Below are 72,089 nucleotides of genomic sequence, written 5' to 3'. Positions count from 1 at the left end.
GTAGAGCCTGTGTGACTGCTCAGGTCGCGTTTCCATGGAGTTGGTCCTGATCTTGGCCGTGGAAGGGCTTCCAGCCATTTCTGGAAGAGAAAGCAAATGCCAGGGAAAGAGACAGGGTGAGGCAGAGGAATTGTATGATGCATGTGGAAATGGTGGAGCAGGAGGCTGGAGTTAGAGCTGACTTTCTAGGCCCTTCTTTCCCTCCACTTTGTTACTGTGCTGCTTTTCCCTGCTCAGAATACAGAGCACTGAAGGGATGGCGTGTCCCTCAGGAGATACGGCCCATGATGGGTTAAGAAAGAATGCTAAAGACACCACCAACCCGCCACCCCTTGCAGAGTGCAGTGAGGAGCCTGAGAAAAGCCAGGTTGGCTGGGAGCAGTAGGTCAGTCACCCCAGGAGCCTACCTGAACTTAGAGTGGATGCAGTTCTCCCCTTTTAGTGTATCTTTTTCTTCCGGTGCTTCCTTTAAAAAAATTAGTTTTAATTTTTATTTATTTATTTTGAGAGCCAGAGAGCATGGGAAGGGGAGGGGCAGAAAGAGAGGGGGAGGGAGAATCCCAAGCAGGCTCCGCACTATCAGTGCAGAACCTAATGTGCAGCCCCATCCCACAACCCTGGGATCATGACCTGAGCAAAAATCAAGAGTCAGATGCTTAACCAACTGAGCCACCCAGGTGACCTTTAAATTTTCTTCTAAAATGACATATATTATTTTTCTGTGGAAAATTTTTTTCTTGGAAAAAAACTTGTATTTATTAAAAAAAAAAAATAAAGGAATCCATAGGTTTTCCATTAAGCGTCTACTAGATGGCAAGCTCCTTGGAAGCCAGGATCTGCCCCACACGTCTTGGTGTCCTTGTTCCCAGCACAGCACTAGGCCCACAGACAAAGCGAGGTACAATTATGTTGAAAAATTGAACAGAATTGTTTCTGACATTTGCTCTAAAACTTCAAATGTTCTCCGTAGTGTCTAGCACAGTGTCATTGTTTAAATATTTTAAAAGAAGATAGCTAGTTTGAGGCACACGTTTGGGTTATGAGCTAAAGTTTTGCCAGCTTTATTATGGAATTTTTGTTGTTATAATAAATTCCTTTGCTAGAATATGTGTGCAAAACATTTAAGACTATTGAGAAGATTTAATTTGACACAAAGTAGCTGTGTCATCTGTATAGCCAATTTATAAGTCTGGGCCTTCTTTTTCACATTCATTATTTGTCATTTAACTGAGCAATCAATTAATTAACATCCATTTATCGAGTCAGGCTTTGCTAATAAGCACAGGGGATCTTAACACACACAAAGAGACATAAGTACTCATTCTTACCTTATCATCTGGTGATCATGGACATGTAAAGAAGTAACAGTGTGGTTATGACGTGTGCCAAAATGGTAGTGGTAGTAAAAGGGCTCTGTGAACGTAGGAGAGGAGCCCCTGCCCTCTGCCTGCAGAGTTGAGATGAATTTCACAGAAAAGGTGCACCTGAGGAGTGTCTCCAGAAGTGGTGGATGGGCTCCCTGGAAATATCCTCAGACTTCTTCTAAGTATGTCAGCCAAAATGGAAGAATCCCTAATGTTCCTTGCAGAGGATTGAAGAGATGGCCTGAAAACGTTTGGGAGCAAGCGCATATTTCCACTGACCCTATTTGTTTCTTTCAGGCACTCAGCTGTTTGCAATTCTGACACATAACTCTTTTGACCACATGGTTCTGTTTGTTGTGGTGAGAAGACTGTCCTTTAATATTTTTATTAAGGAGCATAATTTCTGTCCTCACCACCCTCGTATACTGGTTTCTTCTTTGCTCCTTTTCTTTTTTCAAAGATCCTTGAAAAAGCCCTGTTTTACAGAACGCTCCTGAGGAAGAGCTAATTAGTTTTCTCAGCAATATTAAAGGTCAATCATCTTTGAAACTCATACACCTTTATACATTTCTTAATTCTTCAATTTCCAGTAAGAGTCCCCTATCTTCTGATGAAATTTCTTTTGCTGATGGTCATTTGTGATGCAAACAGATTCCTTAACTCTCTCTACAGAGGGTGAAAGAGAATCTGTTTCTAAAGAAACCATATAATACTTAAGACTTTTATGGTTATATTAATTTGGGGAAACATTTTAATGGGACCCTTTTTAAAAGAAAAAGGGTATAATAAAGTTTCATCCCTCCAATTCTTCATAGTCTGAGGACTTGTTAAAAAGGGAGGTTCCTTAAGGCAGTTTTGACCTTGAACAGCAATTCTGCATTCTCAAAATTGCTACAATGGAACTTTGGAAGTTTTGTGGGAATGAGGACAGTAACTTCTTAGAACCTGTCACTTCAGTTTTATTCCCTCAATGTTGTTTTGAATAATGGGAATGGGGGGCATGGATAGGTGGGGAACATACCACGTATGGGTTCTTTTTGTTTGATTTTATAGTGTAATACACACGAGTGTTTCATAAAGATATTTTGGTGATTGTGTTCATTATCGAAGGAAGCAGGGACTATTGAAGGAAGCATAGAGCTACTGAGTTTTGTGCTTCCCTATTTGGTGCAAAGATGCCTTGCTCTTCATCTCCCAAGTTCTGCTCCAACTTTGGGGGTGGAAGTGGGTTGAAAAAACTCACAGAAACAGGTTTCATGGGAGGCCAACACTCTCAGCCTTCCAGGGAGCTGCCATTCTCCCTTCTGCTCCCCATGGTCTTTACGCAACTTAGGCAAAGAATGGTTTTGTCTATTTTATGGCATTGCTCTGTCTCCTCCTTTCCTCATCACTTCCCCCTGAAAAATCTGAAATCCATGAGCAAAAGATACTGCTACCTATACTCAGCAGTTTCAGGAAAGCTGAAAATGTTGAAATATTTGGGTTTCATTCTCTTCCTCTGCATATTTATCCATGGATTTAAAAGCACAGTCCTAAGAGTTATTGAAACAGGGTTTACTTGGTAACTGTCACAACTGTTAGGGCACCAGTGTTCTCTCAGCTGACCTTCCCCCATGTAGCAACTTTCTTTTAAATATTGCTTCCACTGCTAAACTGAAGACAAAATAAAGATGAAGTATGATGACAAATCCCTAAGAAATGTTTCACAATTTGCTCATTCAGAGTAAGGTAGAGTCCGTCGTTCACTTAAAAAACAAAAACCATCCTCCTCAGCAGAATTTGCTTTTGTTTTTCTCTCTGTAATTTACTGCCTGGTTAGGGTTTAATAACACAATATACTCTAGTTCACTGCTACCATAAAACTTGCAGGCAGAGAAGCAGCTACAGTTGAATACGTTCCCACTCTGAGTAAAGAAATGAAATCCCGAAGTTTAATCTTGGTGGCAGTGGAGCTGTGAAATGATAAGACAAATCAAGTTTACCAGACATTTTTGCTGAGATCAGGTTGCTAGATACTCAAGCACTGCAAACCTCCTGGGGGCCTATCTCATTCAGCGCACTCCACTGCTCTCACTTGGTTTAAGTTCTGAACATTTATTTGTGTTGATTGTTAGTATGAAAGTGATGTAATATTGCAAGAATTATGACCAAACCAAATAGTGCTTCCCGAGCTTTTCCAAACAGAAGACACTTTGGAGTACCAGAGGGGTGAAAGCTACAGTGATTTCAACATGGTTCTACTTTCCGGTTTTATAAGAGAAGCATTTTTCACTGTTGGATTAAAGGGAATGCAGGATGTGATGAGGTGTAGGTCACTGAATTGTAGGAGATGCCTGTGTATGTGTCTGTTACAAAATGGGAGTTTTTATGATCCAGGGATAGGTTTATGAATAGGAATGTGAATGCTGGCTGAAGAAATAGCATCTTTTATTAGTTGTCTCCTAGTATTTAAGCTAAAAGATCATCTATGATCTGGCCCATTTAATTAATATCACACAACTAATTGGATGTATACTATCTCCTTTCATACTCCTTAGGCGTGAGGGTTATTTGCAAGGCAGATCTGCTGATGCTTAAAAACCCAAACAAATGGGAAGAATCACAAAAGGATATAAGATAAGGACACTTTGTACATAGATACTAGAAATTACTAAATGTTGGAGCTAGCAGCTGAGCCCAGACCCTGTTAACCAGAATGTCTAGTCTCAAGTCCCAGCTTTACCACTTAGAACCTCATGATGTGGTCAACTCAGTCTTGTGCCTCAATTTCCCATCTGTAAAGTAATAGTACCCACCTCTTAGGTTTGTTAAGAGGACTAATTCATTTACTGTGTGTAAATCATTAGAGCAATTTGTGGCACATGCTGTTCGTTGCTTTGTTATTATTTGCTATGATCATTTACTCCAAGTTCCTGATGTCTAGTTTAATGCTCTTTTATACGACTGCTGCCCAGAAAAGAACCTAATTTCTAGGTTCAAATGAGCTACATCATGCTGGTAAACACAGAAACTGGAAATATATGTGTATGTGTGTGCATGTGCATGTGTGTCTCAAATATAGCAGTCTATACTTCAAATCATGCTACAGCAGGGACCTTGAAAGAACTGTTTCTGTCTCCTTCCATTGAGGAAGGCCATCTAGAATATCATAGGTGTCTCCTAAGTGATGTGTCCTTTAAAGGCCATCACTCTCACTGCCCTCCCCCTGAGTGGCCTTTCATACAAATGTTGAGCCTCCTCTTTTAGGGGAAGTTTTAAGGTCACCAGTGATGTTGTTAGCAGTTGACAAACCTCAAAGAAACATCTTGGCCCAAGAGCTTTTTCCAGGCTCTGCACAAGTCATCTGAGTGGGACTTTGGAATTTGCAACTCATCAGTAGTAATAATAGTCCCAAATAACCAGCTCAAGACCAGGAACATGCCTCCAAAAATTGTACATTTTTAGAAGCGGAACTAGGTTTTCATCACTGACCATAGTCAGCATTGGATTTACTGTTTTAGTTTGCAAGACTCTTGCTCTTTTCTGAAAACAAAAAAGTGCCTTTACCTTACGGGCAAAATGTAAATGTGTGACATGTGCTTTTCCCCAGGCAAGTGACTCACTGCAGATGTAATGACAAGCAATCCTTCAGTTTGATAGTAGATCAGTGAACTCAATGTAGAAGTGCAGGAAATGTGCAATGTTAGGAAATTGGATAAGCAAGTTTATCTCTAAAATAAGCCTCAACTTGTTAAAAGTACTACTGCAGCCAAAGTTAATGGCTATCAAAATTTAGAAAGAGTATATTCATAGATCCAATTCATTCCCTCAACATTAGTTTAATGAGCATTTACTACAAGTCTCTCTACTAGGGTCGAGGACACAAAGACAAGGAGATACTGTCCTTGCCCTTGGGGCATTTTGAGTCTTTGGCTGAAACTGATCCTAAATAAATGCTTTCCAAAATGGATCCATAAGTCTAGTGTTAAGGGAGCACAGAAATTTGGAGAAATATTTTCAGAAGGTTAAACACTTAGAGTGGGTCTCAAAAGGGAAAAATAAATTTCTGGAGAGAACGGGGGAAGGACATTCCAGAAACAGCCAGAGAGCATGTATAGAGGCAGAGAGAAGGGGTTGCATAGGATGTGCTTGGGGACTTGGCTGGAGGGAACATTTCATTGAAAACTGTAGGGAGAAGTAAAGTTAGTAATTGGGTCCAAAGGTACAGAGCTTTGGATACCCTGGTGGGTTTAAAACCCAACCTAAGGCAACATACCATCACACTTTTTTAAGTATGAATGTGATGTGGATAAAGGTCTTTGAAAGCTGACTTGGGAGATAGGCTGGTGTATGGATTAAGATGGGGACTGGGGCGCCTGGGTGGCGCAGTCGGTTAAGCGTCCGACTTCAGCCAGGTCACGATCTCGCGGTCCGTGAGTTCGAGCCCCGCGTCGGGCTCTGGGCTGATGGCTCGGAGCCTGGAGCCTGTTTCCGATTCTGTGTCTCCCTCTCTCTCTGCCCCTCCCCCGTTCATGCTCTGTCTCTCTCTGTCCCAAAAATAAATAAACGTGGAAAAAAAAAATTAAAAAAAAAAAAAAGATGGGGAAAGTCTGGGCAGAGTGGGGGTATGTTGGTCAACTCAGGCTCTGTAACAAAAACCATAGACTGGGTGGTTTAAACAACTTATTTCTCACAGTTCTGGAGGCTGAGGAGTTCAAGATCAAGATACTGGGTGATTTGGTTCTTGGGGAGGGTTCTCTTCCTGGCTTACAAATATATGCTTTCTCACTGGCTTCATAAGGCTGAGGGGGCTGAAGGAGGAAGGAGGTATATGTGTTGGGGGAGAGAACATTCTAGTCTCTCTACTTCTTAGAAGGACACTAATCCCATCATGACCTCATGTAAACCTAATTACCTCCCAAAGGCCTCACTGCCTAACAGGAACCTAATTTGTAGGTTCAGATGAGCTACGGCATGCTCCCATACTGTCACATTGGGAGTTAAGGCTTCAATACATGAGTTCTGGAGGCACGCAAACATTGAGCACGTAACAGAATTAGAAGGCTCCTTAATGACCAAGGCATTAAATAGCAGGGTTAGAATTAAGGTACCTCAGTTTTCTGATCTGTAGAGTGGGGAAATTAATTATACCTGCCTCACAAAGAAATTTTGAAAGTTAAATGTCACAATGTGTATAAAGCAAGAGGAACAATGCTTGCTCTTTAGGAAGACTCCATACATGTCAGTATTTTATTATCTACAATGATGAATAATAGTATTCACTAACTTTTTGAATTGCTTTTTTCACATTGGTTAAATTTGAAACTCTAAGGATCAGGATTTGTATTTAGAGCCATTATATGATTTCCACCCCCCCCCTTCGTTTCAAGTGCTTTGTTATCACAGAATAGTCTTTCTTTTAATTTTTAAAATTAAAAAAAGTTAACATATAGTGTAATAATGATTTCAGGAATAGAATTTAGTGATTCATCACTTAGTATAAACCCAATGCTCATCCCAACACGTGCCCTCAATGCTCATCACCCCACAGAATAGTCTTTTTTTTTTATATAATTTTTTTAAACATTTATTTATTTTTGAGACAGAGAGAGACAGAGCATGAATGGGGGAGGGTCAGAGAGAGAGAGGGAGACACAGAATCTGAGACAGGCTCCAGGCTCTGAGCTGTCAGCACAGAGCCCGGCGCGGGGCTTGAACTCACGAACCTCGAGATCATGACCTGAGCCGAAGTCGGACGCTTAACTGGCTGAGCCACCCAGGCGCCCCAGAATAGTCTTAATTCATAAAATTTGTTGTTTCTTTTCTAGCTTTCAGTGAATAAGCCCTAAGAATAACAGCCAAAAATTTTTACTAAATGTTTTCCAATTTAATATTTTTATCAGTTTTACATTTATATCATTAAAAAAAATCAAACTGCATTTTCTTATGGTAAATAGCAGTCCCGTGCCTCTTCCCACCCCACCTTCACCCTCCATCACTTAATCACCTGATTAAGGTGGGGCCTTAAAGTTATTCTTTTCCACGTGTTAAGTCATAATTATTTAGGGGAGGTGTTTTGAGATTATGTAACTCCTCTATCTCTCACGACAGACTCAATTTATTCACTTTTTAAAATCAGTATGGATACCTATTTTCCCATTTTATTCAAATGATTCACTAATTATTTTGATACTTAAACTGTTTCTGATTTAGCCAATGGAGTCCTGTTAATGTGGCTTCTGTGTTCTTTTGACATGCCCACATCATGTTTTAAACACTTTTGTACTTTTGGGAACAAAAAGACTCATCTTGTTCTTTTCCTGCCCTAGTCCTAAAGTCAATCATTTCCCCAAGGGGCCTGATTTAGTAAAGAATGGTTTGTAGAAATTAAGGTTTGGGTTCTAGGTGATGCTTATTGCTTTTGTCCAGGGTCAGTCTCCCAGCCCCTTTCAGTGGACAAGCACATATAAATGTGTTTACACATATGCACCTGTATTCCTCTATCTACTTAGCTATCATTTATCTATCTTAAAAATTATGAGTCCACTCTATTATCTTCAGTTTCAGTCAAGCCCACAGAGTTCATTCTAGTATTCCCCCTTTCCAATTTGTAACTCTTTCAGGAATGAGAAACCAGGCTCCCATTATCCTTAATATATTCATTTGATCAACCTCTGTGTATGTAACCAACTCTTCATCGCCACTCTTTCCCCCTTCTTCCTGCAGATGCCTTCTTCAGCCCACTGAGGCTCTAACACCCCACAGCCAGGCCTTCATCTCTCCTGATGCCCCCATGGATGCCCTCCTTATCTCTGGCGGTCTGTCAGACTGCATCAGCTGCCTCCACCCCCCCAGCTCTAACACCTCGCACCAGCAGCACCCCCCACCCTCTGGACAGCTGGCTTATTTGTCTCACCTAGTAGTTCCTATGCTGAATTGGTCTAGAAGGAAAGGGGAAGAGGCAACACAAACTTCCTGAATTTTCTTAGGGCATTTTGCTGGTGCTATTTCTGGCATCTCCAGTAATGAGATTTCAGTGAAGTTGACTGCTCAGAACAATTTAGCACAGCCAGACATGTGGCCAAGCTGCAGGCTGCTTTCAGACATGAGTTCTTTCTTTATAGCAGTCTCTCATTCTCTTCCTGTCCATTAGCATGACAGGAAACCAAGCAGTGGGTAATGGGATAGGTCCTCCTTTTACTTCTAATGAGCATTCAGTTAGTGGTAATGACTAAGAAGAGGGTTACTTAACTAACAGTCTCAGATCTTGTTCTAAAGTTTCTTTGTATCTGGCTACACATCTGTATCAAATTCACTTAGGTATGGGATTGGAATTTGGCTTACTGAGTTTTGCTGGTCCACCTACCTTAGCTTTCTTCTCACTGGTTCTAGAGTGTGGTACAGAAATATGTCATTTCTGCAAAAGAATTAATATAATATAATATATAATATAATATAATATAATATAATATAATATAATATAATATAGAGTGGGACATTTGGGACTTTATACATGCTGTTGTCATCTTCTTCTGTTGTCAAGGAAATCCCACCCACATTGTGCATAGCCCTTTGAACATACAGCTACAATAATATAGGACTTTAGCACCTCTGTTTTGAAGAACCAGTTAGGAGCAATGGGCTTATGTTTTCCTTTTTTTCTAGGTAATTGCAGTGGACGTTTAGAAGCTTCCATATTTCCTAGGAATGAATTTTACTGAAACTGGCTTTTTGATGTAAGGAAGGCACTTGCTGTCTTCAGGTTCTGATAGGAACCGTTCTTATAGCCTATCCTGGTTGCCCTCCCAGTGAGGACATCTAAGATACTCTCTGGATTCACTAGCAGTTGTCCTGGTTCCAACAAAGCCTTGCTTTAACTTAGCAGGGGAAACTTACCCTGTTTTTTTCTTTTCCCTGTGTTTTTCTCTTCTGGCTGTTTCTGTGGTCCATCAGAGTGTGAAGAAATATCCTACAATTCCATTAGATAGAACATCTTATATGATAGAGATAAAAACTAGAAGCCTGGATAGAGGTGGTATATCACAGGAATGCTGGAAATGGAATGGGGAGATTTGGGATTTGGTCCTTGCCTCTGTGGCTACTAAGAGCTGTAGAATGTTTGGAAGTTTCTTAAGCGATTTAAGCCACTTAAGGGGATGAGACTAGTTAAGCAGTTTCTTATAGGGCTTCGTAGATACCCAGGGCTATAGATCACTCAGAGCTGACCTACAGCTTTGGTGTAGGCGACAGTTTGGGGGACCTGGGGGTGGGGGGCAGTCACTAAGAAGGATGTGAAGGCAGTTTGTTCCAAGAATCTCCACTGTCTTTCATGCAGAGCAGTAACTCTACTTTCATACGTTACAATTTATGTTCTTAGAGGACTTTTTGTTTTGAAAGGCTCTCCTAAAATAAAACAAAATCAAGTCAAATAAAGGCTAAAGGACTCTTGAAGTCCCCTTTAGCACTACATATTTAGTGGTTTCCTATGATATTTATGTATCTCACATGCTGGTTCACTTTGTTCTCTGAGATGAGACCAGTCTGTGTCAATCTGGGACAGAAATTCCCTCCACACTGATGAAAAGCAGGATAGCCCTGCAGGATGTGAACTTTCTGTTTGCTAGTGCTTTGTTCACACAGGTATGAAAATGAAAAGAAATGGAAGAAGCAAAGGAAATGTGGTTTTACATGTCACTAGCTCAACTCCGCCTACATTTTCTTTTCTGTTAAGGGAAACTCCCCGATCTTTCTTTCGGAAGGGCTTCAGCAGTGCACAAGGGCCCCACATTTTTTCTGGTGCTTTTCTGAGAGGCAGTGTGGCAGCAACTTAGCAGGGGGCCCAGATGCTGGATTTTCTAGTTTCAGAGCTATCTGATGAGGACAGAAAGGAACAAGTTCCCCACAGTGAGATAGCCAGAAACTTATTTACCCAGTTAATTGTGGGGAGCACCCAGGACTAAGCAAATTTGTTTCAAGGATGTTGGCTTTGGGGTGATGGTGGTTAAGATTTAGTGGTATCTCTCTGGAGAATTATTTGTGTGGTAGAGGTAGGAGAGAGCAAAGATAATAAGAGATGTACAAACAATGAATATTCTAAAACCTTCAATAATTTATCTAAAATTATTGGGTAGTGATTTTACTAGGGTTAATCATCTACATAAGCTTGTGGTTTTAATTTTTACCAAATAAGGACTCAAAATTTAAGAAATAAACACAAATAAAAACCTACCGTCTACTATTACTATCACTTTATGAAAGAAAGAACAATTTTCCACTCCCCTAATAGGAAAGATATAATCTCAGAATAAAGGTGAGATGTATTGATGGAATTATGTTCTACTACACAGATTACCATACTGCTTTACATTTTCATTTTCCATGCCCAGGTGGAAATGTCCAAGCCAGTTATTAGGGGCTGAGCTGTAGATGACCCAACTTCTGACTGTGTGACAGAATCATCCCATTGTTACTCCTAAGAGAAATACTTTTCCTTGATTAAAAAAAAAAATGTGGGACAGTAATAAGGTGCCAAGACTTAGTCTTTTTTTCTTTCTACAGACAATACATAGAGAACTGTATAGCTGTTTATGAGCCAGGTTGATTCTGCTATCTTTTCTCTTCTGTCACAGATGATCATACAACTATCTTGCTGTAAAAGCACCTCACAGTTTCTTCTTAAATGAAACCACACTTCCTTTATATTCTTTTCAGCTCAGTTCTGCTGTTCATGCCGGGGCTAGGGAGATTTTCCATTGCAGGCTTCTTAAAATTCATGATCCTTTTAGGATATGAGCTGGCAGTTCCCCTGAAGATCACCGAGTTCAATGCCACCCTTTACAGATGAGAACACAGAGCCTAAGAGAGTTAGAGTGGTGCCCAGCAGTGACAGAAGAGGGTCAGAACCTAAGTTCTCGAATGTCAGTTTAGCAATGCCTTCCTCATTACAACTTCCGCTTCTGCCTTTACCGCTTTCCATTCAGTTGCCTCTTTTTCCCTAGAAGAGCCCTTCTCCTTCACGTTGCCTTTTCTTGGCTTTGAAGTTGCAGATCTGAAACCGTGTTTAGCTAGGCCTTGGCTTTCCTCCACACTCTGTATCCCTACTAGCTTCTTCTAAACTGCTTTTTATCTAGGGTAGATACTTCCCACTTCTATGCTGAAGCTTGACACCAACGGACCTAGACAACAGAGTCTTAATCCACTCTTCAAACAAAAATAATTGCTTGAAAATGATTGCTTAAGTCAAAGCTACAGAGTTCATTTTTTCTGCTACACACTATTTGCAGTAACTTTTCAAATTTCTCATTTCCCCCCACATTTGGAATTTTATCTAGTCGGTAGGGTTTTTGTGAATTTTGTTTTTGAGTCACAATGTTATCTGAGTTTCAGATTCTATTTTCAGCAGTGCTTTCAGCTGAGTTTATAATTGCAAAGATATTCCTACTCTATATGTATTTACAGCAACAAAATCTGAATGCAAATTGAGAAATTCAATCAATGGCGAGTCATAGACCCCAGTTTCCACCTTTTCTAAACAGTCTGGCAACCTTGCCTCCAGTAGCCAGGATCTCTCTCACGCCTGAGAAAGCAGCTATTTAGCACTTCACCATTTCTCCTGAGCCTCTGACCCCATCATCTTTTTCTTTTCTCTCAGAGAAAATAGAATTGGCCACATAGGGGCTTTTTCAACTTACTCTTCAATGAATCTCCCTCGAACACGTGCATCTGCAGTTTTGTCTTCTCTCCGATGTGAAAGCCTGAGACGATCCTAAACTTCTTCAATGACAACCTGTTCTAGATATGCTAGCCTGTTCTGCCTCTTCAGTACTCTACTCCTTTGATTATGGCTACTTCTCCATCTGTAGCCTTTCCACTAATCTGTCCTCTTAGTATTTACTCATGATAAAGTACTTCTCAACTTAAAAAGCACAACCACATTCTGACTTCACCTTCATTTATCGTTAAAATTCTTAGAGATCACACCCCAGTTCCACTATGCTACCGCTTTACCCACACTTCAATTCATCGTGCTCTACTTTTTTCTCCCATAGGTCCATTAAAACACTTCTTATTGAATTTTTGGTTGCTAAATCCGATGGACACTTTTCAGTCCTTATTGACTTAAACTTGGTGTGTAATCCTTTTCAGTTGACCAATAAAACCTTATTGGCTTTTGTATCCTTTGGACCCAAAGCCTACGGGGTGTGTTAGAATTCCTGGCACATAAAAGTCTCAGTTTGATGACAAAATTTAAATGGAAAATAGGCAGGAGCCAAGTGGTGAAGGCATTTAATGCTGAGCTCTGAGGATTCGTTTTGATTACACGAGCAATGGTAATCTAGAAAAGACTGCGCAGGGAAGTAGTAGTATTACATCTTGTGGGAAGTAAACTCTGGGGCAGTTGATGGTTTAGAGCAGTGGTTTACAAAGTGCTCTGTAGACCAGCAGCATCAGCATCACCTGGGAGTTTGTTTGACAAAAATTCATAGGTCCCACCCCTGACCTATTGATTCAGAAGCACTGGAGGTGCAGCCGCATGATGTTATGTTCCATGAAACTCAGAACCAACATTTTGGAGAAGAAATAGAGACAGAACGAATGTGAGTTATCAAAGTCCTGAAATAGTCATGAAGGTGTGAAAAGTGGGGTACGAGGAGAGGTGTATTCAATCACTGGATGAATGCCTTAGGCATTGTTTTGGTAACTGATTTACCTCTAGAGGGCATGCAATCCTAGTGTTGCCTATGAAGTCTCATTCACTCATTCATTCTGTAGATGCTTACTGGGCTAAAGGTCATTTAGTATTTCCAGGGAGAACACAGGCAAAGCCCTGAGCTAAAATTAAGACCGACACTCTTTCTATTAGATCACCTCTTCCAAGATCCTGGTAGATACAAACCGTAAGCACTTTCAGTAATCAGTGGAGGGCAGTGAGAAGTTCTCCAAAGTCACCCCAAGTGCGAACAATGAAAATGTTTAATTGGAAAAGACACCCACATTACCAAAAGGTTTACTTTCTCTTCAAAATTTTCCCATCAGATTCAGCTAACCCAGCAGGCAGACCTTGTGGTCCTGAAGGCTTTCAGTTCACTTTTAGAAACGAATGTTGTTAAGATTTCAGAGCAGAAGAACATTGGACGTGGACCCAGTGCATGAAGTGAGTAACTGAGTTCTCAGCTGCAAACCAGAGAAAGCAACCACTTCACTTAGGCTGAAAAGGAACTTATTCAATGGGCAGAGATCATGCAAAAGGCTTGGAAACCAGAAGGAACAAAATGTACAAGATTCATGACCAGATTTACACAGAGCAATGGCTACTCAACACCAGATGCCAGGAGCTTACCTGTTGCCCCCACTGAATACTGGATGTAGGATGTTTGTCCTCTTGAGGGACATTGCTGCTCTCAACATGGACCTTTCCTACCCAGTTTCTTTGCTTTGCCAGTCAGAGTGGGGTGTCCCAGATGTAAGAGAGGTTGGGATTAAGTTTTTGCTTCTAGAAGTCAAGGTGGTTTGTGCCATTTGAACACTGGAATGGAATTCAAACGGAGCACGAATGAGAGAGAGAGAGAGAGAGATCCATTGATATAAACTTATGAGTCATGTGTAATTTAAGATAGTAATGATCTAAGACATGATCTAGATCAGATACCAGAAGTGAAACCTTTTACTAATACTCAGAACCCAATATATAAATGACATAGAAAGGATATTATTCTGATTGCTGCTCTCCCTCTGTTCTGTCCAACACATGCACACCTCCTTGCTAGGCTCTAAATTACCTGCAAAGAATTCCAGGCCCTATCATGACATTTAAAGTTGACGGAGAACAAATTTTATTAGTTTTAAAGTTCCCAAGAAGGCTTGGCAACTGGGCAGGAACAAAGGTTGGAAAGGGGCACTAAGCTTGCATTCTACCAACTATTTGCTCTAGCTTGGTGAATTCAGGCTTAGAAAAGTTAAGTGATGAATTTCCCTTAACATCACAAAGTAGTTAAAGCTAAAACAAGACAGCAATTTCACTTGTGGTCTCGTGCTCTTTCCAGTATTTTCTCCAAACCAGACTCCATTGATCTTCACTTGCCTCTTCTGGAAAACAAAGTGGTCTGACTTAGACTGTTAGACATTGAAAAGACCTTCAAGGATGATTACTATTCTCTTAGCAACCTGTTAAATGTTTCAGTTCTCAAACATCCCTTGTTTTGTATTCTGCCTCTGATCTTTTTTGTACAACTGTCCTTGTTTCCTAGTTTTAAATTACCACAAAAGCAGGGGCGCCTGGGTGACTCAGTCAGTTGGGTGTCTGACTTTGGCTCGGGTCATGATCTCACACTCTGTGAATTCAAGCCATGCATCGGGCTCTGTCCTGACGGCTCAGAGCCTGGAGCCTGTTTCAGATTCTGTGTCTCCCTCTCTCTCTGCCTCTCCCCTACTCATGCTCTGTCTCTCTCTCTCTCCTTCAAGAATAAACATTAAAATAAAAAAATTTAAAAATAAATAAATTATCGCAAAAGCATATACATTACTTTAAAAATCATTTGTGGGGAAAAATTGTAATTTGTGAATATTTGGATTAATAATGCTAACCACAATTAATGACCTTGAATACTTTAATTTCTATTTTAATATTATTTTAAAAGCCAATTTAAAAATATTCACAACAGCTTTATTCATATTAATCCCATACTGGAAACAATTAAAATGTCCATTACAGGTAAATGGATAAACAATTTACAATACATTCATACAATAATAGAATACTGGTCAGAAGAAAAAAAAAGAGGGCACAAATTAGTGATCTTTTTGTTAATATGGAAGAAATTTCAAAGCATCCAGTTGCATGAAAAAAGCCAAAGGCAAATGAGTACAGTACATCCTGTGTAACACTTATGTAAAGTCCTAATATAGCCAAATGCAAATTACAGTGATGGAAGTCAGAACAGCGGAGGGGAAATGGGGAGTTAAGACGACTGGAAAGGGTCACAAAGGTTGATGGTTACACAGTTGTGTACCTTTGCTAAAACTCAAATACCACTCTTAAAACCTGTGTATTTATTGTATGCAAAGTACACTCCAATTTAAAAAGTTGCACAGACACCCAGTAAGCCACAAGAATCTTATTTCCTGTTTCTGGGCTCTTGATACAGAGGGAATATTAACTCTCAAAGAGATTTTCACAAAAAATTAAGATAAATTGCTAGAAGATGATTGTTAAGTATAGACTCCCTAAGCCTGCAAAACAAAACGCTTCATATAGGTCATCCATTTAAGGAAAGAAAAAGAAAGTACACTTAAAAATATCCACTGGGTGGCTCAGTCGGTTAAACCTGACTCTTGATTTTGGCCTAGGTCATGATCTCATGGTTCGATTCATGGGGGATAGAGCCCCGCATTGGGCTCTGCACTGACAGCACGGAGCCTGCTTGGGATTTGCTCTCTCTCTTTCTCTCTCTGCCCCTCCCCTGTTTGCACTCTCTGTCTCTCTCAAAATAAATAAGTATTAAGAAAAAATCCACTGAAGCTAACAGATAACAAAATATTTATTTTATTGTTGTAAAATTAAAAATAGACAAGCATATGCAGTTACAGTTCCAAAGCAGAACAATACAAATATATAAATTATTGCAGTTTTAAAAGAAAAAATAGCCAGTAATGTCTGAAACCCTCTTAAAACCAACTTGTTTTTTGCCAGTAGTTTCATTTTCTTTTCCCAAAGACCCTAGCACAATTTTGTAAAATAAATTTCTAACAGCAAAGAGAGATAAGTTCAATGATCGTAGTATATGCTACTTTAAAACAAGGTTAACACACACATACGGACTATAAAAGTAGGGATGGCAGCATTTAAACAGAAGTCACTACTGAATACTTTGTAAAGTGCCTCTTTTGGAGGCAGCAGACGGAAATAAACATTCTACACAAGTTTGAAAAAAGAAACACACATTTGCTAAAATTCCCTTTGCTGTGTGTGCAGCTGAGGAAAGTTCAACTAACAATTTAGGGGGGTGGGGAATACTCATCTTCATGATTTTTTTGTTTTACTTTGGTAAGCTTAAAATTGTGTACTAATTCAGTATTACTAAAATGCATTCGTAGGCTGGACTCTTTTTAAACCAAAAAGAATAGGGAAAAGTAGGTTACAAGCTAGGTGCTAAAAAAAATCTAATGCTAGAGACTTGCTATGATTGGTTCATAGCAAGATGACCAAGTTGCGTAATACGTTAGACTAAATTCTATAATAAGGGCAATTAGGAAGGGATGAAGTGAATGGAAATACTGAGATGTAGGACAGACCCTCGTTATTCCACAGTACTAGAGCCCTCCTCCAAGGTACCTTTCCTTGTGCTGGAGCTCTATTACCTTATTATTCTGGTAAATAACCTCTTTCCCATGCTACCACCACAAAACTTAACATGGCAAGAATAACCTTTTGAAGATTTTATCTCTCACTGATTCTCACCACAAATTTCCTCCATAATTATTCCCACCAACCTGAAGTTAATAACACAATTAAAATTAAAATTAAATTAAAAAAATTGTAGAGTACTAAACTTTTTATTAAGTACTTAAAAATACTCAGATATCTTACTTCAGTATAAGCAATATCTGTCAGTAAATCAGAAAAAAAGAAACACTATTAGACCTTTACACTGTCCCATTTGAAAACTTTTATGTCACAATTTTATGGTCACCAACTGAACCTCCTTCTAAGCGATACAAATAATTTATTCTTTAATAGTTCTTACTTAAATTTAGAGCGTATATATTTTAAATTGAATTTTATAACAGTAATACAAAACAAAGTAAAAGCAAAACTGGTAAACATTAACACAAATAGATCCTCAAAAATTAATTTAAAAAATCCTAGCAAAAACTGACAAGTCTCAACAGTGTAAATGCCAAGGTAAAAAATATCTAAACGAGAAAAGAAAGCACTTTAAACCATTTTCAGTGTTAAACAATGTGGTCAGATGAAAACCCCAGGAAATGTCAAGACGCCAATAAAATATATTTTGACTATATTTTTGAAATCACTTCCCAACATGAACTTATTATTTTAAAAATAATTCTCAAGTGTATGTAAAAATGGGCACTTTGTGGTGAATTGCGCATAAATTTGAAAAACTAAGAACATTTCTTTGCTCCAACATTTAAGAACTACATAATGGAATGAAACACTATTTTGCTGTCTGTATCACCTAAGTGATGTCCTAAGTGCATACCTTTTTTTTCTTAAAAAAAAAAAGGAAAAACTAATTTGGATATTAAATGTTAGGGTCAAAGGGTGATAACCTCAAATTAAAATAGATTTTTACCTTAATTAAAAGTCTGAACAAATTTGAAAACTTTAATCTCTAATGTGAACAATCTCGTGTGGTCAAAATCACTTTGGACTTCAAGTTGATTTTTAAAACTCCATCCAATTTGTCTAAAATTATGAAATCTAACATGAAAAAAACATTAGTTTTATTTCATTCCCCTTAATAATATAAGCTCTGGAAATGTTAGATTGGCGGTCTTCTCCCTTTTGCCATTGTCTAAACTGATGGTATATATGAGATTTTCTTTTAAACTTCCTCAAAAAGTACTAACAACTGTACAGAAGAATAGCCAAGGATGGTAACAATATTTGTAGTATTTCATATTCTCTCAGAACTCAACTCTGTCCCTTCTCCTCCTTTTAGCATATACAGTAACTACATCTTCATTCAATCAAGAAAACTAACAAAGGAATCAAAGTTTACCAAATGGTTGGATAAACTATTGTGCAAAGTCCTTCAAGAAAAACTCTTTCACTACAGTATTCATTCAAATAAAGTACTAATATGAGTACCAGCACCGCAGATTGTTTACAGCACCTTTCCTTTGAAGAGCTTAGGTAGAAATATCTAAATGAAATAAATCAGAATCCTCAGTTAAGACCTTACTTAGTACATGCACAATCCCACCCAATTGTTCCAAACTCATTAGTAAAGCTACATATTTGCCAAAAACAAAGCAAACACTTTTCTTTGGATTAACACTGTTGCATTTAGGACTGGACCATATGGGTCATCCTCTGGAAATAGGCTACTACTGATATCAAATGCAACACATCCCAAACTTTTATGACTGTCCCTAAGTGATCTAAATAGAAGCACAAATGTGTGCAAGCACACTAGCTGGAAACATTCTTGATGAATTATGCCAAAAAAGAGTAAAGTCAAATTAAAAAAATGTGACCTAACAACTAAGCACTTACTAAGGTATTTACTGGCATCATCAGGAAATGTCTTTATTTAACTTGTAAATTTATAAAGATTTTGATATTGCACACGTTCAGTTTAAAGCTTATCAAAACTAAGGCAATGTATCCCCACACTCCCTGGATTTCAAATTCATTTTGGATGCCTCGAAAAACTGAGAGAAATTCAAAGTATTTTTCAAAAGCTCCCTCTGAAAAGCAGTTATGTCAGACTTAAAAGAAAACAAAATGAAATCAATTGAGATATCAATTAATACTCTCAGGCAAATTTAACACGTTAGTATTACAAAAAATTGTTTTCTACTAGACTGAGGCGTTTCTTTGCTTAGTCAAATACTGTTTGTGTTCAGACTAAACTGACCCAAGCCAGAGCAGGCTGCCAAATTTAAAATAGAAGTCATTCATATCTTTATGCATGAAGCCGCCAAGTTAATGGGCTTTTCTGTAGATTCTTTCAAGCAAAGATTTTACCTCATAAATATATTCTAAGCACCAACACAAAACAGAATTTAGAGCCCATTTTAATTCTGTATTGGTTATAGCTTTTACTATATAACACATTGTTATAAAACTTACCTAGCTGTCTGAGACGACATACTAGTTCAGAATTCTTTGGAAACATCACAGGCAACTTACAAGAATATCCTTTTAAAATGGGCTTATTTTTTTGAATTAGAGTTTTGTTTTCCTGTGTCAAGCAGTCTTCTCTTTCAGTTCTAAAGTTTAGAAAAACACCTCATAATGCTTTTTTCAGGTCAGTAATATTGACAAGAGAATTTGGACAGTTTAAGGATTCTTGAATCTATATCTGAAGTAGCACACAGAAGAATTTTTAAGTTTTTTTTTTAAAGATAGGACAACAATTTCGCAGCATATTCAATTTGACAGATGTTACACTGGACTTGGAAGTGAGGCGTGACTTACTCTGTCCAAATTCTAACACATCAAAGTCATTAGAATGGAAGTAATAATGAAATATAACAGGCTTTTACTTTCATAGAGACAAGCTGACATATGAAAACTAGATTAGCATTTTCTTTCTGAACAAACTCAGAACTGCTTTTGTTAGAAAAAAATAATGTACTTCTTTTCTTGGATATTTGCTTTAAAAAGTTATTAATTCCTCTTTCCTAAGAGTTATTAGAAGTCAAAACAATTCAACTAGATAGATTTCTACTTCAAAATACATTTATCTTTGGAAAACAATAGTAAAAAGAGTATATTAAGAGAATAAAATGCAGTGATCTGAAATATGAGTGAACGTATTCACACAGGAAAAGTGTAAATATAATATACAGAGGCATTCAAATACACATTTATAAAGAGAATGGAAAGGTACCTAAAATAGCATTTATATATATAAAACTTTCATATTAAAATATTGCTCATAATAAATAAGAGGTGTATTATGAATTCCATTTCCCTCTTAAAAGTTATCTTTAGTAGTTCAGACTAATCTAAGGAGTTTAATTTTCTATTGTTTTGACAGGTGAATTGCATTAAAATGTTTAATCAAGTCACACTGTAACAGTAGTCACATGTGGTAAGTTAGGGAGGGCCATTTAGTAATAATGGGAAGAAAGATTCCCAAAATGAACCAAAATGATTAATCCTAGAAGACTAGAGTGTAACGATCTGCTTTATTTGACAAAGATGTTAAATACTGCCTTCAGCTTTGCAAATTTAAGGACCATAAAAAAATGGGACCAATAACTTTCTTCAACTTCTTTAAAGTTATCATGCCTGGCAGACCAGTACATGGTAGGGGCATGAGGGCCAAGGAAGGAAATGTTAAGTCTGGTTTAGTTGTTTATGGGTAGGTGTGACTTTGTTCCTGTTCGCCCCACTTGCAGACATGGTAACTTGGAATAGTTCTTGAGGAGCTGTTCGATGGCAACGTGGCGGACGTGGAGCTCTGAGGCCAAAGAATCTTTTTCTTGCACTTGGTGTGTTAACTCTTCAAAAACTTCTGTAAAGATTTAAAAGGTGGATGAATATATAAATAGGTTCATTTATGACTTATGGGACAGGAAGTGACCATTAATACTCAGGTCTGGAAATACCTCTTAACAGGTTTTGGATTCAGACTACCTACATTTTTGAATTCTTGTTCCTACACTTTTATAAGTCTCAGGCAGGTGACTAAAACTACACGCTTTAATTTCCTCTTATGTATAATCTTGGTATCAATACTAAGCAATTCACAGGGCTACTGTGAGGATTAAATGAGGTCATACTATAAAGTACATTCCACAGAATAAGCACTTGATAAACAGAAGTTGCTATTACTATTATTATTGTTACTATTTTATTATTCTCAGCTGATGTGTGATTAAGACCACTGGCCATGGAGTTAAGGCAGGGGTTATATAATCCTTAATCTGTTACTAACTGAACGCACGATCTTTGTAAGCAACTTAATGTCTCTGAAGTGTTAATTTCCTCACCAAAATGAAAATCAGTTGTTTAAAAAAAAAAGGGAACAACAGGGGAATATCAACATTAACTGTTAGTGTTAGCGTTGTATTTGATGATGTTTAAAGAATTACTAGCTATTGTTGTTGTTGTTTTTTTTAGGTGTGATAATGAGGTTGTGATTACCTTTAAAAGAAATTATCTTTTAGAGAAAATCCTGGAGTATTTGTGGACAAAACAATTTGTCTGGGATCTGTGTCAAATAATCCATGCTGGGCATGGGGTGAAAGGAATGGGTATGAGCAGAGATGAGGGGAAATTAGCTATGCTTTTGATAATAGTTGAAGCTGGTGAAGATGGGTCAAGGGGTTCACTAAACTATTCTCACCACTTTTGTGTTTGACATTGTTTATAATTTAAAAAACTCCACAAAACAGGGCTAATACAACTTTGAGGAACTGTTAGGAAGCACACTCATACAGTGTCTGGCATAATAATATGCTAGGAAGAGATATGGGTTTAGTTGTCTCCATTTTTACTTAAAAAAGAAAAACTTATTTCCCCTTTATTTCATAAAGAAGTCGTTTTCTTAATCTTTTGCTCTGGAAGTTCCAATGGGTTCTAATCCCCTTTCCGAATTTAAATGCAGATAAAGTTAAGAATGTCCTGTCATGAGGGATTTTCTGTATCAAAATTTTCACATGCATAAAACATTGACACTGAGTCTTTACCCTGTATTTCCTGTCGGAGCTTTGCATTCAGTTGCTTTACCTCACCAAGAGTCATCGAATTCACTGAAACATGAAAATATGTGAATTATTACTACAGTAACCTGGAAAAATAAATTGTCTACATCACTAATACAATATTCTATTTAAAAAAATATTCACTTAACTGCCATTATAGTATTCACCCGTCCTCCAGGATTTATTCATTAACTCCTACAGTGTGGAGGATATTTTCAAATTCTAACTACAGCTCACAGCAAGAAACATATTTTACATCACTTCCAGTACACCTCCACCTGAATCAAAAGTTTTGCCAAAGAATACTTGGTAAACTGCTAGAAGCCACTACTCATCAAGCTGATTATGCTTAAGCACTACATAGTTTATGATCCACAGTTGGGAAAACACTAAAGTACTGTGGAAATAGTCTGAAAAACTGATCTATCTCGTTATATAACCTTAGATAACTCATGTGTAGAATTTAGAAGTTGCATTAAAGATACACCAATGTCCCTTCTAGTTCTAAAATCACTTGACTTAAAGTCAGTTAGAATTATCTCAGTTTCTGTGAGTTTTTGTGGAAATAAATGAAAACTGAACGGGTCACTTTTCCCAACTTTAAAATAAGCGCACACATTACCTTTGTCCTTTAGTGAAATGTCAGCTTTTTGCTTTTGAAATGCCACCCCCAGTAGATTAATCTTGTAGCGATGAGCAACGCGACAATGTATGTTAGCCAATGGTTGAAGATGTACTTCTAAACTATATGAACTTCAAACTTCCAATTGTTTGTCAATTCCATTTAGTTTAATACATTTAATTTATTAAATTTATTTATTTTAAATTTATTAAAAAAGATGATGGGACTGAATTCAAATGCTTTAGGACATACTAAGGAGTATTTGAGAGAACTGATGGAGAATTTAAGACACCTCATTTTTGCTAGGGTGAACCTGTCATTTAAATACTCTATAAAATCCCTAATTCTAGAACAAAATTCTTGACATATCACATATGTAAAAATGTAAAAAAAAAGAAAAGCCAACAAAACTGCAACCTTTACTTTTCTCCCCATTTTACTTACATTCCTCTCTGCTGTAATGTGGATGCTGGGCCTGGACGTTAGCATCTGGATCAGAGATTATTTCTTCTTTTTTCTGTGCCTGGTTGTGACTACGAGGCCACAATACACTACTGCGGCATAAAGTGGCACCTGAATCTTGCAACACCGCAAGCTCAAAGTCTGTATTTTCCCGCTGCTCCAATATTCTTTGTGAACAGTTTGAGAGGCCGCCTGCGCTTGCATCTATCCACTTTGCAGAATACTTTGGTACTTGAGAGTCAAACTGTGGGAGTAACTTTTTATCTGGCTTATGCCTGCAATTTAACAGGTGATGCTGGGTATTTTTAGAACATTCAGAATCTGAATCCAGATCCTTATTTTGTGCATACTGTACAATCCAGTTTATCTTCTTACTCAAAAGAGTTTTAACTTCTTCGTAAGTACTTTTTGAAAGTTTAGATCGGGGACAATCCTGGTTTGCAATCAAATGGTATTTTTCAAAGCAGTCTTTATGGCCCCTTAATGATCTGGTGTGCAAGAGATTAGATTTTGGTACTCCTATAGAGAAAAAAAGAAAAAAAAAAACAAAAGACAACATTTTGTTTTTTTAAAAGCTGCGATAAGAGTATATACAGATCTTAGTAAAACATGGATCTCAGTCATCAGGTTTATAAATTAGAGGAAAGATGCTAAAGAATATGGGTGTTAATAACATAAAATATGGTCTAATAATTTCTGCTTCAGTTTAACTATATAGTTCAGTAATATTAAATTCTTATGAATAATAAAGCCTTTCCAAGGACTTGATTCATTTAGACCTTGCTCCAGAGGGAGGTTATTGCATATAATATAAAAAAGTAGTACCAAACTAGCAATTTACATTTACAAAATGTTGGCCTTTATAGTGTAGTGCTTTCTTTGCTAATCCTCCTGAAGTACACACTTGCAAAAATTTCTACTTTAAGGCTCAGTAAGAGAAATGCTTGACAATTTTTTTCTAACAAAAACATAAGTTGATCATGTTCTTAAATTATAGTTATATTTTACTGGGGAAAGGTATACCAGAACCAAAAAAATACACATTAATAAAAGCCTCACAAAGTCAATGAAGTGGGTTTTCTGTCTGTCTATCTATCTATCTTGATTCTATCTAGTAGGCCTCATGCCCAGCATGGAGCCCAATTCAGGGCTTGAACTCATGACCCTGAGATCAAGACCTGAGCTGAGATCAAGAGTTGGACACTTAGGGTCGCCTGGGTGGCTCATTCGGTTAAGCATCTGACTTGATTTCAGCTCAGGTCATGATCTCATGGTTTGTGAGTTCGAGCCCTGAATTAGGCTGTCTGCTCTCAGCACAGAGCCTGCTTCGGATCCTCTGTCTCCCCGTCTCTACCCCTCCCCGCTTGCTCGCGCACTCTCTCTCTCACAAATAAATAAGCTTAAAAAAAAAGAAAGAGCTGGACATTTAACTGACTGAGCCACCCAGGTGCCCCTAGATTTATTTTTTTAAGAAAATGAAAGCATCTAAAATGTTTTCACATTTGTTTAGCTTTCTAAAACTTTATCAAGATAATTTTATCCTCTAGAAGAAATGCATTACACACAATTAATTTTCACATAGCGATAGATTCTATCTGCTCCAATAACCAGTATAATTCTTCAACAAATCTTCATGATATCCTATAAATAGTAGAAATGTTCTTATCACATTTTTCTATGTCCTAACTTTTTAGTAAGCTTAAGTATGCTATTCCAATTGTTTTTTAAAATACAGATCATAGAACACATTTTCAAAGACATAATACATTTCATAATACAGAATACCTTATTACATTTTTATAAACTCAAGCCATATTATTAAAGTCAAACAGCAGTATGTTTATCCTGAAAGTGAATAAGGGATGTGGAGCTGAAAATTAATGCCTGCCAGAATTAACCAGTCTAAATCTGCTTAGCTTTGAAAACAGGGTAAGTGGAGTGCCACTCAGGTGGCAGGTTAAAAAAAAAAAAAAAAAAAAGTTTTAGCTGACTTATCAGAAAAAATTAAACCCTGCACTCATCCTTTGTTTTAAAAATTGAAGTTGTAACAATTTTATTAACTGAACTGCAAACTTTGGCTAGTAGTAAGATAATGAAGTACTTGCACTTTAATGGTATTAAATCAGGTATAAAACGGCGTGTAAGTATTAATTTGTTCTAAAATGATGTAACATCAGCCAATAGTGGGACCTGCTGAGTTTGCCAAAACCACTGCTAAATGGGCTATCCGTTGGCTCACAAGTGAGCTATGGGGAGTACACCTCCTGAACAATGATCATGTAAGCATGTGGGAACAGCTGCTCTCACGAAGCAAACTCAAATATCTCAGCATTGTCTTCCACCAAGTACAAAAACAGACCTGAAATGGAATTTCATACACATTTTATTTATCCCTTTGCTACTTATACTGCAGTTGTGTGTATTTTTTTTTTTTTTAACCAGTTACTGTCTGATTAGGTCAAATTTCCAGCAAAATTAAGATACTTAAGTGCAAATCTTCAAAGCTCTATTTGACAACACGAGCGTACACCTTCAAGACTGGGTAAATTAACACGAAAAGGAAGTTCACAAATCTTATTAGAATGAAAATATTAAAAGTTTTCTTATTATATATGTTTAAGGCCATAAACAAGACAAAAAAGTAGCTAGTACAAAAGTACAGCCCAAATAAATAGCTCCACTCTGCTGTTTGATTCTAATACTTACTGCACTGGATAAACAGCAGGTAGGCAGAGAACTTGAACTTGCTTACTTTACTAACTCGGGAAGATTTTTCAAGAGCTGCCTTACTCTGCAACCTCCCTTCAGTCTCACTGCCAACAGATGGCTAACCAATCTCCAACAGTCAACTGTCTTCACAGACCACTGCCACAGCTCTAAGCCATGATTTAGTTGAATCTATTAAACATAGCAAATTTTAAGTTTCATTGGTCTCTATGAAAAGATATTCTTTAGCATATAAAAAAAAGGGTTTAAATTATGCTGCAGAAGTTAATTTTTGCTGTTAAATCTTGTGGGCTTCTGGTATTTATTTAGAAATGTCAAAAACTGTACTGATAAAAGATACAAAATTGTATGAAACAATGAATTTCCTGATGTGTCCAGAGCTTCAACAGCAGGTTAATAGATGTCTATTTGAAGGATAACGTGGACTTTTAAAGTTACAGATTTTTCTTTTCCAATGTTCCTTCTTAATTATTTGTGCAACATAACTTTTCTTCAAAAATATTTTAATTTTTAAGTTTATTTTTATTTTGATGGGGCGGGCAGAGAGAGAGAGAGAGAGAGAGAGAGAGAGAGAGAGAGAGAGGTGGAGGGGCAGAGAGAGAAGGTGGGAGAGAATCCCAAGCAGGCTCTGCACTGTCAGCACAGAGCCCTATGTGGGGCTTGAACCCATGAACCATGGGATCATGGCCTGAACCAAAATTGAGAGTTGCTTAGCTGACTGAGCCACCCATGTGCCCCAAAATAATTTTTCTTTTAGTTTTTACTTAAATACCCAAATTAATGCTAGGAACCTGGATAAAAACATGATTACATGTTTTTGTTAAATAATCTTTTATATATATAATATATATATAATATTCTTTTGAATATTAAATATAAATAATCTTTTGAGATGAAAAGCAAATCAGAGAACATATATTCAATTTACTGTACAAATACACAAATGTAACATAAATTTCTTTCAGATACTCAGGAGTAAAAGTCACCTGTAAATGACATGAGGGGCTCCTGGGTGGCTCAGTTGGTTAAGCGTCTGACTTCAGCTCAGGACATGATCTCATGATTCGTTGAGTTCGAACCCTGCATTGGGCTCTCTGCTGCTAGCACAGAACCTGCTTTGGATCCTCTGTCCCCTCTCTCTCTGCCCCTCCCCTGCTCATGCTCTCTCTCAAAAATGAATAAACATTTTACAAAAGAAAAATAAAACACATGAAAAAAAGTGTCATGGGCAAGAAAGAGTTCTGAGTATAGGGAACACTTATACTTAGATGGCCCATAGGCTTCTCAAACACCTACCTCCTGGACGAAATGCTTCTTCCTCTTCTAAGTGCCCAAACCTTAAACCTGATTCTCTTCCTAAGTCTGGCACCACCAACTGCTCAAGAAACCTAGGTGTCCTCCTTGACAGCTCCTCCCCTCACCTATCCCAAATGTTTTGCTGTCCATTTTAAAGGGTTCTTTTCCCCATAAAATCTAGTGGTACAACATCCCAAAATCCTGCTTCACCCGATCACCCCTCTCACTGAACTGTCTGGGTCATTACCATCTCCTGTCTGGTTCTTACTCCAACACGTCTGGGTTAGCTGAGAACACCAGATTTCACAAATGCCTCTTCACTGGCCTTTATCTCCAACTATGAGTAAGTTCTGTGGGAAAGGGCACATGCCTGGCACATGGGGAGTACTCAAGAAAAAGCAGTTAAAGGAAAATTTAAATTATATTAAAACCAAATAAAACAAACTTATTAGCGATTGTCATTCAAGGTCTACTACAATGAACTTTTGCCCATCCTGGGCAAGGGAAGCAGGATATGCAGTTTTGCCAGGCTACTCAGAAGTTAACTGAAGAAAGCCATCTTCAGTGGAATTACTCCTATGTTTAGTTTAATGGGCCACTAGTCTGAAGAACTGATGAGTGGCACTGATACACAGGTGGCAATCTTGTGGCATCATTCAGTCTGCCAGGCAAAACCATGAACTTCTACTCAACTGTATTAATTTTAACAGAAATTTACATGTAGAGAATATAAAAGGCTGTTTTATGTGAACTGTACCTCATTAATACCTTTAATTTCTTTAAGCTCACTAAGTTTTAAAGTTCAATTTGAAAATGTTTGTTTTATAAACATGGTTTAAAATATCCCATGCAGTAGCACAGGAAACAAAACATTCAAAAAGTATAATATACTGATTACTTCATATACTTGAACAAATTACCTTTTAATCTAGAAAAGAATGTGAGTAGCCCACTTAATTTGTATCAGCAATATACGTGCCATTTGATAAACTCTTGAAGTGATTTTGTTTTCTTCACTTCATCAGTTCGAATTATTATAAAAGAAACAACTATTGCTATTATCAGAGATCCCAGTGAGTTTCCCTACTGACTCTTCAATTTTAATTGCATTTACAAGTGTAAACAGCTCTGAGCACCAATTTGTTTCCTTAGCAGCTTTTGAAAAGGAATGAATCTAAATGCAATTAAATGAGTTGATATTTTTGAAGAGCTGAGTTATAAGGAGTTTCCAAACCAGTTCAACAAAAACTGCGCTACAACTTCCTCACTAATAAAAATGTCGAAGGCCAACGTAATTGACATCCTATTATGAAAACTTCTTTAAATCATACTTCAAAAAGGTCCATGTAATTTTTTTTTTTTTTTTTTGTCATGAAGTCATTTTTATTAGTGAACCAAGACCTTAGCTGGCAACCATGACTGCTTTTTTTTAAGTACTAGCTGCTCTGGAGAGAGGCCATTTAGAATTACATAGGCAGTATATTTCTGTATGAACGGGGGTATTTTAAAAAGTTAAGCTGTTCCTATTCAATAGTTTTTTCTTTTTTATCTTTTCCCACTTTCATCTCTGATTTTGTTATACCATTCTCACATACTTTGAAAACCCTCCCACTAACCCATCTGGCATGCTATCCCCATTTCTATTCTTTAAGTCCCTCTTTAAGATCAATTTACTTTTAAGAAAACTTGGTTAAACCCACAGAAGAGCAAAGTCACTCAAATATAGTGACTTTTCTGTCTACCTGCCACAGTTGCTCTTTTAAAATAAGGATATTTCCATGCTTATATTTAATCTGCCTATCGTAGCAACATGTCTCTTTTTCCCTAATAAGATGAGACTCTTAAGTGGCACTAAAAAATAGGAACAAAACCCAAACGCTTAGCAAGTTGTATTACATGTCCCATTATCCTTGGATTAAAAAAAAAATTTTTTTTTAATGTTTATTTTTGGGAGAGAGAGACACAGCATGATCATGCAGGGGAGGGGCAGAGAGAGAGGGAGACACAGAATCCAAAGCAGCCTCCTGGCTCTGAGTTCCCAACAATGAGCTCAATGTGGGGCTCAAACTCATCAACTGTGAGATCATGACCTGAGCCGGAGTTGGATGCTTAACCGACTGAGCCACGCAGGCACCCCATCCTTGGATTTCACCTCCAGCCTCTTGAAGACCTTATTTGGGATTTGGTGGTAATGAGGTAAACAAAGCAATCTTTTCTTGATGGCTCACCAGTTGGTCCTGTCAAACAGCACTGTTTCTCAGTGGACTACACTGATGCCACATGGCTTTCTACTTTTCACATCCCTGAATCCCGTCATCTGACTTACTCCAATCCTGCCTTACTGGACTCCGTCCATTAGAGTTCATTTGAATTTGATTACTTAACTTCATTTCCCAGTCAAAGGAATGGCTTCATATAATTTGGTGCTCCTGAGGCAGAGCAAACAGAACACAACCAGTCGTTGGATGTAAAGCTGTGAATACACACGTTAGCACATCAGTAGGAGACTGGACAGCTCTAAGAGAGCAAGCTCTTCAAGTTTTACTTCAAACATAAAACAGAATTAGACAATTGGCAGTGTTGGTATTCCAAACTGTGGGTTTGTGTGTTCTTTCTTAATATTTAAATAAGGCAAGGAAATTTTAGTTATAAATTTAAGTTATAAATTTAAGTTAACATGCTGTGAAGAAATTTGAAACATTTTGCCTTCAAACATGACCAACATTTGTGCAACAATTCGTGTGGTATTGCTTCAGAATCTTTTCTATGCAAGCTCACATTTTGCCCAGTTTAAAGAGTTTTCCAAGAGTTAAGATGTTTTTCTTTTTATGATGATCTTATCTTAGTTGCTAAGAAAGGGAGTACAAGTACCTGCATGTTTATGTGCTGTTCATATTAAGAAGTAATCTTGAGCTTCTTTAAAGTGTTAATTGTAAAAATGGGAGGAGAGCTAAACTTTGTTGTGCTAAGAAAGACTAAAAGGATTAAGATGTTACTTCTTTGGGAGGATCCGATCCCATTTCTGATAAAAGGAATAGAGGAAAAGCTCTGTAAATAGATGTAGCACACCCACACCCATACTGCAGACAAGTTTTGTTTAGCCTACAAGTGTATTAAAAGAAGAAAAAAATTATATCTACTTATAGTTTTCAGTTTCTTGGTTTCTCTTAAAAGCCAAATCTGAAGATCTGGCAGCAACTGGCTAGTAGTGAGAAGCAGCTGCCATCTGAAAATAGGGCAAGTTCTCTTTAATCCAAAACAGTCCTTATCATTTCCTTCCTGAGTGTGCAGGGTACCTATGACCCAGCAGGCTCTGCGGCCAGGCTGCCAACTAGTGACACGTGTGCTATATACCAAGACTGTGCAGTGATACAGATCTGAATTGCTTTGGTGCAAAAACTGCTTGTCCCAATGATGCTTTGACACCTAACTTGACCAGGCTATTTTGCATCTGATGAGCAAGCAGGAACAGTCAAGCTAGGATTCAACAAGAGTTATTACCACTGTATCTATTGCCCATCACAGCCACTCAGTGGGAGGATGCTCAGATTGTCTATCCTGCCATGGGGCTAAAGGTGGGAAATTAGACCAAAGGCAGGAAGGCAAGGATACATAGTTGGAGCACCCACTTCCTTTCCACACCCATAATAGGCCAGGCTTCTATTTTTATTGGATGCCCAAGTGCTTTAGTGACTATGCTAACAGTGTCCTATTCCCTCCCACCCCATGCCTTTAGCTAACTCAGGAGCCAGTGAAGAGTATGTCATATTCAAGTACTGAACATACTGTTAAAAAGTAATAGGTAATTGCTTATCTCTGCATTTAGCAGATGGAATTGCTGGCAACCACAGTAAGCCAATATACAGATGGGTTCAGCAACCTGCTTTTCTACATTTTGAGAACCAATGCCCTAACGGAAGATATATCAACAGGTGGTCTTTAGACAGCAGACTGCAGTTTAGAGATGTTTATTCCATTCTCAAGTTACTGTATGTGCTAGGAGAAGGATTAAGCCGTTAAACGGCTTAATCCAGTAAATGAATTATAAGGGCAAATTCCAGTAAGCAATGAGTTCTGAGAGACAATGTTAAAAGATAAACCTCAGTCTCTAATAATGAAGGAACTGAGGTCTGGTAATGAAAGGAGATCTATAAACTGCAAATGACTTGTCAAAAAGAAAACCTCTCAGTGAATTTTACTTTTTCATTTTAACAGTTGGAAAACTGGGGAAACACACCTACATAACTGTTTATTACTAATGGTACAAAAAATAAGTCTACACTCAATTCTATTCCCTAATTTAGCTACCTGTTTTTTTGTTGTTGTTGTTTGAGAGAGAGCATACACACGAGCAGAGGAGAGGGGCAGGGGAGAGAGGGAGAGAGAGAGAGAGAGAGAGAGAGAGAGAGAGAGAGAGAGAGAATCTGAATCCCAACATGGGCTTCTATCTGATGACCCTGGGATCATGACCTGAGTCAAAACCAAAAGTCGGATGCTCAACTGACTGAACCACCCAAGCACTCCTAGCTACCTGTTTTTTAACTAGCAATGTCCAACAGAACATTCTGTGATGATGGACATGGTCTATAACTGTTATCCAATAGTAGCCACTGCCACATGCAGTTATTAAGCATTTGAATGTAGCTGGCATGACCAAGAACTAAAATTTTAACCTTATCTAATTTTAATTAAGGTTAATAACCCATACTGTGGTAAGGCTACCAAATTGGACAGGGCAGTCTGTCTGGAAGTAATTAAGCAAAAGGGTACTTGGAACGAGAACATGGATAGAAGCTGTCCATGTTCTTACTAATGGTTTAATATGGGCTACTAAGCTTACAGCAGCATACAATATAAAAGGCTAAATTTGTTTGTCTAGTACATTAAAATATGTCAAATTTAGACTGTAATTTTTTGGTGGTACAAAAAACATTATACTATAAAAAGTTTTAAGTCAATAATCCAACTGACTCAAGTAAACATCTACTTGTTTCATTTTCCCCAAAAGAGCTCTGAGTATACTGACATTAAAAAATTGTTTTTGTGCATGAAGCTGTATAAAAGGCTCCCAAAAAGTTACTCAAATCAGGGGTGCCTGGGTGGCTCAGTCAGTTAAGCGTCCAACTCTTGATTTCAGCTCAGGTCATGATCTCATGGTTCATGGGATCAAGCCTCACACTGGGCTCTGTGCTGACAGCATGGAGTCTGCTTGGGATTCTCTCTCTTTCTTTCTCTCTCCCCCCCCCCTCCACACACACTCTCCCCAGCTTGTGCTCTCTCTCTCTCAAAATAAATAAACTTAAGAAAAAAGTTACTCTAATTAACTGTAGTATGATTGAGCTGTTTTATATGTGGCACAAAGAGACACTAATTTGCAGAAAAAACCAAAAAATCCCAACATTCCTAAAGATACATAAAGTTAAAATGATACATGTTACTTAAACAAAAGAGACTGTAAAAAAAAAAGAAATCCACTTTTATAGTAACACCAGATAAACAGGGAAAATCATAATGACAAAGTAAAATTATAGGTTCCAACGCAAGAAATGTGATAGACATATGAATTCTTTGCCCTTTATCTCCTGAAACCTTGTCTGCCCAGTAAAGGTTATGAATGATTTATTTTCTTACAAATGAGGAAAAAAAAAAAATGAAAAGCTATTTTAAAACCTCAGTTTTGCATTTCAACTTTTTGCATAAATTTGAATTATGGTTCCTGAAACTCTAGTTGCCTATTCCTTAAATAGATGCTAAATGGTAGCATCTAATAGGGATATATTAGCTAGTGAATTTGAAAACATGTATAAGTCACTTACTACTATAGGTAGTAAATGGTAAAAATTCAGGCTGATGGAAAACAATCATTACAATTCACTAACCATTTGATAAGAAAAACTAACATTAAAAAAAATAATTGATAAATCATATTGCATGATGCTAAACATAGAAATATTATGACTGTGTTATAATTGCATCATAGTAATTCTAGAGTAGAAAGAACTAAAACAAAGGGGTTGGTGAACTGACATAAAATAAAATTTTCCCATGATGAAACAAATAGTTTTGTTTTGTTTTGTTTTTTAACTGGAAGATTACATGGTCCTAATTCAGCAGTAATGGAAGCCATTGAAACAAATGATAGGACTACAAATTGGGACAGAACTCTGATCTAAAAGTCTACCTCTGGGAATTTAAACTACAATGAAATGGGAATTTAATCAGACATGCATAAAAAATGTACATATAACAATGTTTTAGTACTGGTAAACTGCAAACAAGCTAAACATTTAGCAATGGGATAGTGGTTAAATGAATTAGGGTACAATGGACTGCAACCTTAAAAAAAAGTAGAAAATTTTACCTAGCATGAAAAAGATATTCCTAATATATTAAATGAAAAGGCTGATTATTAAATGCTATATATAGCTTGATTTCATTTTTAAACACAATTTACTACATATGTGTGCATGCACATACACATACATAGTCTACTACAGAAAACAATTTAGAAGAACACACCAAAAATATCAAGAGATTGTTGGTAGATGAGTGGCATTATGAATCTTAATATTCTTATTATTTCCTATATTTTGATTTTTCTGTAATAGGCATTATTTGCTTTTTCAGTGAAAAACATTTTTAAAACTGTCTAGGAATAAATACATTTTGGTTTGGGAAAGAACACTGCATTCCTTAGTCTAAGACAAATTATGCTTTTAGTATTGGACTGTATGTTCCATTGAACTAAGTGAAAGAAAAAAGATGGAGAAACTAATAATGGTAAAAGACACACATACCTAAGATTCTTAATTTTTTCAAGACTGTGAGAATTTTCTTAGGCGAACAATGTATCTAGCAAGGAAAAGTATTTTCCTTCAAATGAAAGCAGTTCCTCTTCTCCAAAGAAAAATCATAACCATGTTATCGTTTTATCTGGCAATCCTCGGTGATGACCCAAGGACCCAAAGAGAGTAAGGGAAAAAGACACTGATAAGTGAAGACAGTTCATACTGTTGATTAAAAAAACAAAGAATGTATGGTGAAAGGATTTGCTGAGCAGCTGCTACAAAACAGAAATGAAAGCTAGAGCAGAAAAACCTAATGAAACCAAATCATAGAAAGGTAAAATCAGGTGAATTCAAACCTCCTCAATGTACAATAAAACATTAAATTATTTTTGTCAATGGAGAAGATGTTCAATATACAAGCAGTATTTCATCTTTTAAGATCCTTCTAATATTTGAATTTAAATACTAACATTTGTTTCATATACTATATTTACCACAAGGCTCCTCTATACTCATTTGATGTGACCCTCACACTGCTCCTTGAACACAGGCAATGATGTTGTTTATCATCGCCTTTATTTAATGCATGTACTCTAAAAGTTGAGCAGTTGCATACTAGGAGGAAGGAGAAGGAAATGGCATTTAAGACAGAGGAAACTTAGAAAGACATGGAAGTGAGAAAGAAATGGAGGGAATGAACCAGAGTGAGAAAGACAGAGATAGAGTTGGCACACAGACTGGCTTGTAGAGTGCCTTTGGAAGAGTAATGAAAGATAAAGGTGGCCAGTTGAACAGACATAACCCAGTCATGACATGTTTTATGTGTTGTGTTAGGAAGCTAATAATCTGAGTAAAATAGCAAGGAGTCAATGGATAGTTAGTTCTATGACAGTGAATGGCATGATAAGATCTTTAAAGTAAAAGACCTTTCTGGTGATACTGAGAAAGAACTGGGGAGGTAGGGTAGCGGTGGGGATAAAAAGATTAAATCTATGAAGCTAATTAAGTAGTCTTGGAGTAATATTGGTAAGGAGGAAAAAGGGCCTGGACAAAAGTATAGCAGTGGGAATGAAAAGTAGGAAACAAATGGGAGAGAATCAATAGGACTCAGGGACAGAGTGCAAAGAGAGGGCGGATGGAAGCCGTCGGGTAACAGACAGGACCTGCTGCTAGGCCATAGGCCAACTTGCCTTTATATATTGGAAAGTCATCCCTACCAGGGTACACAGCTTGAACAGCAGAGCCTAGATCAGATTCTGGGCTACATTATCATTGTACCTACACAACCCTACATGGAAAGTCCTGAAGAACCAGGAACCATTCATTCACTAATGGCAGTTTTTCAAAGTTTGGTCCTGAGGTCATTTGCAGAATAGTTAGCTGGGACTCTTGTTAAAATGCAAATTTCAAGATCAACTCTAGACCTATGAAATCAAAATCTCTGCATGTGGATCCCAGAGTTCCATTTGAACCAAAGATGAATGAAATATAAAATGCATGTGTATATGGAAATAGAGATCCATTTAGTTCTGAGAAACTTAATTTCAAGACAGGTACAAAATATTCAAATGGAAGGCACAAAATATTCAAGACAGTTGAATATACAGGTCTGGCACTCAGAAGAAAGATTTGGTTTGGCCTGGCAATGTGTCTGTGGTATAGTACAGAGGTATAGCTAAAGACATGTCAATGAAAGAAGTAGATGAGTGCAATAAGAGAAGGACAGAATTCAATGAAACACTAGTATTTTAGGGACTTGTACCTGGCAATGAACCCGAGAAGACAGAAAAGTGGGCACAAATAAGAGGACACAGCTCTTTTCTCACAGAACCCATGGAGTCAAGTGTTTCAAAAGAAAATGTTAAATGTCAGATTTTGATAATGGCACGAACATGAGACTATTTACTGCATTGACTACAAGGAGGTCACTAGTGAGAGTAAAGGAGGATGGCAAATTGTAAGGGCACTGAAGGATAGGATGGGAGGACTGAGTAGACCCTGAATGAACACGACTGTTCCAAGAACTATGGTTTCAGGGAAAGAAATCATATGGTTTATGATTTTTTCTTTTAAGTATGGGAGACATGAGCATTTCTGCCACTCTAACCATCTTTTTGGTCAATCTGCCAGGATACAGAGATAGTAACTGTAGGTAGGCAAGATGATGAGTAAGCAGAAGTTACAACAAATGGAGGAGAGAGTAAATAAATGAATTAAGAAGAGTGGGTGGTAGAAAAGACAGTCTGTAAAAAGCATGATATTTTTCTACATCTAGTCCTAACTGGATATAGAATTGTGAGATTTTAGTTTCTTTCTCAAGATACTTGCGGCTGGTATTTACCAGACACATTTAGTTAATACACTGGTAACCTAAAACTGAGTTTTTGGGAGAACTTTCTGTTACAGTATGTAGGAATTATATTTTATCTATACTGTTATATTTAATCTATATATATTTATTCTACTTCGTAGCAGAAATACAATCAAAATGTTGCTTGACACGGAGTTGAAAACTGATTGTTAATATCCTGAAAATACTCTGAATAAGCCAAAGTAACATAATCAAGATTATAAAGAATATTTTAATAATAAACAGAAATGTTATCAGGACAAATATATTAACAAACAGTGTTAGTAAAGAAGTAGAAAGAATACAAAAACTTGAAAATATTTTACATTGTACCCAATACTTAAAGATCTGTAAGTATTTAAAGATAGAAATACAAAAATATGAAGAGTACTTTATGTTAATTTTGAAATACTCCCCAATACCCCTAAACATTAACATATGGGTTCTGTTTCCAAATCAGACTAGCAATTTTTGTTCACTACATTCATTGTAGATATTATTCCAACAGTTATCCTAAGTTTTAGATATTAAAAATGTCATTTAAGTATATTTGAATAGCACTTTAGAGATTGGAAGGTGCTTTCACTGTCTACTTAATCTCCACGTTATTTCATAAGAAATGAACATTAAGTGTAAATTTCAAGTAAGGTAATACATGGAAAAATATACTAGTGATTTAATCTATACTTCATAAAGGCAAATAATCCCATATCCTCTTCCAACATACTATATAATTAATTTATTCTATTGTCTTTTCCCTCCTCTCATATAAGCTTTATGAGATTTATGTTTGTTTTATTCCATGTCTTATCCTCACCTACTAGAATAACTTCCAGCACAGAGTGGTTGCTTAGTTAATATTTACTGAATAATTGTGCTTAAAAATTGCTATGGACCCAACCACACAGCTTTAATTATGAGATTTAGATTTTAATGGGTACACACAAATTATTCTGCTTTACTGGTATACAATTGAGACAGGAATGGCAAAAAATTACCAGAGATACACTAGTTTAAAATTATTTGTAAACAAACAGGCAAGTTTCCCTTATTACAAACTATAAATCCAAGGCTGTGTTTAATGGGTTTATTCCCCTTATCAAAATCGTAATGGACCATATGGTGTGCCAAATTGGATTAGCATAATTTAAATCCACTCTAACTAGAACTATAGTTACCACATTTTGATAAGTTTTCAGTTAGCCTCTTTGATTTTAATCACTTAGACATTTTTCATGTATTACTATATTTGAAATTCACAATGTTAACTTCCTATATAATGTGGAGATTAAGGTGCTGTAAAAGCACCTTTCACTTTCTAAAGTACTATGCAAATATAAAGGTATGAGGTCTTTATTTTCAGTAATAAACACTGGAAAATTTAAGTTTTTTTTAAGCAGAATATCAGCAGAGGTGCTGTATTTCTGAATATGTTCTAAGTATTTCTAAAATCTTCTATTGATGTAGTTAAGTTCAATGCTCATTACCTTCTAAACTCAGAAACTAGAAAACTCATCTCATAAACTACCTATTTTTCTCTTTCTGAAAGTGCCCCAGGCACTTATTGAGGCCGATGAGCAAAAGGACCATGGTGTGCAATTTCCAGGAATGGTGCTAACATTTTCACTTGTGTTTGCACTGACTGCATCCATTTACTCAGATCCCTATTCCCTCTTGAAAGACTGATAATCAGGGTAAGCCTCCATTACCCAGATGGTTGGGAGGACAGAGAACAGTGTTAGAACCACTGCCTCATTACCAGTCGACACCTGCATGATTCTCTAGCAAATGTCAGTCTACAGCTCAATAAGCTTATCCTTTCTGGGCAGGAGCGGCAAGATAGTCACAGGTGTGTTCCCTTCTCTCTGATCGTTACCAGCCCAATCCAAGGGTTCTAAAAATTGTATTTTCTTGACAGATTACAACATATTGAGATTACAATCCATGTGGAGACTGCATCATCCTACTCTCTTAAGTCATCAGAAATGTATATTTTCAGATATTCCACTGAACATGTATTAATATCATGGGGAGAAATAATTTAAAAAAATTTTATGTCTCCTGAGACCCAGATTTTGTTCCTTGCCTCAATATTCACATTTGTATAATTCATCTCTGACTTTGCCTAACTTAATACCTCCTAAATTTTAATAGTTCATGTAATTTTCTTTGGAAGCAGAAATGATTTAGGCATTTGGTTTTTTGGAATCAGAGACCTTGGGTTTGAACTTGTAAGCTGTGTAATTTTGGACCAGTTACCTAGCCTGTCTGCTCACTTTCCTTATTCATCAAATTGGGATAACAATAAAAACAACGCATGTAAAGTGTACAATACTCGACAAACAATACCTATTATTTAAATAAGTCTCTTATCTGAAAGTGTAAGTCCCTTAAGTATTTACCGACAGTTGAACTAGCTTCTTCCTAACTTGACAGTGATAGTTCACTTCTTCCAGAGAACAGAGAAACCTATCTTTGTCTTCTTTCTTCACAGGACATTATTTTGCACGTGATAGAAAAATTACCCTTTTATTTCTGGGTAGCTGATTTCTCTTTATCAACTTTTCAGTAACAGTTTTAAATTATTTTAAGTCACATAAATCATATCCATTTACTGAGAATAGATAATTTTGACCTACATATTAAAGATTTTCAATCTAGATTTAATTTATTTCCGTATCTCATAAAATATTTTTCATCTTTGTCAACACAATGGGATGAAAGAATTATGAAGCTGAACCAGAATGCCACATTTTTAACATTCTAACAAATCCTTTTTATTTATAATTATGATGTTCTTATTACTAAGATATTCTGAGTTGTATATTCTGCTTCCTTGTTTTCAACTTTAAATCACTGATTTAAGGAATATATTTTTATCACTGATTTAAAGAGGACTCAGGGTCATCAAATGCCTAGGGGTCATCATTATGAGCACACACTATGTTGGGGTGTCCAGAAAAAGAGAAATGCAATGCGTAAAATGAATCTAGAAACTCCCATTCTTGACACAGCCCTGTTAAAACTTCTTGCTCTGTATTTGGGGAAAAATACTTATGTCTGTTTTTTACCCTGACTGAAAAAGAACCAATTATCACTATTAGTATTATTGGCTACATCTTATTTTTTTGAATATGGTACAAAGTTCTATTAGTTAAGATTCATAAAACTTCTAGTAGACTCCAAAAAGATCTCATGAAATTCTCTAGAAGGGCAGAAAAATAGTAGAAAAGTTTCAGTGTGAGCAAGTTTAAAGGAAAAATAATGTAAAGAGAAACAGTACTCTAAAGTCTCCTTTAGATTGATGCAGTCTTCAGTCAAATATTTATTCATTTCTCTTTGCCAGTCCTGTGCTACTGCTGATTATGTACTAGCAAACAAAACATACTCGAAAATAAATCCATGTCCTTACAGAATTACAAATGGGGGGGGGGGGGGAAGCACATTAAACAAACACACAAGCAAAGAACTACAGTAAACAATTATAACAAGTGCCATGAAAAAAAAGGGTGCTATGAGGAAAAGAATACTGGGGAGAGTGGTGGTGGTGGGGAGGGGCTGGGGGGAGGAGAATTAAAAGGCAGGGAGGGATCCTTTGAGAAGTAACTTTCTAAGAATTAAGAAACAGGCAGGCTCTCTCTGGAGCTAACCTGCACAGATTTTAGTTAGGCATCTAAGTCTTTACCTTCTCCACCCTTGACTTCCAACTCTGATATTTTTGGTTTCAGGGATAGAAGGGGAATTTACTTATTTATTCATTCACTCACTCTGAAAAGAGATATGGCTAGGGTAGGAATAACAGCTTAAAGCTTTAGACATGTAACTTGGAAGTACTTACTGGTTACATAGGTGAAGATGTCTAAAAATTAGTTACATATATTGATGTATAGCTGGGGGTGGGGGTGAAGGGAAGGAGGAGGAGACAAGGGGTTGTTTTGTTAGTTTTCATCATATAAAAGGTTATGAAAGCCCAGAGTGAGGATGAAAAGCCTAGGACAGAGGAGGCCAACATTAAATTTTTATTTATTTATTTTTTTTAAAGAAACCTATACAGATTATCAGGACCACTCAAAAACATTAAGAAAACCAGTAAGTGAATGAGTGAATGGCATCATTATAGAGGTGCTGGTCTACAATTTAAGCTGTTAAAATATGACAAAGGAAACAGAAAGGTCCATTTCACACAGTGGTACATCAGCTCTGATATGAGACACCTGATTGGAATCCCTTCTGTGTCGTTTACTGTCTATGTGACTTTAGGCAAGTTTACTTGACCCCAGAGCCTTTATTTCGCCACATATATATTGGGAATATTACCACTTACTTCTTAGTCCTGACGGGAGAGCTCTGTTAGCTCTAATAAATGCTTGGTTATGCTTAAAAATCAGTAGGCAAAGTCAGGCTTTCCAACCTTTCTAGTCATTTCTACAGGTATTTTAACTATACACTGTATCACTAAAGAAGAGAAAATAAATCTTAATCATTTCCTACTTAAAACTCAGATAGGCATATGCCTCCAGCTGAATTGACAGGGTCATAATACACTTAAGCAACTTGCCCAGGTTCTCCTGGTTGGTGAATGGGAATTTGAATCCAGTCTGGCTCTGCAGTGTGTGCCCCAGCTGGAGGTGTTGGGCCTCTGGAGCAGTTTTAGGAACCTGTGCTCCCAATCACTGCTTGCTACTCTGCAGCTTCATCCTCAGCATCAAGAACAAACAAACCTGAGATCCACTGCTTATTTTGCCAAGTGCTCTTCTTGGAACAAATGGCAACTATGGGAGTTCAGCCTTTGGAATGAGATTCTGGCACAATAATTTCAAGGTTAAGAAATACAAATAGGAAATTGCTCTTACTGGTGACATTTGAGAACCAGTATGACACAAAAACTTAGATATCTTGCCAAGAAGACCCAACTAGTTATGTGGCAGGGTCAAATGCAAGGCCAGGTCTGAGTCTAGGACCCACGTGGCAGATGCACCCGGCGGCGGAAAAGCAATCTTCCCTGTAAAAGTATGAGGGAGGTAGAAACCATGTGAGTCTACCATGAACAGAGTCTGGGAGAGAGGAGGGAAAAGTTTTCCCAAGTTTATAATCTCTAAATTGCTTAACCACACAAATTTCTTCCAGACAAAAATTGGGGGACCTCTTTCAGAACAGTAACATCAATCCTTACATGATACATAATGAGACAGGTTAGATACTTCAGAACTCTTACAGCTTTCTGGCAACAAGTCCACATGTGATCTGCCTGCATGCCCATCCTCAGAATACAATCCCTCATTCCGCTAAAATCCCTTCCAGTTCTAACTCCAGGACTGGAAGAATCATCAGAGCATTACTTGTTAGTATTAGCTGTAGCTCAAATAGTTTGTCTCCAACATGGAATAACCTTTAATTACTAGGAAGGCCCCTCTCTGCCTGATTTTACTTCTTGCCTACTCAATATCCTTTGTCCCATCTTTGTGAAACACTGACGTTATTTGGAGCAGCTTCTCTTAGGGGCAATGAAATGTGTAAGAAACTATTAGCTGGGACTTCACGAAAAACCCCTTTTTAGAGCAAGACTGCTAACATGCATCTTTTGTCAGATGTCCTGCTGTCCTTTCTTTCTTGTCTGAGAATAAGGAAGCAATGGCTGGAGTTCCAGCAGCCATTTTGGCTCATGAGATGACCTTGAAGATAGTTACGTATGTGGTAAGGGAAGTGGAATAGAAAAACAGAAGTAGCTTGAGTCCTTCTGATCAGGGAGCTATTATACCAAGTCCAGGTCCAACTTATTTTTATATGGGAGATATAAATATCCATTCCATTTTATTTCACCATTATTATTTGGATTTCCTGTTATTTGCGGCCAGATCTCATTCCTGATGGATGTATCTTCCCCATCAAAATTTGTGTACGATCTAGGTTTTAAATTCATCCTAGACTTTAGAATTAGAAAGCTTCACAAAGTTAAAAGGGAGGAAAAGCTGGGAGTAACTAAAAAGAGGCAAACATAATTAGCACAGGGATGATTCTAGAACCTGGCTCCTTATAAATGGGTTGGTAGTTAAGTCACAAGTCTTCATTAGATTCTGTTGGCCTAGATTCAATTATTTTTCTTTTAAAGTATTCTATAATTTAAACTTATCACCAGTTTCCACTTTCATCCCTCCCTACTCCTGTCCAAATAATGAGGTTTTACTGTTGCAGCCATTTAAAAAGCATTCAAATTTATTTAAAGTGACATTAAAAGGCAGTTAAAGAATTAACTTTGTGCCTGTATTTCTAAGTATATCAAAGATAGCCAAGTTAAAGTTTAAAAGTCACACTGAGCTTTATATTTACAAGTATTCTCGGGGCACCTGGGTGGCTCTGTTGGTTAAGTGGCCGACTTCGGCTCAGGTCATGATCTCGCAGTCCGTGAGTTTGAGACCCACATCGGGCTCTGTACTGACAGCTCAGAGCCTGGAGCCTGCTTCAGATTCTGTGTCTCCCTCTCTCTCTGCCCCTCCCCTGCTCACACTCTTTCTTTCTATCCAAAATAAATAAGCATAAAAAAAATTAAAAAAAATAAAAGTATTCTCTTAGTTAATACCAATATATCACATTTGCAATTATATGAAACAAGAGGCTAATGCCAGATACAGTTAGCTATAAATACAGTTTCCCTATCACAAGAGGTGGATCTTTTTACTTAAGTGGAAAGATGCTAGTGTGTCAGAAGCAGGACAAAGGAAGAGCTATTGGCAGACTTTGAGTAGTAAATGACCAGTCTTGACAACCAAACTGAATCAGGATTTAATGTTGAGATTCAAACTGCTCACTGACTACTGACTACTAACCATGTGAACAATGTTTTGGTCAAAGACATAAAATCAAGGAAGAACAAGATTAAAAGTAAGCACTGGGTTCACCAGTGAGAAAACACCTATAGGTTTTTCTTGCTGGAAAGATTACCAAGGATATGAATTTGGATCAGCTTCTAGAAAAAGTTTCTAGAAGTTTCAACAAATTAGGGGGAGAATGAAGTCGGAGACGAACTAGTAAGCATTGGTGGTGCTTACTAATCAACCATCAAGTTGGACTGAAAACTTTGCTCGGCATAAGAGGAACCAATCCGGTCTTTTTTTTTTTTAATTTTTTAAGTGTTTATTTATTTTTGAGAGAGAGAGAGAGAGAGAGAGAGAGAGAGAGAGAGAGAGAGAGAGAGAGAGAATGAGGCAGAGCGTGAGTGAAGGATCTGAAGCAGGATCCAGGCTCCGAGCTGTCAGCACAGAGCCCAATGCGGGGCTCCAACTCACAAACCGTGAAATCATGGCCTGGGCTGAAGTTGGACGCCTAATCGACTGAGCCACCCAGGCGCCCCCAATCCAGTTTTATAAAAAAGTTTATCTCCACAGAAAAGAAAAGAGAGGAAGTCAGTTATTAGAGGAAGGTAAGAATGCTCTAAAAATTATTTGCACAGTCTTTTGGCAGAAAATGAAAACTGTATGAAGTAACAGATTGGAGTCCTGGACTTTTGTCCCCTCTAGCTTCATTTCCAACTTTGTTACATTACAGCTGAGTTTTATTATTGGCTCCCGACTATCCTGGGCTATCTTCTTCCCAGCCTCAATAGCTTAGGGAAAGGTAGTAATATGGTCACTAATTGTAAAGATTTTAGTATCATGAACTATGATGCATATTAGAGTATCTGATTATACATGCATAAAAAAGTTTATAGTGTCTTAGAGCCTAGGATAGGCCATGAGTATTAGGAAGTTTATGCATCTGTTTTCTAATCCTAGAAGTAGACAAGTTATTTTAATGTGAATTACAGGTACAAAGAAAAATCAATCTTGCAAGCATTTCAAAACAGTTAAGTCCTCAAAGTACATTTCTTAGGTCCTTGAAGTATACAAGGAAGTATAAAAAATATAGGTACCATTTCCTTTTAATTACTGTGAAGTCACAGAAAAAAGGCAATTTAGAGCCATGCTCAGAATACGAAATCTCTCCAAGAAGATTTGACTGTCTTTTGTTATTTCTTTCTTCTTTCGTCTTCATTTATAAATATATGCAGGTACACAGCTTTAAACAACAGGCCATTTGATTGGACCAGTTTTGATTTGATGTAATCAACAACCCAAAAGATACAAAATTTCCTGTTTACTACAAATGTGTGGACTCAAAATTAGGTAAACTGCTATTATTCTTCAAACTGGCCTCTTGGAGAATATAGAATGCTTTAGAACAAATTTAGCAATTAGTAAACTAAGAAACCAAGTAAGAGCAACATTACCATACTACAAAGACTTACACCAAACTACTGTAGTTAAATGCCATTGTTTTTAAAAGTTCCTCTTATATTCTAATATTTATTGGCTGGTATTGTGCTAACAACTTCATAACAAAGAGAAAATTTAAAACACTTTAAAAGATTTATTGACAAAGACCAGAATATACCTTGTTATTTTTCAGGTATGCGATTACTTTATTATCACTTTTTTTCATTGAGTTTTAAAGACCTGTATACCGATATGAAAACTGAAATTTTGTGGAATTCAGAATTCTCATTCCCTTTCCTCCTATAATAATCTTATGACATTAAGTTAAAATGGTTATAATAGACTAGCTTGTCACTGTAGTTAAGTATAAAAATGTATATATTTGGAAGAACAACATCAGATAAATGGAGAAGAAAATTTAATTCTGAAATAATTTTTCTCCATGAAGTTTAATTCACATCTTAAAATATAAAATCTTCAGTGTATGTAGAGCATAAAATGAAACAGTTCTGATTCAAATTGAGAACTCTTTGTTTTTTAAGTTACACATCACTATTATTTCAACAACATGACTTATGTTATGCTTATATATTAAAATAGATGTTATCAGAGATGAAATATTTACAAAGGTGGTACCTGAAGAATATTTGTATGTTCTCTATATAATGACAGAAAACAAGTTGAAAGGCATATTTTTGAAAGGCTAGAAAAGCAATTATGGAAGTTAAGGTTTCCGTGGAAAAATTCTATCACAGCATGAACACCATTAATGATGATTTATTAGGAAGCACTGGTTAGGAAATGTTGGCTGACTGAATAGCAAGGATAGCTAATTAAGATTCAGGAAAATGGGTTTCCGATATTAAAATAACTATTGACAAAAGATCAATGGACTTAAATATATACTGGAAGGAGATCACCAGGCTTCAAACCCCAGCATGTCAATTACTGCTGTGTGACTTCAAAGTGCCTTTCTTGAAGGTCTCAATGGTTAGGTCCCATTACCTTTAAAATGGATAACAGAAGCCATCCCAGAGCTATTTTGAGTTCATTCAATACGATAATCCACGTAAGGTGCTTACTACAGTGCCTGGCACCTAATGACAGTTTGCCATCACCACTGCAACCTTGAACAGTTCTATTATTTGACCCTCAGTTTCCTTCAATTAAAATACAGGTTTGGGCTGGATCATTTCTAATGCCTTTGCCCATTCAAAATTAAAATCTACAATGTAGAAGAATATATAGGGCCAACTCTATTTCCAAAGAACATAAATTTAGATCTGTCACCTTGGCATAATTAAGGACATGGTAATTTAAATGCTACAGAGGAATCATATTTTTAAGTCAGTCCTTTCAAATTAGTTATAATTACTACACTTATTAAGGCCCAAGTTATATGTATTCTATTTATTCCCAAGAAATCCATGATCTTCCATCAACTATCATGCTCAGGAACTACAATTCTTCCAGAAGGTAAAATGGCAAAACTAACATAACCAATACGATCGTAAGGGGAAGATGAACGTCATGCAATTTATTATGATTTTAGTGTCTACTTATGATTATAATTTTGGCTTGTTACTACAGAATAGCTAAATATATTAATTTGGTGCCTACAACAATATCTGAAAAGTCCTAACAGGAATCTCAAAAGGAAACTGAAAACAGTAACAACAAATACATTAGGATTAACTGTAAGAACATTTCACATCTCTAGTTACTTAAGAGAGAAAGTAAAGGTAATGAAATTTTTCAAATATACAATCCAGGAAAAAAAAAATTAAATACTGTTTTGAAACTGTCCCAAATCTAAAAGTCTAACAAAATCTCTGTACTGATATGTTACACTTCAAAATTCAAATGACACATAAACTTCTTAATCACAAGAATATTAAGATTCGTTTTAGTTTGAGTCATAAATATTTTTTTTTAAAAATCTGAGTTTTATCATAATATCAAGATTAAAGAAACATATCCCACATGTTTCTTGGGGGCAAACTACTAATGTCCATACACATATTAACTGTACACGAATCCAAACAAATAGTACATTTAATAAGGGACTTTTTTTTTAATAGTTGGAGAACTCTTTCATATACTTTCAAAATTACTATTAAGAAATGTAAAAAACCTTTTTAGTTTTTAAAAATTATTAAAGGTGTGTGTGATCACCTTTTAGAAATTATCTAAAAATTTAAAAATGTTTTTCCAGATAAGATATGACTGGGGAAAAGAGTTCTCGTTCACCTCAGGTACCAGCATGAAAGGCCAAAGGAATTAAATTACATTTTCTCATCCATGTAAATGTTTGGTTATGTTCATTCTTAATATACAACGAACAAAAGCATCCACCTGACAATTTAATAGGGTCTCAAACCAGAAAACACGTTTCCTACTCAATGCTCATACCTTGTTTTTATATTAGCAAAAATGGGGTTAGTACCCTGGGAATTAAAAAAAGGAAAAGATTTATCTTAAATTCACAGCTGTGAGAACTTCGGCCTCCCTTCCATAAATTTTTATCTTCCACAGATCTTCACACATCATACTTGGCACAAGTGCCAATCATTCAAGAAATTTTAGTTTTACCTTATAGTTAGTTCAGCAAAAGTAGTTGTGTAAAGTTCATGCCATTAAAATGAATCTATACTGTATCCTTACCCTCAATATTTAGCTCAAAACAAACGTGGCAGAAGGAGAGTGTTTCTTTGTCTGTTCCCAGTTTACAAACACTGCAAATGTTGTCATCATTCAAATCAATGTTTACAAACTGCTCCTCTTCGTTCATAGTGCCCTGTTAAGAAACAGAAAGGGTAGGTTATGCAATTTCAAGAACTTGACGGTATGGCAATAACAGGAACTTCTAGGGGAAGGATGCTGTTTATCTAATGTCACAGCCCCATCAAACAAGCATCGCCATGCTTGTACTTGAGTATCACACTTTCATCGTATAAAGTCACAAAGCTAGTAAAACTTAAAGCCTCGCCATAGGTGTCACTAAGCCTGAGCGCCTTTTTTGATCTCGTACTTCATTTGGTTGAGGAGGTGAGCTGAAGGAAAACGGTTTGCGGGTGTTCTGCTCTGCCCCATCCCCGGCCCTGGCACTGAATGCTTAGCAGCGCTGCCAGGGGTCTTTCAACCTACTTCACACTGTTAAATTCAGGAAAAACGATCTCTTCGGGACACTGCTTTGCTAACTTCATTGATGGGTTTCGCTAACTCGATGTAGCGAGGCTTCCTATCAGAGATACGCGGCAGAAAAACACACGTGCCAGCGCGAACACCCGAAAAGGGCGTCCCGGCAGCGACCAAAGGACCCGCACCGAAGGCCGGGCAGCGTCTCCACCGCACGGGTCGGACACGGCCGGAGCCGGGGTGTCCAAGCCGAGCTGGTAGGAGTCTTGGGGACCCCTCGCCCTGGACTTCTTCCCACCCAAGAAGGCGTCCAAGTGCCAAGGCAGCCGGACAGCCCGGGACTCAACGCCTCGGGGAGCCAGGCCCCCACTCCACATCCGGCGTTGGGGGGGCGCGCCCGTCTCTCACGAAGCCGCGGACCCGAGTCCGACTCTCTGTCCGTCCAGGGGCCCCGCGATGAGCAGTGCGAAGGGCCGCGGGGCTCGGAGCGCGAAGGCGGCGGAACCGCGGGATCTCGGGGCCGAGGCGCTTGCGGGTCTGGGACCGGGACGCGAGGTCTTTACCGTCGGCTCCGCGCGCCGCAGCAGCCGTTCCGCACGGCTCGGGCTCCTCCACTATTGTTTCCGGCCGCAGCGGAGGCGGCCGCAGCAGAGAGGCAGCAGCGCGCCCGGCCCCGCCCCCTCCCGCCGGTGCCATCCCGCGGAGGCTGGTAGGGGGACGCGCGGGGGGGGGACGCGGCCGAGAGCAAAGCTGCGCGCTGGCCAGGCGGCTGCGGGCCCTGCCTTTCTCCGCTTGCTCCGACGCCGCGTTCTTGGCTAGGATTTTCTCGTGATTCCGAGTCTCTTGGCCCACATCTCTTACGGTTCTCTGGAACGTGGCTGCTGATACACCCCCCTCCTCGAGGCAAGTAGATACCGGAGTCCGTTACCACCTCCCCCTTCAGCGTAGTGGAAACTACTGCCCTCGGGCGGGGGCCGCAGGGGGCGGGGGCAGAAAAGTGACGAATGGATCGGAGAAGGGGACAGGAATGCGTGGGTAGGATTTTGTTTGAAATCACTAGACTGAAAAAGTAGTATCACTGAACGTCGAGTTAGGTTCCAGTTGAAACATTTAATAAGGGAGAAGTTCAGATTTCAGGTTTCATCCTTTAGGGATAATGTTAAATACAGAAGCTTACTTTTTAAATGGGGCTTCCTTTCCGTATAATATGGTCTATTCCTTGCACGCCCACGGGATAATCCCAGAGCCCCGCCTCATAGTTTTAGGTCCCGCCCTGTTCTCAAACTGTGGTACTTGAAATCTTCTGCCTACTTTGCTTGACATTTTAAGCCATTATTTTCTTAAGGTTGTACTTCATGCTATACTTTCGCTTACATTTTCTGTTGTAATCTTCACAACAGTTTAGGAGAAACCGGAACTATTCTCTCATTTCATAGCTATGAATGACTAACTCAGATTATAGTTGGTTAGAAACAGAACTGGGACTTGGACCCAGGGCTGCCGATGTAAAATCACTGTTATTTTCCACAGCATCATAAGCACCTGCACTGGTTACATTCACAGACAGGAAGCGGGCTGGGTTGTCAGTCTGCATGTAACGGATGATAGGAATGGATTCCATAGATCTGGGAAACTTCTAGACCAAATTGGCACTGGATACAAACCATCGATGCCTCAGTAATGTTATTTGTGTTCTTGCTGCTTAAAGTGTAGTGGATGAACCAGCAGCATCAGAATCACCTGGTGTTTTGTTAGAAATGTAGAATCTCAGATCTTACCCAAGATTTCCTGGATCAGAACCGGCATTTTAACAAGACCTTTAGGTGATTCCTATGGACATTAAAGAAACATTTGAAATAGAAGTTTGAGAAGCATTAACTGAAATAGAATAGTCTATGCCTTTTCTATTTGAATTTTTCAGTCTAGGTAAGTATAACCAAAATGTCTTGCATCATGGATTCTACACATCTTTTCAATAAAGGTGTTTTCTAAAATCACACTTCTTGCAGTGAAACAAGTTCTTTTCATTTCTCAGAATTATCTTACTTCCTGTGGCATTTTACCCTGTTAATTCTCCTTAAAACTCCTGACCCTTCTTGTTGTTGTTTAAGTCAAGAAATCCAGGCCTAATTTACAGAAATAAAATTTTCCTATTTTAAAAATAGTCAGTGAATTTCTACAAATGTACACACTGTGTAACCACCACGCCAATCAATTTATTGAACCTTTCCACAACCCCCAAATTCCCTTATGTCTCTCCCAAGTCAACCTCCCCTCACCTCTGATTTAATTTATATCCTTAAAGGCAAGTTTTGCCTTTTCTAGAACTTCACATACATGGAGTTAAATGGTATGTATTCTTTTGTGATTGGCTACTTTCATGCAGCATGTTTTTGCAATTTATGATGAGCTTTGTAGTAGTTTCTTTTTACTACTGAGTAATATTGCACAATTTGTTATCCCTGTGAGTTGTTTCTAGTTTTGGAACTATTATTATAAAGCTATTATGAATATTCATTTAAAAGTCTTTTTGTGTTTTCATGTATTCTTTCTTTCAGGTAAATACCTAGGAGTGGAATTGATGAGTAATATGGTAAGTGCATATTTACTTTTTTTTTTTAATTTTGTTTAATGTTTTTATTTATTTTTGAGACAGAGAGAGACAGAGCATGAGCAGGGGAGGGGCAGAGAGAGCGGGAGACACAGAATCCAAAGCAGGCTGCAGGCTCTGAGCTGTCAGCACAGAGCCTGACGCGGGGCTGGAACTCACGGACTGCGAGATCATGACCTGAGCTGAAGTCGGACGCTTAACGGACTAGGCCACCCAGGCACCCAGTGCATATTTACTTTTAAAAGAAATTGCCCAAGTGCTTTCCCAAGCAGTTATACCATTTTTTAAAAAATGTTTATTTGTTTTGAGAGAGGGAGAGTGAGTAGAGGAGGGGCAGAGAGAGAGAGAGAGAGAGAGGAAGAGAGAGAATCCCAAGCAGGCTGCATGCTCACCATGGAGCCAGGTGCAGGGCTTGATCCCATGAACCATGAGGTTATGACCTAAGCTGAAGTCAAGAGTTGGACGCTTAGCTGACTGAGCCACCCAGGTGCCCCAGAAGTTATACCATTTTATGCAGTTAGTGCTGTTATATCTTCTTGATGAATTAATCCTTTTATCACTATACAATTTTTTTATCTCTGGTAATAGTTCTTCTGAAATCTGCTTTCTCTGATGCCACTCCTGCTTTCTTATAATGAGTGTTTGCATGTGTATCTTTTTCTCTTTTTTTATTTTTACCTCTTTTGTCTTTATATTACTACATGGTTTTTTTTTGTAGACAAATATAGTTGTGTCTTGCTTTTTAAATTCAGTCTGACAATCTCTGTCTTTTAATTGGTGTGTTCAGTCCATTTATGTTTAATGCAATTATTGATATAGTTGGGTTAAGTCTACTATCTTATTATTTGTTTTCTATTTGTTCTATATGTTCCTTGTTCCTTTTACCTTTTTGCAGGGCTTCTTTGGATTAGTTTTTTGTTTTGTTTTGTTGTTTAGTATTTTGTCTCTTCATTTTATCTCCTCTATTAGCTATATTTTATGTGTGTAGGGATTGATGGATATGTTTATGTATTTTGGGGCTGAAAAATATCTGGAGTTTAGTAGATTCATCTTTAACTTATCACAATCTACCTCAAATAATATTATACCATTTTATGTAAAACATAAGAAGCTTATAATAATATATTTCTTTACTCTGATCATTTATTATTGTCATGTATCTTACTTCACATGTGTTATACACTCCAAATACATTTTTTCCTCAACAAGCTATATTTTAAATAAATTTAATAAGAGCATGAAATAAGTTTTATATTTACCCACATATTTACCAATTTCAGCATTCTTCATTCCTTTGTGTATGTCCATATTGCCACTGGTATCATTTTCTTTCCCCTGGAGAAATTTGTCTGACAAATTTTATTTCAGCTATCATTTGTCTGACAATGTCTTTTTCATTAATGTTTATTTGTTTTTTTTCTTTCTTTTTTTTTTTTCAATATATGAAATTTATTGTCAAATTGGTTTCCATACAACACCCAGTGCTCATCCCAAAAGGTGCCCTCCTCAATACCCATCACCCACCCTCCCCTCCTTTCCACCCCCATCAACCCTCAGTTTGTTCTTAGTTTTTAAGAGTCTCTTACGCTTTGGCTCTCTCCCACTCTAACCTCTTTTTTTTTTTTTTTTTCCCTTCCCCTCCCCCATGGGTTTCTGTTAAGTTTCTCAGGATCCACATAAGAGTGAAAACATATGGTATCTGTCTTTCTCTGTATGGCTTATTTCACTTAGCATCACACTCTCCAGTTCCATCCATGTTGCTACAAAGGGCCATATTTCATTCTTTCTCATTGCCACATAGTACTCCATTGTGTATATAAACCACAATTTCTTTATCCATTCATCAGTTGATGGACATTTAGGCTCTTTCCATAATTTGGCTATTGTTGAGAGTGCTGCTATAAACATTGGGGTACAAGTGCCCCTATGCATCAGTACTTCTGTATCCCTTGGGTAAATTCCTAGCAGTGATATTGCTGGGTCATAGGGTAGGTCTAATTGTTTATTTGTTTTTGAGAGAGAGAGAGAGCGTGCATGTGTGAGTGTGAGGTGGGAGGAAGGCCAGAGAAAGCGGGGGAGAAAGAATCCCAAGCAGGCTCCTTGCTGTCAGTGCAGAGTCCAGCATGGTGCTTGGTCTCACAAAAGAGTGAGAACTGAGCTGAAATCAAGAGTGAGATGCTTACCTGACTGGGCCATCCAGGCACCCCTGTCTGACAGTGTCTTTATGTCACCTTCAGTTTTGAAGCAATCGTTCTGCATATACAGAATTCTAGGAAGGTAGATTTTTGTCTTTTAGCCTTTTGAATTTCTTAACTTTTGTTCTTGCGTATAATGTGTCTTCCCCCCACCCCCCACCCCCCGCCCCCATCTGCTTTCCAGTCTTCTGTTAATTGTCTTAGCCAGTTTGATTATGATGTGTCTTGGTTGGTTTTCTTATGTTTATCCTGCATGGGGATTGTTGAGCCTCTTGAATATGGGGTTGATATTTTTCATCAAATGTAAAAAAGAATGTAATCTTCTCTTATAGTATGAGATTGCAATTGTACATGTTAGATTGATTAATATTATACTAGAGATTACTAAGGCCCTGGTCATTTATTTTTCAACATTTTCTCTCTATACTTCACTTTTTACAGTTTCTATCGACAAGTCTTCAAGTTTGCTATTTCTTCTGTAGTGTCTAACTTATGCTTATCCAGTGAAAATTTCATTTCAGATAATATATTTAAAATTCTGTTTTTATATTTTAAAAATATTTTAAATATACTTTAAATATATTAATATTAATATTTTAAATATTTTAAAAATTCTGTTTACTTCTGTTTAACTTACATTTATTTCCTCATTTATTTCTTTATGTTTTTCTTTAAAACATTGGAGATATATATATATATATATTCCACATATATATGTATATATATAAATATATATGTATATATATATATATATATTAAAGTTTATTGAGAGGGAGAGGCACATGGGGGAGGGGCAGAGAGAGGGAGAGACAGAATCCTAAACAGGCTTGGTGCTGTCAGTGCAGAGCTGGACAAGGAGCTGGAACCCACAAACCATGAGATCATGACCTGAGCTGAGACCAAGGGTCTGCTGCTCAACCAACTGAGCCACCCAGATCCCCCAAAACATTGGATATATTTTTAATAACTATTTTTTTAATTAAGAAAACCTTTATTCATTTTTGAGAGAGAGAGAGAGAGAGTCAGAGTGCAAGTGGAGGAGGGACAGAGAGAGAGGGAGACAGAATCTAACACAGGCTTCAGGCTCTGAGTTGTCAACACAGAGCCTGATGTGGGGTCTCTAACTCATGAACCATGAGATCATGACCTAAGCCGAAGTTGAATGCTTAACTGACTGAGCCACCCAGGCACCCCCTTTAATGACTATTTTAAAAACTTTATCTGCTAGTTCCATTATCTCTGATTTCTGCCTGTTAACATTAATAGATATTTTGGGGCATCTGGCTGGCTCAGTCGGAAGAGCATGTGACTCTTGATCTTGGGATTGAATTTGAGCTGCACATTGAGTGTAGAAATTACTAAAAAATAACATAAAAATATAAAAATATATTAACAGATTTTTTTCCTCTTCCTGGATGTAAGTCATATTTTCCTGCACTTTATCTGATATGCGTTGATTGGATGCTAAACATTATAAATGGGACTTTGTTGAGCATGGTGGGTAGAATAGCTCCCCAAAGACACTCATACCCTACTCCTTGCTTCCTGCAAATACAGTATGTAACATAGCAAAAGGGATTGTGCAGATATAATTAAGGTTATGGACTTTAGGATGTGGAGATTATCCCAGATTATTGGGTAAACCCGGTCTAATCACATGAGCCCTTAAAAGCAAAGAACTTTCTCCAACTAAAGTCAGAGAGATGCGCAGAAGGAGGAATGAAAGTGACTGGAAGCATGAGATTTTAGCCACCATTGCTCTAGGTGCAGAGACTGGGCCCCAGCTGATAGCTAGCAGGAAAATGGGCACTTCAGTCCTAAAACTGAAAGGAACTGAATTCAGCCAACAAATTGAAAGGGTTTTGGAAGTTCATTCTAATACCCTGCTGACACCTTGATTTCACCCTTGTGAGGTTCTAAACAGAGGATTCAACAGAATCATGCTGTACTTAGGCTTTTTACCTACAGAATAATGAGATAATAGATGGGTATAGTTTTAAGCCATTAAATTTATATCGATTTGTTACAGCAGCATTGTGAAACTAATACATTAGATATTTAGAATTTTAGAGTATTGGGCTTTGTTTTGGGAGGCTGTTACTCTAGTAGTGGATCAGCTTGATCCGTTTGAGGCTTGTTTTTAAACTTTGTTTGTGAGGGTCTGGATTATCCTTTTGTTTTAAGGATTTTCTAGTCCTTTTCTAGAGAATTTGGATTAGGCTTTCTGTTGTCTGTCCTAGGTCTTTAATAAAGTTTCTATACTCTAATTGGATGAAACTCAAATGACCCCTTTCCCATGTGAGTGCCAGTAGTCACTCAGATTATAGTTCTCCAGTAATTTTTTTTTTCCTCTGGTAGTTAATTTTTGCCCATTCTCTTGGAGCCTTACCCTATACATGCACAGTTTAGTATTCAGGCAAAGACTTAAAGAAAGGGTATTATGAAATTCTTTCTGTGTACAGTTCTTCCTTTCTAACTCCTTATTGCAAATTCCAAACATTTCATACTCCCCAAGCTCAATCTTTGTCTCCTCAGCCCAGCTTTACTTTGGGTCTCCCTGTGTTGATCATGGCCTAAAAGTACCTCCAGCTATAAAACTGGGACAATTGTAGGGCTCACCTCATTTTTCTTTTTTTTCCTATTTGCTTTCCTGTGTTTCAGTGTTTGAAAACAGAAATTTCATATATTTCCCCCTGTTTTCTAACTTTTAACAGTGACTATGGTACTCTTCACTCTATCCTGGCTGGAATCATTTACTTTGTGAGTGAATTCTTCATTCATCAAACAAGACCCTCTTCACAGATATCTTTGCTTCCAGTCTAGTTTTAGCAGTCCATCCTTCACAGTCCATTCTGAAATAAACACAGATGAAGTTTTCTCCCCCCAAACGTGTGCTGATTTCTTGACTTTCTCATAACAGTAATATATAAATCTATTTAGCATTTAGACAGTTACAGTGGGCCTGCCAGTTTACCAACTTATTTGGTAAAACCTAACTTATTTACTTGGATAGTCAAGGATTTTATCTTTAGCTGCAATCCTTTCAACTCAATAGCATGAGCAAAAATGTGTTATAAACACATTTTGTTATAAACAAAAATGTGTAAAGTAATATACAAAGACAAGTTATATAATTGGTTCTTGACCTAAAACAGATATTACCTTGACTTCAGGCTTAAAGCAGTTAGGAATTCTTTCAGGTACAAGTAACAGAAAACCTGATTAACATTACCTGAATTGAGTGAAGTTCTGTTTCACAGAACAAAATCAGAGGAACAAACTCTGTTTGTTGGCTAGTCATTGTCAAGACTACCCACTCTGCAACTATTCTGGATTTCCTCTGAAGAGTACAGAATGGCTACCTTACAAACATATTTTCTAACAGGCATGAAGATAGTGATGGAAGGGGTAGGCGAAGTTGGAGGAGAAGCTGCCTCTTTCTTCTTTTTTTAAAAGTTTATTTATTTTGAGAGAGAGTGTGTGCATGCATGTGCACAAGTGGTGGAGGGATAGAGAGAGAGAGGGAGAGAGAGAATCCCAAGCAGGCTCCACGTTGTTAGCACAGAGCCCAATGTGGGGCTTGATCCCACAAACTGTGAGATAATGACCTGAGCTGAAATCAAGAGTCAGACGCCCAACTGACTGAGCCACCCAGGCACCACTGGCATTGTGTACATTTTAAAGTAAAGGATTAGGGGCACCTGGGTGGCTCAGTTGGTTAAGCGACCGGCTCTTGGGTCTGGCTCAGTTTGTGAGTTTGAGCCCTGCATCGGGCTCTGCACTGACAGTGTGGAGCCTGGTTGAGATTCTCCCTCTGTCCCTCTCTTTCTCCCCCTCCCCTTCTCTCTCTTTCTGTCTCTCTCTCAAAAATAAATGAATAAAAACTTAACAAAAAAAAAGGATTCAGTATACTTGCAGTATCTATCCATCCATATCTCACCCCTGCCATCTTTGCTTTTTTTCGCGTGTTATCTTTCGCTGCTGTTGGAGATGTGCCTCATCCATTTAGCCTGCATGATGGGCATATGATGCCACTGGCTTAGAACTTTTTAATACCATGACTCTGAAGGCACCAGAAACTCAAGATATGTGCATAATTTATTACATTGTTATTTCTACTTCTTCATACTCTCCCTCTGCCGAGTGACCTTACAATTCACTACCTTGGGCAGAATATACTTTCCCTCTCCAATGAAGTGTTAACAAATGCAACATGAGCAGAGACCGTAAATGTACTTGTGTGGTTTAGCTTGGCTTCTTTACCTTTGCCACCTGTCATGAGAACTTTACCCAAATGATTGCTGGTCCAAGGAGCATGTGAGATGTGGAGCAGGCCTGGGCTTAATCTTCAGCCTAAAGCTAGGTAAATTCAGCTGACCTGCAGCCCCATGATAGATGTTTGTTGCTGTAAGCACTAACCTATGGTTTGTTTTGATATGCAACATATTGCAGTGATAGCTGTTAATACAGTGGGATTCTAAATGGCCAAGTTTAATATATATGCTCATTCCTAAATCAGTTACAATGGCTAGTACTTGATTTGGCCAGGCTTAGATTACATTCCATCTCTCCCCTCCTCCCCACCTTCTCAAATTACGGGTTGGCTCAGGAATGGGGCTACAGGTATTGAAACTTGATCTTATGGTATATGAGAAGAGTTATTCCAAAGGAAAATGGATGCTGTTATCAGAAGAGAGTTCTTTTGAAATCATAATAAACAGGCAAAAACTATTATAATCCACTCTGGTGCTGTTTATACTTCAGTATTCATTGCTAAATTTTAAGCTGATTGTGTACAGGAATTCTGCCTTACTCATCTTGTATTTATTTCAACACTTAAAATATCTTACAAATATCTTGTATCAATTAGGATTAGATTTCACCGCAAGCAATATAAAAACCCCAAAGAACAGTGATTTTAAAAGATAGGACTTTTTTCTTTTCCATTAAAGTCTAGAGGTGGGCAGTCTAGGGCGGGTGTGGTAACTGATTCACAAAGTCCTTAGGCATTCATGATCCTTCTAGCTTTCTGCTCAGTCATCTCTACGAGGTGGGTCTCTTGTTTGTGTACAGGACATAGGCTCTTTCGTTAGAACCACGTTCCAAACAGCAGGGTGGAGGAAGGTGAAAAGGCAGAGCACAGAATACATGCCAGCTGCTTTTTAGGGCTATGTCTCAGAAGCTGCCACATAACATTTCTGACTACCCCTCTCCCTTGTGGTGTTAAGAGCCTAGCTGAAAGGGAAGCTAGGGTGTCAGGTCTTTATTTCAGCGTCCATGTGCTCAATTAAAACTCAGGGCTTCTAAAGGAGTGAGGATATTGGAGCAGGCAACAAGCAATCTCTGCTGCAGTGCTCAATAAATATTTGTTGTAGAGGAGTGTGAGTGAATGAATCACATATTAAAAATTAAAATTGGTTAATAAACACTGAAGACTAAATTTTCATACTTAGATTCTATGCGTGCTTAATATATTTGAGGTTAAAATGCCTTTTTAAACTATTCTTCATTTTTAGTAAGCAAGAACGCAAAAGTTGATGATTTGTTTTAGAATTCTTTTTGCATTGTCCTCAAATTGAACAGTGCGGGGGGCTTATTTCCGCTTTGTCAATCCATTTTCTAAAAGTCTAATCCTTAACAGTATTTGAGATGAAGTCTAGTGCTGCTGTATTGGAATCCTTAACCCTAAAGAAAATGTCTCTCTTAAAATTATGTCTTCTCTTAAGCTTAGACAAGCATCCCTTTGAGAGTTTGGGATACAAATATTTGCATTAAAGGGATTTACCACCTATAGTTTCAGTAATGCTGACATTATGGGTAAACTGTCTGCTGATCCATTGTCCTGCTGTGCAGGCAGAACAAACCAAAACTATTTCCAGTCTGTGGATAAATTCACTGTTGGCATTGCTGGGAGGAGATTGGGAGGTAACTACCAAGCTATTGATTTTTTTTTTTTTTTTTTTTTTTACTGTGGGCCAAATCCAGTCTTTAGTAATGTAGACAGTTCCCACTGCTAAATTCAAGGTGATAAAAGGAAAGTTTGGGATTGATGTCTCAAGTTAGAGAAGAGTCCATTTCATAAAATTTTATTAGAGGTTTATTTTTATATTTCATTGTATAAATATCAAATGTCTAGCTGTGGAATACTCAAGCTAGAAATGGAAATGCAGACATATTTCTGAGTTAACTATTGATGTGCCTATTGAGTTAGATATAAAATTTAAAATTTAAGAATTTTAAATTTTCATAATTTTCTTTATTCCAAAATATTTGTTGATGGGAAATGGTAGCATTCAGGGTGGGTGAGAAAGAATACAACTTTTTGTGTTTCAGGTGTCTATTAAACACGATACTTTGGGGGCACCTGGGTAGCTTAGTTGGTTAAGCATTGGACTCTTGGTTTTGGCTCAGGTCATGATCTCACAGTTCATGAGATAGAGAGCCTGTGTCAGGCTGCTGGGCATGCAGCCTGCTTAAGATTCTCTATCTCCTTCTTTTTCTGCCCCTCCCAGGCTCGTGCTCTCTCTCTCTCTCTCAAAAAAACCCCACCAAAACCAAAACACAGTATTTTTTCATAAAAGTTAAAACTAATTAAACATTAATTTTTTTTTCATTTGATCATTGAACACATTTTTATTAAATGCTCATTGTATGTGAGATATTATGCCAGGTATTAATTATACAGTAGAAAGCAAAATAATCATTCTTGAGAAATTTATGACCTAGTGGAAGAGACAGGCATTAAGTGATTGCTTTTGGAATGGCGTTTTTAATGACATTGAAGTATACTTGCGTTTTAATTGATGTAGCACTATAAAGGTGTCTGAATACTACATTGGCAAATAATATTGTTCTGTCTTTTTCTTCAATATTCTTCTAAATCTTACGTGTTGTTTAGTAATGATTCATGTATCCATAATCTGTAGAAAATGAGTGGTTCCTGCACAATTTTTTTCCAAAATAACAAAAATGTTTTCAAAACTTTAAAAATTTTAGCTATTTTGAAAGCAAACTACAATAAACATTTATGTCCCTTCCCCCCAATTCATATGTTGAAATCCTAATCACCAATGTGATAGTATAAGGAGGTGAGGTCTTTGGTGAGGTGACTTAATCCTCATGAATGGAATTAGTGTCCTTATAAAAGATCCCAGAGAGCTCTCTTACCCTTCTGCCACATGTGGACACAGCAAAAGGATGTCTGTCTATGAACCAGGAAATGGGCTCTCCCCAGACACTGAATGCACCAATACTTTAATCTTAGCTTCCAGCCTCCAGAGCCGTGAGAAATAAATTTGTGTCGTTTGTAACCCATCTAGTAGTCTATGGGCCCAAACTAAGACAAAAGCTTTCTAAAGTGAATTATATTCTTTTTTTTACCATCTTGAAATATATAGAAGATAATTTCTGCATCAGCCAGGGAGTTAAATTTCTATGTTAGTGTATACTAAGTCGTTGTACACATAGAGTTAGAAAATCAGAGACTTCAGGAACGAGTAATAGTCGAGGGTGCTCCAGGTCGGTAGCAGCTCTCTTCCACTCTTGTGAATGCTGCTTCAAGGACCAGGACTCTTCCTTCTTGTGACTCCTTCATCCTATAGGACCTTGTCATCAGGTGCATGGTCTCAGGGCTTGTTCACCACATCCAGGTTGCAGCCAGTGGAAAGGGGAACAGTGCATCAGAGGTACACCACTCTTACAGGCCCCAGCCCTGACAAGGCAGGCACATATCCCATTTACCCACATATTATCACTGAGAATTTATTTATGTATGTATGTATTTGTTTATTTATTTATTTGTTTATTTATTACATGAGCAGGGAGGTGCAGAGAGAGAGAGAGAGAGAGAGAGAGAGAGGGAGAATCCCAACCAATCTCCGCAATGTCAGCACAGAGTCTGATGCGGGCCCACTCTCAAGAACTGTGAGATCATGACCTGAGCCGAAATCAAGTCAGATGCTCCACTGACTGAGCCACCCGGGTGCCCCTATTGCTGAGAGTTTAGTCACATGATTGCATCAGTCTACAAGGGAGACTAGGAAATAACCTGATTATATACATTATCTACATATATATATATACATATATACATATACATATATATATATAATATATATATAATCTGATTATATGCCCAAGAATAAGGGCTGGATGGATATTGGTGGGCTGCTATGGTGTCTTCCACAGCCTACAGCTCTGGCTGCCAGGTTTCTGTGTGTATCCTTCTCACATTCATCCTTTCTCCAAGCAAGACACGTAGAGCACACTCACCCCTTTCCAAGGGAGACCACTCAAAGGATCATCCAGTTTCTGTATTCAGCTTAAATCCAACGAGTCCTGGGTAATGATCTGTCTCTTCATTCATGTCCAAATGTAGCTCAGGTGGATCAGAAAATTAAAACTTCTATTCAGAAAAGAGAAGAATGAGAAACCGCAGTCACTGGTTCCTAGCACTGATGGAGATCAGCAGGACAGGAGTGTCAAAGACCTGTGCTCTGGCAGTGGATGAGGCCCCTCCAGTGCACCCTGTTTCACTCCCTGGGAAGGAATTCTTGTCCATTGCTGTCTGTGGCCCCTGCTTCTCTGTCTGGGAGGACCTATCTTGTCTACTATTTCTCTTGGTCACATCTGAAATTGGCTTTGGGAATATGTTCTCCCTGGGGGCTGCATATATTTTGCAGTTGTTTGTAGGCCCATAGGTTGTTTTAAGACTTCAAAGAGTCACATGGTTCCTTGATTCTTAGGCTCATAGGTTCTTTAACAACACAATTTCTGCAGTTTTAGTAAGCTCCATTTTTTTTTTCTTCCAGCGTGTCTATAAGCACAACCAAAATTTTTTTTTTACATATATTCTGCACAGTACTTAGGGTTTTGCTTTCTTCCTCTTCCTTTTTGATATGTTCTTTCATTTTAATGGCAGCTACCTTGAGGCCATCTGAACAATTAGACTGGGCTGAGAAAGCAACAATCTGACCTTCTGCCATTTAGAATCCAGAATCAGTCAGCTTTTTAGGCCAGGGCCTTAATCTTTGCCTTTTTTACCTTCAAATCACTGTCACTTTCTTAAGAGGCCTTCTCTATTCTTATCTTCCATCCAGTCCCACTTTGCCCTGATCTTAAAAAAATAAAACCAAATTACTTCCATATATATATGAAATAGTTATATATATGATATATTTATATATGTGATATATATCTTTTTGTTATTGTTTATTGTCTGTTTTTCTCCTCTATGCTGTAAATTCTATGATGTTTGGAATTATATTTTTTCTCTATGTTGTAACCCAGGGATGCAGAATAGTGTCTGTCTGCCACATAATAAGTGCTTAACAAATATTTGTTGAATGAATGAATGATTTGAGAGTATGCAGACTCTTTAAGATCTTCTATATATCATGCTGTTAGTGAGCTCTGCAGATACTGGGGGTTACAACCATTTCTTCATCTTCCATGTAAACAGAATCCTCATTTTGTGTATTTGGTAGCATAAGGCAGGGAGGATGCATCTTTGTTCTCTGTTCTCTAGCCATAGAGTTTCTATGCCAGTTGTGGAAATTCCATTCTTCTTTGTTCAGCCTAACAATGGACAAGTGACCCAGTCTTGGCTTAGTGAGAGGTAAGCAAAAGTGTGTTAAGATGGAGAACCTCTGGAAGAAAAGAAAATTGTTTTTGTTTGTTTGGCTTTTGTTTTTCTTTTTTTCCTGCTCACTCTCTTCCTTTCTGCTTTGGCTATTCTTTATTCTTGTGATAGTGTGGTGTTGAGGCTTTAGCAGCCATCTTGTGATCATGAAGGCAGACAGCACTGACATACTGAGGTTGAAAGATGGCAAGAAAGAACTTGGACCCATATGACATAATTCAATCACTCCCTTTTAAAGTGAGATAATAAATATCTACTTTATTTAATCCATTTTTTGGTCTGCTATTCTGTTACTTGTTTATTGTAGCTGAAAATATTCTAACTGATACAGTAGCAGTATTTTTAGTAGCTGCTCAGACTAATTGGCTGCCATACTGCTACTCATTTAACCATTTGTCCATTCACTCATTATTAAGTTTACGATATATCAGGCTATATGCAAAACTTAGAGTAAAAAGATTAATAAGATACAGTTCATGCATATCCTCAGGAATTGACAATAGGGGTATGAACAAATAATCACAGTTACACAGTCTCTGACTTACAGTGGTTCAACTTAACAATTTTTTAAAGTATTTATTTATTTTTGAGAGAGGGGGGAAGGGCAAAAAGAGAGAGGGAGACACAGAATCCGAAGCAGGCTCCAGGCTCTGAGCTTTCAGCACAGAGCCCGTCGTGGGGCACGAACTCACGAACCCTGAGATCATGACCTGAGCTGAAGTCAGATGCTTAACTGACTGAGCCACCCAGGCACCCTGCAACTTAATGATTTTTTGAGTTTATGACGGTGCAAAAGTGATACGCATTTAGAAGTCATACTTTGAATCCTGAATTTTGATCTTTTCCTGGGCTAGTGATACGTGGTGCCATACTGTGTTGAGACATGGGGCTACAGGGGTCACTGCTTACCAGGGTAAGCAACAGATACACTTCCAACCACTTTTTCACTTTCAGTACCATATTTAATAAATTTCACAAGATACTTTTTATTATATTCTTTATTGTAAAATAAATAAATACACTTTTTATAAAATAGGCTTTGTGTTAGATGATTTTGCCCAACTGGAGGCTAATGTAATGTCGGTAGGCTTGACTGAGGTATGATGTTTCGTAGGTTAGATTTATTACATGTATTTTCAACTTAGATATTTTTAACCTACAATGAATGGATTTATAGGGATATAACCCCATTGTAATTAGAAGACTTGTATCTAGCACATTGTTATCACAGAGCAAGTGTTTATTAACTTTCAAATTCAGTATAACTAGTAGAATTGGTTAGTCTTCTAGGTAGACCAACATGGCTAGAGGTAGCCTATCGTCTCTGCAATGGGTCCACATGGATTTTACTCTCAGTTACCATTTGAGGGAGGCTTTAAGGAATAGTACGAATATAGGCAATTTTGGTCATATTATTTATGTTCTATTTATTCTGACATAAACCCATTGGTGGAGAAGATTATAGAGTTAAGGAATCAGGTAAGATAGTTTGCCTCTTTCTCCTCTATGTCCACCAATGGGTCCTTTTTATTTTATTTTATTTTATTTTATTTTATTTTATTTTATTTTATTTTATTTATTTATTTTTTCCAATGGGTCCTTTTTAAACCCCAGGGAAAATGGAACTGACTGTGGGTACGGTGTGTTGGTTAACTTGTGGCAGCTTAAGTATGCTGCTACAGGCTATTGGTAAAATTTTCATGCATGCCTAGAGAATAAATTAGAATTGCAGAGTGTTAAATATTTCAGTTTAATCATCTGGGAAACTATAGTTTGTTTGTTTTTTTTTTTTTTTGTCTGCAAAAATCAAAGAAAACAAAAAAGCTTTGCAGCTTTATTATCCAAAGCTAGCTATCTAGTCTTTAATATGTTTAACTTTTTTTTTTTTTTTTTTTTTGCAAAGCCATTTAGTGTGCAGATGAATGATAATGTTAGCTGCCAAATGAGGATGTGGGCTTTATACCTAAAACTCAGTAAGGGAAGTTGACTGTATCCAGCTCTTTTTCATAATTGAAGTTCAAATGACAAATGCATGTATGCTTAGGATGCATAATCTCTCTAAAGTGCATTATATAATATTAGGTTCACTGGCTTACATTTTATGTTAAGCTCATTAAAAGTTTATGTAGGAAAAAAGCTTGTATGGCAAACTCAAGAAAAGATAGTGACTCAGGGCAGTACACTGATTTCTGACAGATCTGACAGATTAATTTATATGCCAGTGGAAACTGTTCAGGAACTACTCTCAGTTTGCTTTATTTATTTAAAGTTTATATCAAATACCTTTAAGTCTAAGAATCCTTAATTATTTCTCTCTGCTTTAGAATGCTTTTATTTCCATTCTTTAGTCTTGTCTACTCTGTGGTCACTGACTTCTCTAATGGTATTTGTCAGTTTTCTTTATTTGCTTTTGGTTTGTGAAGTTTAATAGCCAGGTGCAGTTAACCAATGTAGAAGAGAGATTATAATTTTCATTTGTGATACATGTAAACTTGTGGTTTTTAAAGAGACAAACCAGTTACGTATACATCTGTGAAGAAAGTAAAAAATAGAGGATATAAAAATGTGAAAGATACCAAAGCTAGCAACTATGCCTGTACCAAAGTATACTTAGACTTTTATAATGCCTTTTTTCTAAGGAGGTCAAAGTATTTCATATGGTATTTTATGTTTGTGACAGTCCTACTACTGTACAGGAGCACTTGCCATCTCTACTTTATATTCTAGCATTGAAGAATGACTTATCTGTGGAACAGAGATGAGAATGACTCCACGAGTAATGAATTTCCCATGATCATGAGAGACATATTTATTCTATGTATGGTATTGCATATTGTGAGCCGACTTATTGCAATACCCACCAGGGTAGTCTCTAAAAATTCTGACTCACAAGACTTCCATAGGGTGTACCTGGCATCAGACTCATTTAGAGGAATATGGGCTTGGAAATGGAACTTGCTAGAAGGTCAGCATTCAGCACTCCTCTTCAATAAGACTTCTGATCGCAGTCCTCACACCAATCAGGGGGCATAAATTCCTGAGTCCCTGCAAGGGGCCTGTCAGTTTATGAGAATCATCACACTTAGGGAGCCCAAAGCTATGATTTCCCACAAGGTATTCTTAGTTCATATGTAGTTTCTCTCCTGCTAGATGCGATTTGTGGTTTTTTTTATCATAAGAAATATTACCTAGTAGTACCACTTCCAATCTACCCTTCTCAGGTTTCCAGAGAAACAGTGTTATAAAGTTAATCCAAGGTCAGGTTTAGTCATAAAGGACAAGAGGTTTAGTTCATGCTTTACCCACAGTTATGTGGTCTCCTTTGTACTATGAACACTAGGTCGGATGCTCAGCAGGTAATCCATCACTAATTGAGTAATATACTTTCTCTGGTCCTTGGGAAGAAGGGTTACATTTAATTTTATAGCTAAGGAAATCTTTTTCAACTTTTTTATTTTATAAATAAAATCTTATACCATATTTTGTACTTGCAACTATAGGTAGAGATAGAATTAACTTTTGGCACTTGCCAATAGTACCGATCTAATAGGGGAGAACACAGCCCCACTGTTTGGATTCCCACTGAGTTAAAATCTTGTAATCCAGAGTCTAACAACTTCCAGCACATAATCTGACTCTCTACTTGCGTCTAAAAGGGCACAGGCAAGGACAGATCTTTGCAGGCATACAGGAAATACAGGCATACCCCAACAGGATTTCTCCCAGTTTAACATTTTCCAGCAGAATGCTTGTGACTTTTAATGCCCAAATGTCATAAAATATACATAGCTCTCAGCTGTGCCCATGCAATATGATGATGTACATTTTGTGAGGTATAATTTACATGTGGAATGTATACATCTTAAGTGTACAATTCAAGAATGAATCAATATACTTACGTAATCCACACCATTGTCAAGACATAGAGCATGTCTATTACCTTGGAAAATTCCCTTGTACCCCTTCCTGGTCAGTCTCCTTTCTTTCCCCCTAAGGCAACCACTCTTCTAACTTTGATCAACATCAATTAGTTTTACCTGTTTTGAATTTCCTGTAAATGGGGTCATAAAACAAATACTCTTTTGTGTCTGGCTTCTTTTGTTCACCACATTTTTGTGGTTCATCCATATTGTATGCAGCACTAGTTCATTCCTCATTATATGAATATACTACAGTTTGTTCATCTGCTGCCTGTTGTTGGACGATTGCGTGGTTCCCAGTTTTAAGCTATTAAGAATATGGCTGCTGTAAGTATTTTTGTTAAATAAGCTTTTAGTGAATGTGTTTTCACTTCTCTTGAGTAAATACTTAAGAGTAGAATTGTTGGGTCATAGATTAGCTGTTTGTTTAACATCGTAAGAACCTACCAAGGAAACATCCAAAGTGCTTGTACTATTTTGCAAGTTCAGCAGCAATTTATGAGTGATCTGGTTGCTCCACATCCTTTCCTGCATTAAGTGTTGTCAACCTTTATTTTCAGCCATCCTAGTGTGTATAAACTTCTGGAAGAAAGAAACACAAAAATATCTTTGTGACCTTGAAGTGGGTAAAGATTTCTTATAGAAATCACTAACTAGAAAAGAAACAATTGAATAATTGGATTCATCAAAATTAAAAGTTTCTGCTCTTTGAAAGACACTTAAAAAATGAAAAGCAAACTACAAGCAGGGGTGGGGGGAATATCCACACTACATATATTTGACAAAGGACTCGTACCTAGAATATAGAGAAACTCTTATATCTCAACAATAAAAATACATACATTGAATAAACGAAGTAACTTAAGTACATGAAGAGACATTTAACAAAGGAAAATATACAAATACCCACTGAGTACCTTAAAAAATGCAACACCATTAGTTATCAATGAAATGAAAAATCAAAATATTTTCTTTGTTTTAAAAATGTTTATTTATTTATTTTGAGTGAGGGAAAGAGAGGGAGGGAGAGACAGAGAATCCCAAGCAGGCTCCATGCTGTCAGCACAGAGCCTGATGTGGGGCTTGATCCCATGAACCATGAGATCATGACCTGAGTTGAAATCAAGAGTCGGATGCTTAACTGACTGAGCCACCCAGGGCCCCAACGAAATATTTTCAATGAAACAATGCATGGACAAGTATTTGAGTTATTTCAACCACAACATCAGGGTCACATGTTGATATTTTGGGAAGCTTTTGAGCCTTCAGACAGGAGGTATTCAATATACTGCTATATACCAAATAACTAGTTATTAGCTGTATTAATTTGTTGGCTACTGGGAAGTAATTTTTTAAGCGTTTTACATCCTAACATGATGGTTTATGATTTATTTAGAGGTATTTTACTGAGTTTTAGGAAGTTAGCTGTGGGTTTGTGGTTGATATGTGCCACATTATAAGTTTTTCTTATTTAAATCATAATAGGTTCCCAGTTAGCATTTTTGTACAGAACTATTCAAAAACATATTATTGAAATTAAGATGGAGATTACCATATTTATTTATTGGTTAATTGGATTCTACATTTAAGTAAAGGAAGAATTTAGACTGCACTTTCATTTTTATTTATTTTTTTATTAAAAAAATTTTTTTTAACTTTTTTTTTTTTTTAATTTATTTTTGAGACAGGGAGAGACAGAGCATGAACAGGGGAGGGTCAGAGAGAGGGAGACACAGAATCTGAAACAGGCTCCAGGCTCTGAGCTGTCAACACAGAGCCCGATGCGGGGCTCGAACTCACGGACCGCGAGATCATGACCTGAGCCGAAGTCGGCCGTTTAACCGACTCAGCCACCCGGGTGCCCCTCATTTTTATTTAGAAGTTAAACTATTTCTTAAAACAATTTAATGATCCTTTTATTTTTTGAAATATTTTATTTACTTACTTATTTTTAAAAGTTTATTTATTTATTTTGAGAGAGATAGAGACAGTGCGAGTGGGGGAGGAGCAGAGAGAGAGAATTCCAAGCAGGATCCTTGCTGCCCACACAGAGTCCAGTTCAGGGCTCAAACCTATGGAACCACGAGATCATGACCTGAGACAAAATCAAGAGTCAGACACTTAACCGTCTGAGCCACCCAGGTTCCCCTTTAGTATTTTTTTCTAAAGTTTATTTATTTTGAGAGAGAGAGAAAGAGAGGGAGAATGCGCATGTGCACATGGGACGGGGCAGAGAGAGAAGGAGAGAGAATCCCAAGCAGGCTCCACACTGTCAGTACAGAGCCTGATGTGGGGCTCAAACTCATGAACCCATGAGATCATAACCTGAGCCAAAATTGATGCTTAACCAACTGAGCCACCCAGGTGTTCCAGAAACCTTTTTTTTTTTTTTTTTTTAGTTGGGTGTAGAGATATTCAATGTGGGGCTTGAAATCACAACCCTGAGATCAAGAGTCACATGCTTTTTCTGACTGAGCCAGGCAGGCACCCCTTTAATGACCATTTTAAAATTTAATGTTTACATTTTTCAAAGCTAATATTACTAAATGACCTAGTAATTTGTTTCTCAGTGTAACAGGTAATGTTGAGCTCCTCTCTCTTACAGACTTCTTTCTTTCTCCCTTTTCTGTTCTCTCCCTGATCTCAGTATTGAAATGGCCATAATATAGGATCCAAAATAAACAAATGAATAGATTGTCATTCTTGCTCTAAACTAGAACTACACCTAAGTTTACCTGAATATTATCATCATCATCATCATGAGCCCCTTAAAAGAAAAAGTATTTTTGTAACAATTTTAGAAGTTCTGTCCAAGCTCTCCCCAGAACAAAAGATCCCGTGAACACCGAACTTTTTCTATGAACAATTCAAAGTGATAGGTCGACTCTATGAGGCTATCAGGATCCTGAAAGTGGTTAGACTTCTAACTCACCTCTAGAGCAAGTGTCTCAACCTTAGTAACATTGACCTTTTTGACTGTTGATTCCTGTGGGGACTGTCCGTACATTGTAGGATGTTTAGCAGCATCTCTGGCTTCTACCAGTTGTCTTCGGTTGTGACAACCAAAACTATCTGCAGACACTGCCAACATTCCCATGGGGAGCAAACCGCCCCCCCCTCCCCCCGCCTCTGCCATCCCCAACCACCTGATGCTTTTCCCCACTGTCCCCACTGACAACCACTGCTCTAGGGTTTATCTTAACTATCTGGCCAATTTCAATACCTAATGTACCTTCTTGGAGTCCTGTAGACTTTTAATTGACCCAAGAATGGACTGGACGTCTTTGGAATGCACTGTACTAAAGAATATCGGCTAGCAACCCTTCTCACCTTGGTGACCTATACCCAGCATTAAATTAGAATCAGAATATGCCTCAGAGAGAAGGCCAGGTGTGAGAAAAATAGCAGTTCACTTTGTTACTTTCAATATAGTGTTGAACCATTTCAGTCAATGATTTATTATTATTATTTTAAATAAAGTATGTTGTAGTTCCCCAAAGAGAACACTTAATCCTCTTAAGAATGCAGTAAACACCTTTATACCTATTGTAAGTATAATTTTCAGAGGCCCTAAAGTCATACATGCAGAACAGGTAACATTTTATTTTCTTGCAACTGGACTTAGTTTCTGTTATATGCTTTATCTATTTTTCCTGATGCTGTAAAATTATATGCAGGTGTTTCTAGGTGAACGTAGTCTTTGTCACACCTTTTTCAGCCACTTCAAGTTTAAAATCATATTTCTGGATTTTACCTTTTTTTCTTCTTCAAGGTGACACTCTTGTCCCACGGTTTATTTATGATAATGACAGGATGGAAGTTGAGGGAGGAGGTCAGGGAGGGAGGGTGTCTGCTGTCTAGTGGTCATATTACTTGGCACTCTTCCAAAAGGCCACCTCCTGAAATCCCTGCAATGTAAGGCCTCAGTTGCATAATTCACGCTGGCATTTGGGTTACAAATTCAAGCCCCTTTGGCCCTTGGCTGTCTCCTTTAACTAACATTCGAGCCCTGCTTAGGGAAGTGCAGAAAGTTTATTTGTCTACTTTTCACTAATGAGCTTAAGGTAGAATCAGAGCTGTTGTTAGAGCCTCTTTGTTCCCTGATGTCATACCCAGCCATGTTTAATTGTTGGCCTGATGTCATTTTGGTGCAGAGAGACCCACACTACCATTTTTCCTTGATGCTAGGGTACCAAGTGGATGTGTAGATATATCTAGAACACCACACTTTTCTCCAGTCTTTTCTCTACTTAAACTACACACCTGGGAAGGAGGGTCATGTTCAAATCCTCCCTGTATATGCACTTAACCATTTTGCTTCACCTCTGTAATTTCTTTTTACTTAAATCAGAAGTCCCTTGTTTATCGGGCATGGGAGTTTAAGTGGACAGGAAGGATGTAGTCTCTTTCTGCAAGTACTCTCGCAAAGTCTGTGTTCTCCTAGAACGTTTCTTCTGAAGCTAAAAACAAAGAATATGACATCCTTTTCTCCTGTTCTGCAGTAGTTTTTCTTTTCCTGAATTAGGAAATGCCTCTGAATGAGTAGTATGAGGGAAAGTTCTTGGGACAACAAAGAAATGACCACAATTAAACACACACACATGCACACACACACACACACACACACACGCACACACACATACACATTTTGCCACTTCACCTATGAAAACATTCCCTTCTCTCTTCTGTCTTCACCCAGGACCAATCAGGTTCTATCATCTTCTTAATTTCATCTCATGAGTGGACTCTTCTCTTCATTATCATGGCTATACCCTTCTACTCACATACCCAGCATTTGTGATAGCCTGCCAAGAGGCTCTAGCCTCACTCCCATGTTTGCATCCTGTAAATTGATTCCACATGAATCTTTATCTAATAAATAGTACCAAAACCCTCAGTGGCACTGTGTTGTCTCTGAGATAAATTACATTGACATTCTGCATAATCTGACATCGATGTATTTTACAAAATTCACCTCCTATTTCCTCCTGTAATGAAATCTCCAGTTTATTTGTGGAGAAGCAAACACTGAGTACGTTCTTTATTACAAACACTGGGGATTGGGTGAAAGATTTCATTCACTCAGATTGAAAGATTCTTAATGATAAGAGCTGTGACCAACAGGAGCTACTCCAACAAGCAGGAGTGCTCATTAGTTTGATAGATTTCATGCTTTTGTGCATTTTCCTAATTTAGCTACAGTGGGGAAAGGGGAGTAGGAAGAAGTCAGATTTCCCAGGGAAAATGAAGAGGAGTTATTCATGTAGGAAAGGATGACGACGTGTTTCTTTATCTCTCTATTTTTTTTTAAAGTTTATTTTTATTTATTTTGAGAGAGAGAGCACGAGCAGGGGAGGGGCAGAGAGAGAGAGAAGGAGAGAGAGAGAGAATCCCAAGCAGGCTCCACACTGTCAATGCAGAGCCCCACGTGGGGATCCAGTTCACGAACTATGAGATCATGACCTGAGCCGAAATCAAGAGTCAGATGCTTAACCCACGGGGCCACTCAGGAGCCCCTGAAGATGTGTTTCAAACATGATTTTCAGCATCAGTAAAGCAGTGGAGGTACGAAATATTATGGTACATGTAATAACATTTATTTTTTGTTGTGATGACCTAGCATCTGAACACACTTTCTGCATTGGAGAAATTTTAATTTGATTGAACAGAACCCGTATCTAACTTGTAGAGGCTGGAGGCATCAATGTGAAGCAGTGAGCATGTGACTTAGGCTCCATCAGTCAGATGTGCTTTCTCCAGACTTCAAATTGGGGGCAGTGATATCAAAAAACACTGATGACACAGAATCCATTCTGGTGGCCCTGACAGTGGTAGTAGTAGCTGCAAGCACTTTCCAGGGGCCCAAGTGGCAGTCTCCGTGTCCAGCAGTACAAAGTGCAGTTTTTAGATCTGGAGGAAGAGGTGGTAGAATTTCTACTGGACTAGTCCTGTGGCTTCAAGTTTAGTTACTTAGATTTTGCTATATAAGAAACTACCCCAAACTAAGTGACAAATAACAGAGACTCTCTTCTTGACTAAACTTTAGTTAGGGTCCTCTGAGTTTCCTTTTCAACTAGGCCTCAACTTTGGCGTGTGAAAAACAGCAGACTCGGTGCAAATGATTTTGTCTACTTCCTCTCCCCCTGCTACCATGCACACTGAAAGATTTGAACAAACATGAACATATGACTCAAGGCCATATCCCTAGGCTGACCCCAGCCCTCTCAGTATGCCTGCCTGAGAAAATCAAGACTTCCAGAAGAATTACTATTTGTTCCAGCACAAACCTGGTAATCAACAGGCCTCTGAACCCCTTCTCATGGAGCAATTACTTTAGAAAGCTTA

General features: G+C 37.7%; 1 protein-coding gene and 1 long non-coding RNA gene across 7 annotated transcripts in view; both read right to left on the bottom strand.

Moving 5' to 3' along the window:
* LOC123379897 overlaps positions 1-3,948 on the bottom strand; it is a 6,989-nt gene extending 3,041 nt beyond the window's left edge. The window contains exons 1-3 of the long non-coding RNA XR_006584919.1: positions 1,329-3,948; positions 408-466; positions 1-80 (exon numbers count right to left, since the gene is read on the bottom strand). The exon at positions 1-80 is cut by the window's left edge and continues 3,041 nt beyond it. This is a non-coding gene — a long non-coding RNA (uncharacterized LOC123379897). The remainder of the gene's footprint in view (positions 81-407; positions 467-1,328) is intronic.
* Positions 3,949-15,862: 11,914 nt separating this feature from the next.
* Positions 15,863-48,079, bottom strand: CC2H21orf91 (chromosome C2 C21orf91 homolog). 6 transcript variants are annotated; one of them, XM_023238850.2, is made up of 5 exons: positions 47,942-48,079; positions 46,905-47,037; positions 22,813-23,349; positions 21,732-21,794; positions 15,863-20,554 (listed from the first exon to the last, which is right to left on the bottom strand). In XM_023238850.2, the coding sequence occupies exons 2-5, from the start codon at positions 47,029-47,031 to the stop codon at positions 20,388-20,390; spliced, it is 894 nt and encodes a 297-aa protein (XP_023094618.1). In that variant the 5' UTR covers positions 47,032-47,037; positions 47,942-48,079; the 3' UTR covers positions 15,863-20,387. The 6 variants fall into 6 exon arrangements, with proteins under 6 accessions (XP_023094618.1, XP_023094619.1, XP_044892652.1 ...); XM_023238851.2 differs by lacking the exon at positions 47,942-48,079 and adding an exon at positions 47,787-47,913; XM_045036717.1 differs by lacking the exon at positions 47,942-48,079 and adding an exon at positions 47,799-47,818.
* Positions 48,080-72,089: the final 24,010 nt, after the last annotated feature.

The sequence above is a fragment of the Felis catus genome, chromosome C2 (assembly GCF_018350175.1).
Source record: "Felis catus isolate Fca126 chromosome C2, F.catus_Fca126_mat1.0, whole genome shotgun sequence".
NCBI lineage: Eukaryota > Metazoa > Chordata > Mammalia > Carnivora > Felidae > Felis > Felis catus.
This window is presented reverse-complemented; position numbering and strand designations above follow the sequence as displayed.

Excerpts from the sequence above, each read along its gene's own strand:
- CC2H21orf91 (XM_023238850.2), bottom strand. The coding sequence starts at position 47,031 with ATGAACGAAGAGGAGCAGTTTGTAAACATTGATTTGAATGATGACAAC. Across the intron at positions 23,350-46,904 it reads TTTTGAGCTAAATATTGAGG|GAGTACCAAAATCTAATCTC; the intron begins GTAAGGATACAG and ends TTTTCTCTATAG. Across the intron at positions 21,795-22,812 it reads ACATTACAGCAGAGAGGAAT|TGAATTCGATGACTCTTGGT; the intron begins GTAAGTAAAATG and ends TTCATGTTTCAG.